The 72089-nt window shown below is 31.5% G+C and overlaps 2 protein-coding genes across 6 annotated transcripts in view; both read left to right on the top strand.

Moving 5' to 3' along the window:
- The window catches only part of LOC142330217 (anaphase-promoting complex subunit 1-like), a 32911-nt gene extending 8935 nt beyond the window's left edge, over positions 1 to 23976 (top strand). The window contains exons 1-4 of one of the 4 annotated variants that reach the window (XM_075375361.1): positions 10268 to 10422; positions 13841 to 14068; positions 17001 to 17201; positions 20620 to 20746. In XM_075375361.1, coding sequence (XP_075231476.1) covers positions 10406 to 10422; positions 13841 to 14068; positions 17001 to 17151 — 396 coding nt within the window. In that variant the 5' untranslated portion in view covers positions 10268 to 10405 and the 3' untranslated portion in view covers positions 17152 to 17201; positions 20620 to 20746. Of the gene's footprint in view, positions 1 to 296; positions 525 to 3440; positions 3642 to 7059; positions 10423 to 13840; positions 14069 to 17000; positions 17202 to 17944; positions 18063 to 20619; positions 20848 to 23781 lie in introns of those variants that run through there. The other 3 variants (XM_075375360.1, XM_075375362.1, XM_075375363.1) reach the window with 3 other exon arrangements.
- Positions 23977 to 40407: 16431 nt separating this feature from the next.
- Positions 40408 to 61190, top strand: LOC142330462 (ATP-dependent RNA helicase DDX54-like). Of its 2 annotated transcripts, none has more exons than XM_075375705.1 (3): positions 40408 to 40556; positions 41575 to 41766; positions 60872 to 61190. In XM_075375705.1, the coding sequence occupies exons 2-3, from the start codon at positions 41575 to 41577 to the stop codon at positions 60878 to 60880; spliced, it is 201 nt and encodes a 66-aa protein (XP_075231820.1). In that variant the 5' UTR covers positions 40408 to 40556; the 3' UTR covers positions 60881 to 61190. The 2 variants fall into 2 exon arrangements, with proteins under 2 accessions (XP_075231820.1, XP_075231819.1); XM_075375704.1 differs by lacking the exon at positions 60872 to 61190 and adding an exon at positions 44863 to 46810.
- The last annotated feature ends 10899 nt before the right edge of the window (positions 61191 to 72089 follow it).

The following is a 72089-nucleotide window of genomic DNA, read 5'->3' as shown; positions in this document are numbered from 1 at the left end:
TCATAATTTTTTTGAGCATATTACTGAACATTTATGTAAGTACAACTCATTTAATTAAGAAATAGTAGTATGAATTATTTATGCAGTTATTTTTATGGTTATTGATTATTGTGTAGTGAGTGTTTTTAATATAGATAGTTTTTGCTTTTATTTCTTATAATAATAATCTAAAATCTTGATAGAAAGAAAAAGGAATTTAGTTTATGTAAGTAATGCAGTTTACTTTTCTTTAATATTTAATAAAGATAAAATTATTTTAATAAAAAAAAGTTTTTTTTTTTTGTTTTTTTTTGTAGGCTTGTCAATCAAACTCCACATAATATTATTACATCATCTACTACTCCAAGCAGTTGGGGATCTTTTGGACGTTCTAGAAATCTTATGTCGCCAGCTACACCATCTGCTTTGGATGCTAGATTGGGCACCAGTCAACAATCTGTTATTGATGGTGAAAATGAACCTAAACCGATTGTTCCTGAATTATGCCTTTATTATTTGTGGTCTGAAAACCAAACTCTCTCTTGGTTAGTTTGAAAAATATTACCTTTCTCTCTCTCTCTCTCTCTCTCTATATATATATATATTTTGTAAATAAACTGTAAACTGTATATGAAGAGAGTGCACATGCATGCACACACATACAGTGTTGTACATTGTAAGTGATATATTTTTATGACCAGATTTTTTTCAGGATTTCTTTGGCCATTATCATTTTTATTCTTATTTTACACCCTTCAATTTTCTATAATAGTATTCCCTGAGATGTAATGTAACTGTCAGGTCATTATGGATCCAGTTTACCATCTTAACCAGATCGAAAAGAACTTTGTTTTTACATGACTGCCCAAAAAGGAGTGTAATATATTGAGGGTGTATGTTCCACCATATTAGTTCAATGGCTGAACCGGTTTAGATATATGACTGACTCCCTGTTGGAATCTTTACATTATTGGGTGTGTCATAGGTTATATTAAATATATATATATATATATATAGTAGTTTCTTTTGGAGGGGGTGAAAAATGTTTTCACGTTATCGTCACCCAGATTTGTAATAGTGGAGATTTGTCTGTGAAGCACAAACTGAATGATTCAAATCAATCGAATGGATAATATTACAAAAATAATAGAATTAAATTTTGTTAAAATAAATAAATTAAAAAAATTCTGTTTAATAATAATGGGCTTCCTGTGGAAACTGCGTGTGAGGCTAAAGTGGTGAGATGATGTGAGCACCTTGTGTGAGGGTATCAATCTGCTGGTAAGAAATGAGGTGCTGTTTTGGGTGGTGCAATGGAATTATAATATCTCTGCAAACAGTCGTCTGATTTTCAAAATTCAAACAGGGTATTTGTTAAGTTAAAGGCTAACTTTTGCACGCATCAGGTACCCTCTCAATCTAACAGATTTTGGTTATTGGGAAATGTTATATCTTCTAATTTTCAAAATTCAAACTGGGTATTTGCTAGTATAATACAAAATCACGATGGAACTAAATCAAAACAAAAATTAACTAATGTACACTTATGCTACACCAAGACCAACTTGAACCCAGTGAGCTCCCACAAACAGTCTTTGTAAAGTTTGATGATAGTATGATTAGAGGTAATGCTGTCGGCATTGGATTGAGGATCAAGCTCGCTATTGATGAATTTTATGTTTTAGGGAGACAGGGCAAAGTGAAACAGCGAATGCAGTCACTAATATTGTGCTGGGCTCTGACTGTGCATGAACTATAAGGGACTGAACTAGATAGAACTGAATATTTGAGCACTCACATTTTTGCCAAGGGCAGGCCAAAGTAACATTGTGTCGCGTGAGACGGTTGGAGAGTTTAGCTTGTTTGAATCCCTTGTATGATCCGCATGATAAAAAGTCACAAGAGACTTTTTATCATCAAATAAATAGATTGAAATGTTTACAGTTTCCTCATTTGGCTCCATACATTAATTACATTATATCCATAAGTTTTTGAATTGTAAATTTTTCTCAATTATCACTAAAAAGTATTAAATAATAAAAACAATTATAAAAATTAAAATAACGTGACTGCCAAAAAATAAAAAATAATAAATTGAACTAAAATAAAGAAAACAAGGTATGGACATAAAGGACTAAACATCATTATGCAGTATTTAATTAAGTAAAATAATGGGTGACCAGTCAACTTTCAGACAGCTTTAATTTATTTAAATATATTTTTCTTGTAGAAATAGCAGAGATTTACAGTTGTCTAATGGTTAAGTTCTCATCAGATCTTGCTTGCATTGGTTAAAATATTTTATCCAATGAAAATATTTAATGCAGTTGGGGAACTCTTTAATATATAGAATAATTACTATTCAGAGCTCTTTAATATAGGACAGTTACTATTCAGAGCCCCCCAACTGAGTTCTGTGAGAGACTTTTTATCATGTGGATCATACAGCAATTTTCTGGGATTCAAATGGCTAAACTCTCCAATCATCTCACGCGATTCAGTGCTGTAGGCGTGGCCCTTTGCAAAGATGTGAGTCTCAGATTTACGATAGCTCTATCTAGGGTAGTTCCTTGTAGTTTATGCCCGCTTAGATTCCAGCACAATATTAGTGGCAGCATACACCGTTTCACTTTGTCCTGTTTCCCTAAAGCATCAAATTCGACAATAGTGGGCTTGATCTTCAATCCGATCTTGACAGCATTATCTCTAATTATACTGTCATCAAACTCTACAAAGATTGTTTGCGGAAGCTCACCAGGCTCAAGCTGATCTTGGTGTAGTACAGGTCACTTGATTTTTCTGAGTATATCAGTTAATTATTTTTCTGGTTTGATTCCTTCGTGATTCTGTATTATACTAGCAAATATCCAGTTTGATTTTTGAAAATCGGAAGATCGGTTGCAAAGATATAACATTTCCTAATAACCGTGATCTGTTAGATCAAGAGTGTACCTGAGGCGTGCAAAAGTTAGCCTTCGACCTACTAACTTTTTATTTATTTATCTAGTAGTTGTGTTTATAAGTTGTATCATTGTATATTTGCTGCAGACTTATTTTCATGTATCAGATAAACAAACTACAATGTATAAAAAATAGAACCATTCAACAGGGTTCTATCCTCAATGATTTTTAGTAAAGTGGAAAAAGCATTATGATAATAAAATATTACAAAATTGAAGATTATAGCTATTTAAGAAAATTGATTCAAAGAATCATTCATGAGTGTAATATTATGTCGGTATTTCTGTACATTTTAAGGATTGCAAGTAATGGATCAAGTTTGATTAGCGTCAGATTTTTTCATAGTATCATATGAAAAAATTATTTCAATTCCTAAAGTACATGTATTATAATGTAAATAATTTATTTCTAGATTAACAATTATGTTTAGGAATTCATGCAGTTAAAGTAAAAATTCAATTTTGTGTTTATTTAGTTGTTTTATTATTGTCTTTTTGTAGTTTCTATGAAGGAGAGGCAAGTGCTGCTAGCCGTGTATTTCTCAGCTGTGATATATTATATCAGAAATTTCTCTGTTACGTTGTGACTTCTAGAAATAAGCTAATATGTGTAAAAATTTTTCATGGACAAATCAAAGATTTCCTGAAGTAATACTTGGATCTGTATCATCATTACCTGCAAAAGATGCTGCTTATCTACCTGTAAGTATAAATGCATTTTTGAATAATGATCATTTTATAATTGTTATTATTTGTTGTTAGTTTTGTTATATTATTTGTTTCTTGGAGTTAATAAAATAATTTATTATAATATGTGTTTTTAAACTTAAGAATATATTTATATTTTTTTATTATTTGCGTTTAAAAGAGTATTAGTGCTTTGGTCATTAGAACTAAGAGCATGCGATAAACTGTGCTCAGACTTCTTAACTTTGATGGTCTACAGAAACCAATTCATTGAACTGGTACATCATCTTACTTCAAAACTTTCAATTTTAACAGGTTGAGTGCTACACCGTATTTTGGTTAAATTTATATCTCAACTTTTTTTGATTATAAATAGTACAAAAAACACAATAATAATACTTTACATATTTCTGATTAATTGTTACTTTAAAACAAATTCAAATATTTAAAAAAAAAACATTCAGCAAAAATGACCCAAAATTTTTTTTTGAATAATCAGTCTTGGATTTGTTCCTCGAGAGATAAATATGTCTCTCACTGCACTCAACCTGTTTTTCACATTTTTTGAAGTTAATACATTTTTTTACCTGGGATACTTATTTTACATTTATTTTTAATATTATTCATTATTTCTTAAAATATACACTTTTTATTTGGTTGCTAAAAGTTATTGTTTTTATCACATTTTATATATGCATATTCTTTTTAAGTATAATAATTTATTTTACTTATTTTTAATTTCTAAGTATAGTACAGCCCAGCTCCGCTATAACTTAACTTGATATACCGCGGATACAGATGTAACGCGGATTTTAACTTATCCCCCAAAAATTATCTGAAAAAATAAAATAGGATGAAGAACTAACTTGTTTCTATGTAAGTACACATTATACTGTATTAGCTTTTTCTATTAAACCATTATTGCTTGATTTTTTGCCTATTTTTTTAATTGTTTCTCTTTGTGATTTAAAATTTACTTCTCAAAATAATGTGGGTGTCACGTAAGTCCCCCGATAACCATGTTATAGCGAGGTTACACTGTATTCATGCCAATTTTTATTAGAATCTTAAATTCATTCATTTAAGACACTTTCTTTTGAATATGTTATGTATTTATGTTTGAACGAATAGTTATTTATTAATAGACACCCACATAGAATCTAATATTAATTTGTTAGATCAGCTGGAGTTATTTGATTCAACTCCTGCTTTGGTTGATATTTTCTATCCATCACACTTTCCATTGTTTTTATTTTCAAGAAAAGTAAATAAAAAAAAGCTTTGTAAAATATAATTACATAAAACTGCCTTTTTTGTCAAATTTTTACTCATTTGACGATGATAGATGTTTATTGGTACCTGATTGGTATGTTTATTGTACCTGATTAAGATTATTGAGTTTAAGTCCTTGTTTGTAGTAGTTAATAACTCAACAAAATTAAAGAATTTTTAGAGAAGTAGTGTTAGACTTAGGAGTTCTGAAATTAGTCAGTCAAAAGAATTTGCCTTTGAAAATGTAGGACTGGGAAAGATGATAAGATTTTACATTAATATTTTTCAAAAAAGTAGGACATGAGATAAGATGAAATTGATATATTAGATGAGATTAGAAGGCCTGGATTTACCTATTAAGATTATTGTGCAACCATCAGATAGAATATGGATTCAGTCCACTACCAACCTCTCTACCAGATAGCACCAGAAGGTTTTACAAGTTCCAACTTTCTCATTATGAACCTTACAGGGTCTGACCAAAAATACATCCACAAAACCAAAAATTGGGATTAGGAAAAGGCAATCTTTCCTCCTAGAAACTACAACGCAAGACTAACAGTTTTCCCCAGAAGTTAGTTGAAAGTGCACAGGTATCCATCTGATTATAATCCCTTAGATCATGGCATTATTATTCACATTGGGAGTAATTTGTTATTTATCATAATTTTGTATTTATCAGTTTCAAAGTTAATTGTGAGAAAAGTTGACTTTTTCCAGAAATGAAAGGTTACCTAAGAATAAATGAAGGATTTTTAAAATAACCTCACCCATCCCCTTAATTGTCTAATGTGTAGATGCATTTAAATGAACTGTTCAACCAGATCCCTGCAAGAACATATTCATGATAGTAAAGACATGATAATCATGTTACAAGATCGTATTTTTAAATCTATTTAATTGTTTTTTAAAAAAATTTAATTTATATGCGATTGTCTTGAACAACTTATGCAATCCTCACTTGAAAATTATAATTGGAATATTTTGGTTAGATTATTTGTAAATATTTGCTGAAGTAGTACCTTCAGTATAATTATTTCCATCAAACTAAATGAAAAAAGCACTGCTATAAACTGCTATGAGACATCTCTTAATTAGAATTTATTTTTACTTCTATCTTGCACGTTAAAAATTTGCGTATGGACTTGGCTTGAGGTCAAAGATAGTGAATCTTTTTTTCTTTTTAGATTTTTTTATGTTTATGCTAGAGGTTAATATTAATATTGGTTAAATTTATCCAGCAATATTTATAGATTATTGCTCTCCTCTTTTAACCTTTGCAAAAAATTAGTGGAAAAATCTTAAGTCCATTTTTTGTCTCTATAATGTCATGTAAATTTTTATTTTATTTAATACTGTATGTTTTCATGATGAATAACTGAATGACCCTACTATATTTTGTTACTGGAAGGAGGTTCTGGCTTATAAACATATAAAAGTCTGATGATAATAATTGTACACTTTCGTTAGTATTTATTTTTATAATAACATAAAGATATTGTAGAGAAGAAGGCTGGAGATTTGATTGAAAACTCATAACATAATTCAGATGTTTTACACAAATGGAAAAGCTATTTGTTGATAAATTATTAATGAAAACTTAAAACTTTTGGTAAAAGATTTGTTTCTTCAATGAAGAGTTATTATCATGTCAGTTAAGTTTTTTTTTGCTTTTCATTATCCTAGAATTTCATTTAAATTGGTTTAATATTTTTTGATGTGATGTTATTAAAATTGAGATCTGGAATGACTGTGTATATGGATGGTTTTAAAAGTAGCTTTTTTTTCATCTTTAGTTTGTGAACAATCTAGTGTGTTTTTATTAAATTGATAAAATATGAATTATTACACTTTTTGGAAAAGCATTCATAATTTTTTTGAGCATATTACTGAACATTTATGTAAGTACAACTCATTTAATTAAGAAATAGTAGTATGAATTATTTATGCAGTTATTTTTATGGTTATTGATTATTGTGTAGTGAGTGTTTTTAATATAGATAGTTTTTGCTTTTATTTCTTATAATAATAATCTAAAATCTTGATAGAAAGAAAAAGGAATTTAGTTTATGTAAGTAATGCAGTTTACTTTTCTTTAATATTTAATAAAGATAAAATTATTTTAATAAAAAAAAGTTTTTTTTTTTGTTTTTTTTTGTAGGCTTGTCAATCAAACTCCACATAATATTATTACATCATCTACTACTCCAAGCAGTTGGGGATCTTTTGGACGTTCTAGAAATCTTATGTCGCCAGCTACACCATCTGCTTTGGATGCTAGATTGGGCACCAGTCAACAATCTGTTATTGATGGTGAAAATGAACCTAAACCGATTGTTCCTGAATTATGCCTTTATTATTTGTGGTCTGAAAACCAAACTCTCTCTTGGTTAGTTTGAAAAATATTACCTTTCTCTCTCTCTCTCTCTCTCTCTCTCTCTATATATATATATATATATATATATTTTGTAAATAAACTGTAAACTGTATATGAAGAGAGTGCACATGCATGCACACACATACAGTGTTGTACATTGTAAGTGATATATTTTTATGACCAGATTTTTTTCAGGATTTCTTTGGCCATTATCATTTTTATTCTTATTTTACACCCTTCAATTTTCTATAATAGTATTCCCTGAGATGTAATGTAACTGTCAGGTCATTATGGATCCAGTTTACCATCTTAACCAGATCGAAAAGAACTTTGTTTTTACATGACTGCCCAAAAAGGAGTGTAATATATTGAGGGTGTATGTTCCACCATATTAGTTCAATGGCTGAACCGGTTTAGATATATGACTGACTCCCTGTTGGAATCTTTACATTATTGGGTGTGTCATAGGTTATATTAAATATATATATATATATATATATAGTAGTTTCTTTTGGAGGGGGTGAAAAATGTTTTCACGTTATCGTCACCCAGATTTGTAATAGTGGAGATTTGTCTGTGAAGCACAAACTGAATGATTCAAATCAATCGAATGGATAATATTACAAAAATAATAGAATTAAATTTTGTTAAAATAAATAAATTAAAAAAATTCTGTTTAATAATAATGGGCTTCCTGTGGAAACTGCGTGTGAGGCTAAAGTGGTGAGATGATGTGAGCACCTTGTGTGAGGGTATCAATCTGCTGGTAAGAAATGAGGTGCTGTTTTGGGTGGTGCAATGGAATTATAATATCTCTGCAAACAGTCGTCTGATTTTCAAAATTCAAACAGGGTATTTGTTAAGTTAAAGGCTAACTTTTGCACGCATCAGGTACCCTCTCAATCTAACAGATTTTGGTTATTGGGAAATGTTATATCTTCTAATTTTCAAAATTCAAACTGGGTATTTGCTAGTATAATACAAAATCACGATGGAACTAAATCAAAACAAAAATTAACTAATGTACACTTATGCTACACCAAGACCAACTTGAACCCAGTGAGCTCCCACAAACAGTCTTTGTAAAGTTTGATGATAGTATGATTAGAGGTAATGCTGTCGGCATTGGATTGAGGATCAAGCTCGCTATTGATGAATTTTATGTTTTAGGGAGACAGGGCAAAGTGAAACAGCGAATGCAGTCACTAATATTGTGCTGGGCTCTGACTGTGCATGAACTATAAGGGACTGAACTAGATAGAACTGAATATTTGAGCACTCACATTTTTGCCAAGGGCAGGCCAAAGTAACATTGTGTCGCGTGAGACGGTTGGAGAGTTTAGCTTGTTTGAATCCCTTGTATGATCCGCATGATAAAAAGTCACAAGAGACTTTTTATCATCAAATAAATAGATTGAAATGTTTACAGTTTCCTCATTTGGCTCCATACATTAATTACATTATATCCATAAGTTTTTGAATTGTAAATTTTTCTCAATTATCACTAAAAAGTATTAAATAATAAAAACAATTATAAAAATTAAAATAACGTGACTGCCAAAAAATAAAAAATAATAAATTGAACTAAAATAAAGAAAACAAGGTATGGACATAAAGGACTAAACATCATTATGCAGTATTTAATTAAGTAAAATAATGGGTGACCAGTCAACTTTCAGACAGCTTTAATTTATTTAAATATATTTTTCTTGTAGAAATAGCAGAGATTTACAGTTGTCTAATGGTTAAGTTCTCATCAGATCTTGCTTGCATTGGTTAAAATATTTTATCCAATGAAAATATTTAATGCAGTTGGGGAACTCTTTAATATATAGAATAATTACTATTCAGAGCTCTTTAATATAGGACAGTTACTATTCAGAGCCCCCCAACTGAGTTCTGTGAGAGACTTTTTATCATGTGGATCATACAGCAATTTTCTGGGATTCAAATGGCTAAACTCTCCAATCATCTCACGCGATTCAGTGCTGTAGGCGTGGCCCTTTGCAAAGATGTGAGTCTCAGATTTACGATAGCTCTATCTAGGGTAGTTCCTTGTAGTTTATGCCCGCTTAGATTCCAGCACAATATTAGTGGCAGCATACACCGTTTCACTTTGTCCTGTTTCCCTAAAGCATCAAATTCGACAATAGTGGGCTTGATCTTCAATCCGATCTTGACAGCATTATCTCTAATTATACTGTCATCAAACTCTACAAAGATTGTTTGCGGAAGCTCACCAGGCTCAAGCTGATCTTGGTGTAGTACAGGTCACTTGATTTTTCTGAGTATATCAGTTAATTATTTTTCTGGTTTGATTCCTTCGTGATTCTGTATTATACTAGCAAATATCCAGTTTGATTTTTGAAAATCGGAAGATCGGTTGCAAAGATATAACATTTCCTAATAACCGTGATCTGTTAGATCAAGAGTGTACCTGAGGCGTGCAAAAGTTAGCCTTCGACCTACTAACTTTTTATTTATTTATCTAGTAGTTGTGTTTATAAGTTGTATCATTGTATATTTGCTGCAGACTTATTTTCATGTATCAGATAAACAAACTACAATGTATAAAAAATAGAACCATTCAACAGGGTTCTATCCTCAATGATTTTTAGTAAAGTGGAAAAAGCATTATGATAATAAAATATTACAAAATTGAAGATTATAGCTATTTAAGAAAATTGATTCAAAGAATCATTCATGAGTGTAATATTATGTCGGTATTTCTGTACATTTTAAGGATTGCAAGTAATGGATCAAGTTTGATTAGCGTCAGATTTTTTCATAGTATCATATGAAAAAATTATTTCAATTCCTAAAGTACATGTATTATAATGTAAATAATTTATTTCTAGATTAACAATTATGTTTAGGAATTCATGCAGTTAAAGTAAAAATTCAATTTTGTGTTTATTTAGTTGTTTTATTATTGTCTTTTTGTAGTTTCTATGAAGGAGAGGCAAGTGCTGCTAGCCGTGTATTTCTCAGCTGTGATATATTATATCAGAAATTTCTCTGTTACGTTGTGACTTCTAGAAATAAGCTAATATGTGTAAAAATTTTTCATGGACAAATCAAAGATTTCCTGAAGTAATACTTGGATCTGTATCATCATTACCTGCAAAAGATGCTGCTTATCTACCTGTAAGTATAAATGCATTTTTGAATAATGATCATTTTATAATTGTTATTATTTGTTGTTAGTTTTGTTATATTATTTGTTTCTTGGAGTTAATAAAATAATTTATTATAATATGTGTTTTTAAACTTAAGAATATATTTATATTTTTTTATTATTTGCGTTTAAAAGAGTATTAGTGCTTTGGTCATTAGAACTAAGAGCATGCGATAAACTGTGCTCAGACTTCTTAACTTTGATGGTCTACAGAAACCAATTCATTGAACTGGTACATCATCTTACTTCAAAACTTTCAATTTTAACAGGTTGAGTGCTACACCGTATTTTGGTTAAATTTATATCTCAACTTTTTTTGATTATAAATAGTACAAAAAACACAATAATAATACTTTACATATTTCTGATTAATTGTTACTTTAAAACAAATTCAAATATTTAAAAAAAAAACATTCAGCAAAAATGACCCAAAATTTTTTTTTGAATAATCAGTCTTGGATTTGTTCCTCGAGAGATAAATATGTCTCTCACTGCACTCAACCTGTTTTTCACATTTTTTGAAGTTAATACATTTTTTTACCTGGGATACTTATTTTACATTTATTTTTAATATTATTCATTATTTCTTAAAATATACACTTTTTATTTGGTTGCTAAAAGTTATTGTTTTTATCACATTTTATATATGTATATTCTTTTTAAGTATAATAATTTATTTTACTTATTTTTAATTTCTAAGTATAGTACAGCCCAGCTCCGCTATAACTTAACTTGATATACCGCGGATACAGATGTAACGCGGATTTTAACTTATCCCCCAAAAATTATCTGAAAAAATAAAATAGGATGAAGAACTAACTTGTTTCTATGTAAGTACACATTATACTGTATTAGCTTTTTCTATTAAACCATTATTGCTTGATTTTTTGCCTATTTTTTTAATTGTTTCTCTTTGTGATTTAAAATTTACTTCTCAAAATAATGTGGGTGTCACGTAAGTCCCCCGATAACCATGTTATAGCGAGGTTACACTGTATTCATGCCAATTTTTATTAGAATCTTAAATTCATTCATTTAAGACACTTTCTTTTGAATATGTTATGTATTTATGTTTGAACGAATAGTTATTTATTAATAGACACCCACATAGAATCTAATATTAATTTGTTAGATCAGCTGGAGTTATTTGATTCAACTCCTGCTTTGGTTGATATTTTCTATCCATCACACTTTCCATTGTTTTTATTTTCAAGAAAAGTAAATAAAAAAAAGCTTTGTAAAATATAATTACATAAAACTGCCTTTTTTGTCAAATTTTTACTCATTTGACGATGATAGATGTTTATTGGTACCTGATTGGTATGTTTATTGTACCTGATTAAGATTATTGAGTTTAAGTCCTTGTTTGTAGTAGTTAATAACTCAACAAAATTAAAGAATTTTTAGAGAAGTAGTGTTAGACTTAGGAGTTCTGAAATTAGTCAGTCAAAAGAATTTGCCTTTGAAAATGTAGGACTGGGAAAGATGATAAGATTTTACATTAATATTTTTCAAAAAAGTAGGACATGAGATAAGATGAAATTGATATATTAGATGAGATTAGAAGGCCTGGATTTACCTATTAAGATTATTGTGCAACCATCAGATAGAATATGGATTCAGTCCACTACCAACCTCTCTACCAGATAGCACCAGAAGGTTTTACAAGTTCCAACTTTCTCATTATGAACCTTACAGGGTCTGACCAAAAATACATCCACAAAACCAAAAATTGGGATTAGGAAAAGGCAATCTTTCCTCCTAGAAACTACAACGCAAGACTAACAGTTTTCCCCAGAAGTTAGTTGAAAGTGCACAGGTATCCATCTGATTATAATCCCTTAGATCATGGCATTATTATTCACATTGGGAGTAATTTGTTATTTATCATAATTTTGTATTTATCAGTTTCAAAGTTAATTGTGAGAAAAGTTGACTTTTTCCAGAAATGAAAGGTTACCTAAGAATAAATGAAGGATTTTTAAAATAACCTCACCCATCCCCTTAATTGTCTAATGTGTAGATGCATTTAAATGAACTGTTCAACCAGATCCCTGCAAGAACATATTCATGATAGTAAAGACATGATAATCATGTTACAAGATCGTATTTTTAAATCTATTTAATTGTTTTTTAAAAAAATTTAATTTATATGCGATTGTCTTGAACAACTTATGCAATCCTCACTTGAAAATTATAATTGGAATATTTTGGTTAGATTATTTGTAAATATTTGCTGAAGTAGTACCTTCAGTATAATTATTTCCATCAAACTAAATGAAAAAAGCACTGCTATAAACTGCTATGAGACATCTCTTAATTAGAATTTATTTTTACTTCTATCTTGCACGTTAAAAATTTGCGTATGGACTTGGCTTGAGGTCAAAGATAGTGAATCTTTTTTTCTTTTTAGATTTTTTTATGTTTATGCTAGAGGTTAATATTAATATTGGTTAAATTTATCCAGCAATATTTATAGATTATTGCTCTCCTCTTTTAACCTTTGCAAAAAATTAGTGGAAAAATCTTAAGTCCATTTTTTGTCTCTATAATGTCATGTAAATTTTTATTTTATTTAATACTGTATGTTTTCATGATGAATAACTGAATGACCCTACTATATTTTGTTACTGGAAGGAGGTTCTGGCTTATAAACATATAAAAGTCTGATGATAATAATTGTACACTTTCGTTAGTATTTATTTTTATAATAACATAAAGATATTGTAGAGAAGAAGGCTGGAGATTTGATTGAAAACTCATAACATAATTCAGATGTTTTACACAAATGGAAAAGCTATTTGTTGATAAATTATTAATGAAAACTTAAAACTTTTGGTAAAAGATTTGTTTCTTCAATGAAGAGTTATTATCATGTCAGTTAAGTTTTTTTTTGCTTTTCATTATCCTAGAATTTCATTTAAATTGGTTTAATATTTTTTGATGTGATGTTATTAAAATTGAGATCTGGAATGACTGTGTATATGGATGGTTTTAAAAGTAGCTTTTTTTTCATCTTTAGTTTGTGAACAATCTAGTGTGTTTTTATTAAATTGATAAAATATGAATTATTACACTTTTTGGAAAAGCATTCATAATTTTTTTGAGCATATTACTGAACATTTATGTAAGTACAACTCATTTAATTAAGAAATAGTAGTATGAATTATTTATGCAGTTATTTTTATGGTTATTGATTATTGTGTAGTGAGTGTTTTTAATATAGATAGTTTTTGCTTTTATTTCTTATAATAATAATCTAAAATCTTGATAGAAAGAAAAAGGAATTTAGTTTATGTAAGTAATGCAGTTTACTTTTCTTTAATATTTAATAAAGATAAAATTATTTTAATAAAAAAAAGTTTTTTTTTTTGTTTTTTTTTGTAGGCTTGTCAATCAAACTCCACATAATATTATTACATCATCTACTACTCCAAGCAGTTGGGGATCTTTTGGACGTTCTAGAAATCTTATGTCGCCAGCTACACCATCTGCTTTGGATGCTAGATTGGGCACCAGTCAACAATCTGTTATTGATGGTGAAAATGAACCTAAACCGATTGTTCCTGAATTATGCCTTTATTATTTGTGGTCTGAAAACCAAACTCTCTCTTGGTTAGTTTGAAAAATATTACCTTTCTCTCTCTCTCTCTCTCTCTCTCTCTCTATATATATATATATATATATATATTTTGTAAATAAACTGTAAACTGTATATGAAGAGAGTGCACATGCATGCACACACATACAGTGTTGTACATTGTAAGTGATATATTTTTATGACCAGATTTTTTTCAGGATTTCTTTGGCCATTATCATTTTTATTCTTATTTTACACCCTTCAATTTTCTATAATAGTATTCCCTGAGATGTAATGTAACTGTCAGGTCATTATGGATCCAGTTTACCATCTTAACCAGATCGAAAAGAACTTTGTTTTTACATGACTGCCCAAAAAGGAGTGTAATATATTGAGGGTGTATGTTCCACCATATTAGTTCAATGGCTGAACCGGTTTAGATATATGACTGACTCCCTGTTGGAATCTTTACATTATTGGGTGTGTCATAGGTTATATTAAATATATATATATATATATATAGTAGTTTCTTTTGGAGGGGGTGAAAAATGTTTTCACGTTATCGTCACCCAGATTTGTAATAGTGGAGATTTGTCTGTGAAGCACAAACTGAATGATTCAAATCAATCGAATGGATAATATTACAAAAATAATAGAATTAAATTTTGTTAAAATAAATAAATTAAAAAAATTCTGTTTAATAATAATGGGCTTCCTGTGGAAACTGCGTGTGAGGCTAAAGTGGTGAGATGATGTGAGCACCTTGTGTGAGGGTATCAATCTGCTGGTAAGAAATGAGGTGCTGTTTTGGGTGGTGCAATGGAATTATAATATCTCTGCAAACAGTCGTCTGATTTTCAAAATTCAAACAGGGTATTTGTTAAGTTAAAGGCTAACTTTTGCACGCATCAGGTACCCTCTCAATCTAACAGATTTTGGTTATTGGGAAATGTTATATCTTCTAATTTTCAAAATTCAAACTGGGTATTTGCTAGTATAATACAAAATCACGATGGAACTAAATCAAAACAAAAATTAACTAATGTACACTTATGCTACACCAAGACCAACTTGAACCCAGTGAGCTCCCACAAACAGTCTTTGTAAAGTTTGATGATAGTATGATTAGAGGTAATGCTGTCGGCATTGGATTGAGGATCAAGCTCGCTATTGATGAATTTTATGTTTTAGGGAGACAGGGCAAAGTGAAACAGCGAATGCAGTCACTAATATTGTGCTGGGCTCTGACTGTGCATGAACTATAAGGGACTGAACTAGATAGAACTGAATATTTGAGCACTCACATTTTTGCCAAGGGCAGGCCAAAGTAACATTGTGTCGCGTGAGACGGTTGGAGAGTTTAGCTTGTTTGAATCCCTTGTATGATCCGCATGATAAAAAGTCACAAGAGACTTTTTATCATCAAATAAATAGATTGAAATGTTTACAGTTTCCTCATTTGGCTCCATACATTAATTACATTATATCCATAAGTTTTTGAATTGTAAATTTTTCTCAATTATCACTAAAAAGTATTAAATAATAAAAACAATTATAAAAATTAAAATAACGTGACTGCCAAAAAATAAAAAATAATAAATTGAACTAAAATAAAGAAAACAAGGTATGGACATAAAGGACTAAACATCATTATGCAGTATTTAATTAAGTAAAATAATGGGTGACCAGTCAACTTTCAGACAGCTTTAATTTATTTAAATATATTTTTCTTGTAGAAATAGCAGAGATTTACAGTTGTCTAATGGTTAAGTTCTCATCAGATCTTGCTTGCATTGGTTAAAATATTTTATCCAATGAAAATATTTAATGCAGTTGGGGAACTCTTTAATATATAGAATAATTACTATTCAGAGCTCTTTAATATAGGACAGTTACTATTCAGAGCCCCCCAACTGAGTTCTGTGAGAGACTTTTTATCATGTGGATCATACAGCAATTTTCTGGGATTCAAATGGCTAAACTCTCCAATCATCTCACGCGATTCAGTGCTGTAGGCGTGGCCCTTTGCAAAGATGTGAGTCTCAGATTTACGATAGCTCTATCTAGGGTAGTTCCTTGTAGTTTATGCCCGCTTAGATTCCAGCACAATATTAGTGGCAGCATACACCGTTTCACTTTGTCCTGTTTCCCTAAAGCATCAAATTCGACAATAGTGGGCTTGATCTTCAATCCGATCTTGACAGCATTATCTCTAATTATACTGTCATCAAACTCTACAAAGATTGTTTGCGGAAGCTCACCAGGCTCAAGCTGATCTTGGTGTAGTACAGGTCACTTGATTTTTCTGAGTATATCAGTTAATTATTTTTCTGGTTTGATTCCTTCGTGATTCTGTATTATACTAGCAAATATCCAGTTTGATTTTTGAAAATCGGAAGATCGGTTGCAAAGATATAACATTTCCTAATAACCGTGATCTGTTAGATCAAGAGTGTACCTGAGGCGTGCAAAAGTTAGCCTTCGACCTACTAACTTTTTATTTATTTATCTAGTAGTTGTGTTTATAAGTTGTATCATTGTATATTTGCTGCAGACTTATTTTCATGTATCAGATAAACAAACTACAATGTATAAAAAATAGAACCATTCAACAGGGTTCTATCCTCAATGATTTTTAGTAAAGTGGAAAAAGCATTATGATAATAAAATATTACAAAATTGAAGATTATAGCTATTTAAGAAAATTGATTCAAAGAATCATTCATGAGTGTAATATTATGTCGGTATTTCTGTACATTTTAAGGATTGCAAGTAATGGATCAAGTTTGATTAGCGTCAGATTTTTTCATAGTATCATATGAAAAAATTATTTCAATTCCTAAAGTACATGTATTATAATGTAAATAATTTATTTCTAGATTAACAATTATGTTTAGGAATTCATGCAGTTAAAGTAAAAATTCAATTTTGTGTTTATTTAGTTGTTTTATTATTGTCTTTTTGTAGTTTCTATGAAGGAGAGGCAAGTGCTGCTAGCCGTGTATTTCTCAGCTGTGATATATTATATCAGAAATTTCTCTGTTACGTTGTGACTTCTAGAAATAAGCTAATATGTGTAAAAATTTTTCATGGACAAATCAAAGATTTCCTGAAGTAATACTTGGATCTGTATCATCATTACCTGCAAAAGATGCTGCTTATCTACCTGTAAGTATAAATGCATTTTTGAATAATGATCATTTTATAATTGTTATTATTTGTTGTTAGTTTTGTTATATTATTTGTTTCTTGGAGTTAATAAAATAATTTATTATAATATGTGTTTTTAAACTTAAGAATATATTTATATTTTTTTATTATTTGCGTTTAAAAGAGTATTAGTGCTTTGGTCATTAGAACTAAGAGCATGCGATAAACTGTGCTCAGACTTCTTAACTTTGATGGTCTACAGAAACCAATTCATTGAACTGGTACATCATCTTACTTCAAAACTTTCAATTTTAACAGGTTGAGTGCTACACCGTATTTTGGTTAAATTTATATCTCAACTTTTTTTGATTATAAATAGTACAAAAAACACAATAATAATACTTTACATATTTCTGATTAATTGTTACTTTAAAACAAATTCAAATATTTAAAAAAAAAACATTCAGCAAAAATGACCCAAAATTTTTTTTTGAATAATCAGTCTTGGATTTGTTCCTCGAGAGATAAATATGTCTCTCACTGCACTCAACCTGTTTTTCACATTTTTTGAAGTTAATACATTTTTTTACCTGGGATACTTATTTTACATTTATTTTTAATATTATTCATTATTTCTTAAAATATACACTTTTTATTTGGTTGCTAAAAGTTATTGTTTTTATCACATTTTATATATGTATATTCTTTTTAAGTATAATAATTTATTTTACTTATTTTTAATTTCTAAGTATAGTACAGCCCAGCTCCGCTATAACTTAACTTGATATACCGCGGATACAGATGTAACGCGGATTTTAACTTATCCCCCAAAAATTATCTGAAAAAATAAAATAGGATGAAGAACTAACTTGTTTCTATGTAAGTACACATTATACTGTATTAGCTTTTTCTATTAAACCATTATTGCTTGATTTTTTGCCTATTTTTTTAATTGTTTCTCTTTGTGATTTAAAATTTACTTCTCAAAATAATGTGGGTGTCACGTAAGTCCCCCGATAACCATGTTATAGCGAGGTTACACTGTATTCATGCCAATTTTTATTAGAATCTTAAATTCATTCATTTAAGACACTTTCTTTTGAATATGTTATGTATTTATGTTTGAACGAATAGTTATTTATTAATAGACACCCACATAGAATCTAATATTAATTTGTTAGATCAGCTGGAGTTATTTGATTCAACTCCTGCTTTGGTTGATATTTTCTATCCATCACACTTTCCATTGTTTTTATTTTCAAGAAAAGTAAATAAAAAAAAGCTTTGTAAAATATAATTACATAAAACTGCCTTTTTTGTCAAATTTTTACTCATTTGACGATGATAGATGTTTATTGGTACCTGATTGGTATGTTTATTGTACCTGATTAAGATTATTGAGTTTAAGTCCTTGTTTGTAGTAGTTAATAACTCAACAAAATTAAAGAATTTTTAGAGAAGTAGTGTTAGACTTAGGAGTTCTGAAATTAGTCAGTCAAAAGAATTTGCCTTTGAAAATGAAGGACTGGGAAAGATGATAAGATTTTACATTAATATTTTTCAAAAAAGTAGGACATGAGATAAGATGAAATTGATATATTAGATGAGATTAGAAGGCCTGGATTTACCTATTAAGATTATTGTGCAACCATCAGATAGAATATGGATTCAGTCCACTACCAACCTCTCTACCAGATAGCACCAGAAGGTTTTACAAGTTCCAACTTTCTCATTATGAACCTTACAGGGTCTGACCAAAAATACATCCACAAAACCAAAAATTGGGATTAGGAAAAGGCAATCTTTCCTCCTAGAAACTACAACGCAAGACTAACAGTTTTCCCCAGAAGTTAGTTGAAAGTGCACAGGTATCCATCTGATTATAATCCCTTAGATCATGGCATTATTATTCACATTGGGAGTAATTTGTTATTTATCATAATTTTGTATTTATCAGTTTCAAAGTTAATTGTGAGAAAAGTTGACTTTTTCCAGAAATGAAAGGTTACCTAAGAATAAATGAAGGATTTTTAAAATAACCTCACCCATCCCCTTAATTGTCTAATGTGTAGATGCATTTAAATGAACTGTTCAACCAGATCCCTGCAAGAACATATTCATGATAGTAAAGACATGATAATCATGTTACAAGATCGTATTTTTAAATCTATTTAATTGTTTTTTAAAAAAATTTAATTTATATGCGATTGTCTTGAACAACTTATGCAATCCTCACTTGAAAATTATAATTGGAATATTTTGGTTAGATTATTTGTAAATATTTGCTGAAGTAGTACCTTCAGTATAATTATTTCCATCAAACTAAATGAAAAAAGCACTGCTATAAACTGCTATGAGACATCTCTTAATTAGAATTTATTTTTACTTCTATCTTGCACGTTAAAAATTTGCGTATGGACTTGGCTTGAGGTCAAAGATAGTGAATCTTTTTTTCTTTTTAGATTTTTTTATGTTTATGCTAGAGGTTAATATTAATATTGGTTAAATTTATCCAGCAATATTTATAGATTATTGCTCTCCTCTTTTAACCTTTGCAAAAAATTAGTGGAAAAATCTTAAGTCCATTTTTTGTCTCTATAATGTCATGTAAATTTTTATTTTATTTAATACTGTATGTTTTCATGATGAATAACTGAATGACCCTACTATATTTTGTTACTGGAAGGAGGTTCTGGCTTATAAACATATAAAAGTCTGATGATAATAATTGTACACTTTCGTTAGTATTTATTTTTATAATAACATAAAGATATTGTAGAGAAGAAGGCTGGAGATTTGATTGAAAACTCATAACATAATTCAGATGTTTTACACAAATGGAAAAGCTATTTGTTGATAAATTATTAATGAAAACTTAAAACTTTTGGTAAAAGATTTGTTTCTTCAATGAAGAGTTATTATCATGTCAGTTAAGTTTTTTTTTGCTTTTCATTATCCTAGAATTTCATTTAAATTGGTTTAATATTTTTTGATGTGATGTTATTAAAATTGAGATCTGGAATGACTGTGTATATGGATGGTTTTAAAAGTAGCTTTTTTTTCATCTTTAGTTTGTGAACAATCTAGTGTGTTTTTATTAAATTGATAAAATATGAATTATTACACTTTTTGGAAAAGCATTCATAATTTTTTTGAGCATATTACTGAACATTTATGTAAGTACAACTCATTTAATTAAGAAATAGTAGTATGAATTATTTATGCAGTTATTTTTATGGTTATTGATTATTGTGTAGTGAGTGTTTTTAATATAGATAGTTTTTGCTTTTATTTCTTATAATAATAATCTAAAATCTTGATAGAAAGAAAAAGGAATTTAGTTTATGTAAGTAATGCAGTTTACTTTTCTTTAATATTTAATAAAGATAAAATTATTTTAATAAAAAAAAGTTTTTTTTTTTGTTTTTTTTTGTAGGCTTGTCAATCAAACTCCACATAATATTATTACATCATCTACTACTCCAAGCAGTTGGGGATCTTTTGGACGTTCTAGAAATCTTATGTCGCCAGCTACACCATCTGCTTTGGATGCTAGATTGGGCACCAGTCAACAATCTGTTATTGATGGTGAAAATGAACCTAAACCGATTGTTCCTGAATTATGCCTTTATTATTTGTGGTCTGAAAACCAAACTCTCTCTTGGTTAGTTTGAAAAATATTACCTTTCTCTCTCTCTCTCTCTCTCTCTCTCTCTCTATATATATATATATATATATATATTTTGTAAATAAACTGTAAACTGTATATGAAGAGAGTGCACATGCATGCACACACATACAGTGTTGTACATTGTAAGTGATATATTTTTATGACCAGATTTTTTTCAGGATTTCTTTGGCCATTATCATTTTTATTCTTATTTTACACCCTTCAATTTTCTATAATAGTATTCCCTGAGATGTAATGTAACTGTCAGGTCATTATGGATCCAGTTTACCATCTTAACCAGATCGAAAAGAACTTTGTTTTTACATGACTGCCCAAAAAGGAGTGTAATATATTGAGGGTGTATGTTCCACCATATTAGTTCAATGGCTGAACCGGTTTAGATATATGACTGACTCCCTGTTGGAATCTTTACATTATTGGGTGTGTCATAGGTTATATTAAATATATATATATATATATATAGTAGTTTCTTTTGGAGGGGGTGAAAAATGTTTTCACGTTATCGTCACCCAGATTTGTAATAGTGGAGATTTGTCTGTGAAGCACAAACTGAATGATTCAAATCAATCGAATGGATAATATTACAAAAATAATAGAATTAAATTTTGTTAAAATAAATAAATTAAAAAAATTCTGTTTAATAATAATGGGCTTCCTGTGGAAACTGCGTGTGAGGCTAAAGTGGTGAGATGATGTGAGCACCTTGTGTGAGGGTATCAATCTGCTGGTAAGAAATGAGGTGCTGTTTTGGGTGGTGCAATGGAATTATAATATCTCTGCAAACAGTCGTCTGATTTTCAAAATTCAAACAGGGTATTTGTTAAGTTAAAGGCTAACTTTTGCACGCATCAGGTACCCTCTCAATCTAACAGATTTTGGTTATTGGGAAATGTTATATCTTCTAATTTTCAAAATTCAAACTGGGTATTTGCTAGTATAATACAAAATCACGATGGAACTAAATCAAAACAAAAATTAACTAATGTACACTTATGCTACACCAAGACCAACTTGAACCCAGTGAGCTCCCACAAACAGTCTTTGTAAAGTTTGATGATAGTATGATTAGAGGTAATGCTGTCGGCATTGGATTGAGGATCAAGCTCGCTATTGATGAATTTTATGTTTTAGGGAGACAGGGCAAAGTGAAACAGCGAATGCAGTCACTAATATTGTGCTGGGCTCTGACTGTGCATGAACTATAAGGGACTGAACTAGATAGAACTGAATATTTGAGCACTCACATTTTTGCCAAGGGCAGGCCAAAGTAACATTGTGTCGCGTGAGACGGTTGGAGAGTTTAGCTTGTTTGAATCCCTTGTATGATCCGCATGATAAAAAGTCACAAGAGACTTTTTATCATCAAATAAATAGATTGAAATGTTTACAGTTTCCTCATTTGGCTCCATACATTAATTACATTATATCCATAAGTTTTTGAATTGTAAATTTTTCTCAATTATCACTAAAAAGTATTAAATAATAAAAACAATTATAAAAATTAAAATAACGTGACTGCCAAAAAATAAAAAATAATAAATTGAACTAAAATAAAGAAAACAAGGTATGGACATAAAGGACTAAACATCATTATGCAGTATTTAATTAAGTAAAATAATGGGTGACCAGTCAACTTTCAGACAGCTTTAATTTATTTAAATATATTTTTCTTGTAGAAATAGCAGAGATTTACAGTTGTCTAATGGTTAAGTTCTCATCAGATCTTGCTTGCATTGGTTAAAATATTTTATCCAATGAAAATATTTAATGCAGTTGGGGAACTCTTTAATATATAGAATAATTACTATTCAGAGCTCTTTAATATAGGACAGTTACTATTCAGAGCCCCCCAACTGAGTTCTGTGAGAGACTTTTTATCATGTGGATCATACAGCAATTTTCTGGGATTCAAATGGCTAAACTCTCCAATCATCTCACGCGATTCAGTGCTGTAGGCGTGGCCCTTTGCAAAGATGTGAGTCTCAGATTTACGATAGCTCTATCTAGGGTAGTTCCTTGTAGTTTATGCCCGCTTAGATTCCAGCACAATATTAGTGGCAGCATACACCGTTTCACTTTGTCCTGTTTCCCTAAAGCATCAAATTCGACAATAGTGGGCTTGATCTTCAATCCGATCTTGACAGCATTATCTCTAATTATACTGTCATCAAACTCTACAAAGATTGTTTGCGGAAGCTCACCAGGCTCAAGCTGATCTTGGTGTAGTACAGGTCACTTGATTTTTCTGAGTATATCAGTTAATTATTTTTCTGGTTTGATTCCTTCGTGATTCTGTATTATACTAGCAAATATCCAGTTTGATTTTTGAAAATCGGAAGATCGGTTGCAAAGATATAACATTTCCTAATAACCGTGATCTGTTAGATCAAGAGTGTACCTGAGGCGTGCAAAAGTTAGCCTTCGACCTACTAACTTTTTATTTATTTATCTAGTAGTTGTGTTTATAAGTTGTATCATTGTATATTTGCTGCAGACTTATTTTCATGTATCAGATAAACAAACTACAATGTATAAAAAATAGAACCATTCAACAGGGTTCTATCCTCAATGATTTTTAGTAAAGTGGAAAAAGCATTATGATAATAAAATATTACAAAATTGAAGATTATAGCTATTTAAGAAAATTGATTCAAAGAATCATTCATGAGTGTAATATTATGTCGGTATTTCTGTACATTTTAAGGATTGCAAGTAATGGATCAAGTTTGATTAGCGTCAGATTTTTTCATAGTATCATATGAAAAAATTATTTCAATTCCTAAAGTACATGTATTATAATGTAAATAATTTATTTCTAGATTAACAATTATGTTTAGGAATTCATGCAGTTAAAGTAAAAATTCAATTTTGTGTTTATTTAGTTGTTTTATTATTGTCTTTTTGTAGTTTCTATGAAGGAGAGGCAAGTGCTGCTAGCCGTGTATTTCTCAGCTGTGATATATTATATCAGAAATTTCTCTGTTACGTTGTGACTTCTAGAAATAAGCTAATATGTGTAAAAATTTTTCATGGACAAATCAAAGATTTCCTGAAGTAATACTTGGATCTGTATCATCATTACCTGCAAAAGATGCTGCTTATCTACCTGTAAGTATAAATGCATTTTTGAATAATGATCATTTTATAATTGTTATTATTTGTTGTTAGTTTTGTTATATTATTTGTTTCTTGGAGTTAATAAAATAATTTATTATAATATGTGTTTTTAAACTTAAGAATATATTTATATTTTTTTATTATTTGCGTTTAAAAGAGTATTAGTGCTTTGGTCATTAGAACTAAGAGCATGCGATAAACTGTGCTCAGACTTCTTAACTTTGATGGTCTACAGAAACCAATTCATTGAACTGGTACATCATCTTACTTCAAAATTTTCAATTTTAACAGGTTGAGTGCTACACCGTATTTTGGTTAAATTTATATCTCAACTTTTTTTGATTATAAATAGTACAAAAAACACAATAATAATACTTTACATATTTCTGATTAATTGTTACTTTAAAACAAATTCAAATATTTAAAAAAAAAACATTCAGCAAAAATGACCCAAAATTTTTTTTTGAATAATCAGTCTTGGATTTGTTCCTCGAGAGATAAATATGTCTCTCACTGCACTCAACCTGTTTTTCACATTTTTTGAAGTTAATACATTTTTTTACCTGGGATACTTATTTTACATTTATTTTTAATATTATTCATTATTTCTTAAAATATACACTTTTTATTTGGTTGCTAAAAGTTATTGTTTTTATCACATTTTATATATGTATATTCTTTTTAAGTATAATAATTTATTTTACTTATTTTTAATTTCTAAGTATAGTACAGCCCAGCTCCGCTATAACTTAACTTGATATACCGCGGATACAGATGTAACGCGGATTTTAACTTATCCCCCAAAAATTATCTGAAAAAATAAAATAGGATGAAGAACTAACTTGTTTCTATGTAAGTACACATTATACTGTATTAGCTTTTTCTATTAAACCATTATTGCTTGATTTTTTGCCTATTTTTTTAATTGTTTCTCTTTGTGATTTAAAATTTACTTCTCAAAATAATGTGGGTGTCACGTAAGTCCCCCGATAACCATGTTATAGCGAGGTTACACTGTATTCATGCCAATTTTTATTAGAATCTTAAATTCATTCATTTAAGACACTTTCTTTTGAATATGTTATGTATTTATGTTTGAACGAATAGTTATTTATTAATAGACACCCACATAGAATCTAATATTAATTTGTTAGATCAGCTGGAGTTATTTGATTCAACTCCTGCTTTGGTTGATATTTTCTATCCATCACACTTTCCATTGTTTTTATTTTCAAGAAAAGTAAATAAAAAAAAGCTTTGTAAAATATAATTACATAAAACTGCCTTTTTTGTCAAATTTTTACTCATTTGACGATGATAGATGTTTATTGGTACCTGATTGGTATGTTTATTGTACCTGATTAAGATTATTGAGTTTAAGTCCTTGTTTGTAGTAGTTAATAACTCAACAAAATTAAAGAATTTTTAGAGAAGTAGTGTTAGACTTAGGAGTTCTGAAATTAGTCAGTCAAAAGAATTTGCCTTTGAAAATGTAGGACTGGGAAAGATGATAAGATTTTACATTAATATTTTTCAAAAAAGTAGGACATGAGATAAGATGAAATTGATATATTAGATAAGATTAGAAGGCCTGGATTTACCTATTAAGATTATTGTGCAACCATCAGATAGAATATGGATTCAGTCCACTACCAACCTCTCTACCAGCTTGAACTTGTGATGTACTGACGGACCAAGCGGCATGTATCCTGCAACACAGCCTTCTGCATTGGTCGGAACAAATTTGCTGGTGCTCCAACGGATCTTAATGAACCATGCAGAGAACGTGGAATCTTTCCCATCGCGCCCAAAACCACCGGGACCACCATTACGCTCTCCTGGTCCCAAATCTCCCTGACTTGTTCTGCAAGATCCCTATACTTCACTAGTTTTTCCGTGTACTTCTTGACTATGTTGGTGGACAATGGGATTGTGACATCAATCAGGAAGGTGATCGTAATACAGTTTATACTGATCGTTTTCTAATACAGGCTGAGGAGCATACTTAAAATGCGGGACTGAAACGGCAAGGAGACCCAGGTCCAAAGCGAGTCTCTGATGAAGTATCTTCGCCACGTTGTTATGTCAGACTGTATATTCCCTTGGAGCTAAAAACTGACACCCGCTAACGACATGTTCGATGGACTCGTTGGTCGATCCACAAAGACGGCACAGGTCAATGGTTACAGCAGGATCCTTGACGGCATGCTTTCTGTAGTTGAGTGTGCTGACGACCCTATCGTGTATAGCAAATACAAGGCCCTCCGTCTCAGCAAACAACTCGGCATACTCCAGCCAGGCCACAGACGCATCCCGATCAACCGCTTCATCCATAAGCGCCCCATAGTACCTCCCATGCAACTACCTCGAACGCCACCTATCCATCACACTGATCTCGGTGAAGGTATCCTCAAGGGGCTGAAATTTCTCATCAGACCAAAACTCATGCATATGTCAACACTGAACCTCTCGACTTATTTGACAAGTTGCCGGATCCCTTTTTCAGTGTCAGAAATAAGATTAATATCATCCATATACATGAGGTGGCTAAAACTGTACTCCCAAGAGCAAAACCCTTCATGGACTTCTGTAAGATGGAAGACAGAGGGTTCAACGCTAAGCAAAACCATAGAGCGCTCAAGGAATCGCCCTGAAAAATGCCTTGGTTGATCTGTGTTACTCTGACCTTAACGGGGTTCTTATCTGGAACAGTCAACAAAAGATTTGTGCACCACTTACCCATAACGACACTTAGGCACTCAACGACAACAGGATCGACTTTGTAGAGACGTAAGACCTCTATCAACCAGGAGTGCGGAACCGAGTCAAAGGCCTTCCTGTAGTCTATATAACCAGTATATAGGCTGCCCCGACTCTTCTTTGCCGTTACAGAGATAACGCTATCAATCACTAGCTGCTCTTTGCAGCCCCTACCACCCTGACGACACCCTTTCTGCTCCTCAGCTAAGATCTGATGCCTCTCAAGATGCTTATTGATTTTGGCAGTGAGAACAGAAGTAAAAAGCTTATATATTGTAGGGAGACAGGTAATAGGTCTGTACTTGGACGGGTCTGCTTTCGCAGTAGAAGATTTCTGGATCAGATAGGTCATCCCCCGATTGAAAAAGGTCGGCATTAGACTTGCATCTCGCAAGATGGCAGAGTAAAATTCTGCAAGACGCTTGTGAACAGAAGAAAAGCGCTTGTACCAAAAGTTATGCACTCCATCAATCCCAGGCGCCTTCCAATTATGGGTTTTCCTAATCGCCTATCTTCCTAATCTGTACATCATCTAGAGTGATTAAATGATCTACCATTGTCTGGACTCTATCAACTCGTTTTCGTTCCTCACGAATCCACCTTGCCCCACTTTTATGCTTCCGAGGAACACGACCAAAGCGAGCCCCAATAACCCAAGACCTCCTCACTAGTAGGGGACGCGTTCGCCTGAGGTTGTTGCTGAGGTGAAACCTGCAACCGCTTATACAGCTCCTTTTGATTGGTATGGAACAAGTGAGCTTGTTCCCGGCGCATGTTACTCTTCCGATACCGCCGTAGCCGACATGACAGTACCATCAATCATTGCTTTAACAAATCCAGGATTTCATGGCCGGTGGTGTTTTCCGGGTTCTCATATGTTCGGATTATCGACTCTGCAGCCGATCGAATCCTTCCACTGGGGTTAGCAGATGTTAAGAAACTGGACAAACGACCAATCTCTTTTCTCAGCTTATCAACTTTCCTACATAGTCTCTCCTCCCAAGGTGGACGCTGGGGACTCTTATGCATTGCAGGAGCGACGATTTGCTGGCCATTCGCTTTGACTGCCGTGGTCACACCGATGTGCACTAACTCATAGAGCTCAGCTATGGAGGATACTAATCTTACTTTTTCTTCAAGAATCTCATTAATAAGGCTCACTATATTCCTCGTTCCGCAATTAACCCTCAGCCTTGGTATACGCTGTCTGTTATTATTATTTTTTTTTTTTGTTGAGGTTTTTAGGGTCATCGACTACTTTGTCATTAGCCCCATCCCACTTCAAAAAAAAATAAAAAAGGTTCAATAATTCATTTTCATGTATCAAAAAATGTTCAATATTTACATTTTCCTATAACTTCTGATCCAACAAATTACTTTCTAGGCTTTCCTTTCAGCCATCCTTTATTGCACCGTTTTTCCATTCTGCGAACGGCCTAAACTTCCGACGACAGTGTGTCTGAGGCCTCGGACATGGCGTCGTCTTCTCTTTCTGATGCCAATGACGTTCGTCGGCTTACATCAGGTGATGAAAGCTTCATTGGTGCTGTTAATATCGTTGCAATTGACTCTAGACTAGCAAGCGATGCACTTTCCGCGGCTGATGAGCTGGATTCTATCTCTACTGCAGTGCTGGGTCCAGCTGAAATAGATGCTCTCGCTGAAGCTGTTCTTTGAGCTTTTGGAGGCCCCATTGTTACAGTTTGTATTTCGTCTACGTCTGATGCTTTCTCAATAACGACTTGCACCTCCATTTCGGTAGACTCGGATTTTCTTGTCACTATTTCCTTAGGCTTGTAACTACACGACGGAGTGATCTTTTCCTCTTTTCTAGACAAATCATGATTTTTATTTACTACTTCAAGTGATGGTGTTATGATCGCAGGTTTAGCTAGTTTTTTATGCTGCGCTGGTAAGTTTCTTTTATCAACGATGTCAATGCGGGATTGAGCCTTCTCATGTTTAGATTATTATTATTATATTTTATGATCACACAGGATCACTTTAGTCAGTCCATTATTCAAGTCTCTTTGATGGGACTGATTGGGCCTTGCAGGCCTCCCAGTACTTTTACATACTTTCTGACTTTTGTGCCCTTTCTATTGTTGCAAATGTTCACGTTGTAAGCTTTTCTTGTGAGTGTAAAGCGAGTGCTTTTGTTGTTGATTTTCTGTTTAATTTTATCTTATCTGTGGGCCTTCAGGTGTAAGGCCAATTTCCTTCAGATGCTCTGTTATTTCTCTGATCCACCTGTTTTTTTGGTGATTCCCTTTTGGTTTTTTTTGAGTCGAGATTGTACTGTACTAGCCGTTTCAGAAGTCTTGAATCTTGCATCCTCATGATATGTCCAAAGAATCCTAGTCTCCTCTCTTACGCATGGTATCGGTGAAGGGTTCTTACTCTTTATACGTGACTTTGTTGGGCACAATCCTCTACTGTCCTTCCAATTCTTCTTTAGATTTTCTGGAGTCTGTATGTCTTTGGTTGTTTGTTCAGGAGGAAGAATGTTTCTGCTGCTTAAGTGGCTTCTGGTTTTATAACTGTGTTGTAGTGTCTTATTTTTGTATTTACTGATAGGCATTTTTTATTGTAATTGAACGAGGTTAATTTCTTCCTATTTGGATCGAGGTTTTTTTTTCGTTTAGGTTGTTTGTTGTTATTTCTCCGAGGTATTTAAGTCGATTTACCATTTTGGTTGTACGATAATTTGTTTGCACCCTTGAGAAGCATAAACTTAGTCTTGGGCACAGAAATCTTTAAATTTTGAATGTCAATGCAGCACTCCGTGGTTGACAAGGCCACTTGCACTCGATCTTCCAGCTGCGGTCCTGAATTATCACGAACTAAAAGGAGACATTGGTGAAAACCTTGTAAACCTGGTAAAAGGAGACATTGGTCATTGGTGAAAACCTGGGCCGTGACCCTTTCTGGGAATGTTAATCTCAGAAATCCGTCAAAATACCAGGTTCCACAGCAGGGGACCAAGAACGGAACCGTGCGCGCTTCCCCTGGTGGTGATACACATACCTATATAAAATATAAAAATATTCATTCTTCCAAACCAAACCAATTATTGAGATTTTAAAGACCTGTGAACACCTTCGTCAACAAATGCAGCAAGGCCACACACCTTTTAGATAATTGCTGTGAGATGGGTGGAGCAATTCACAAACCTACCCAAGTATATCTATTTATTCCCTGTTCTATAGTTGTTTAGCAACTATTATATTTTCTATGAGCCTGCTTCTTTCTCTTTATATACTTACAGAAAAAGCATATTTCAGATCAGTTGAGGTATATCCTGACAAAATTCTTAGTGCATCACCAAACACTGAAAAAGAGGACCTACAAAATTAAATTAGAAATTGGCATTAGAATTTGGATATCAAACATAAAAGCCCATCAACCTGATGATACACTATACTATTTGGTACATAACTACAATTTACAAAAATATCTAATATAATTTTTTTTTTTTTGTCATCAGTCATTTGACTGGTTTGATGCAGCTCTCCAAGATTCCCTATCTAGTGCTAGTCGTTTCATTTCAGTATACTCTCTACATCCTACATCCCTAACAATTTGTTTTACATATTCCAAACGTGGCCTGCCTACACAATTTTTCCCTTCTACTTGTCCTTCCAATATTAAAGCGACTATTCCAGGATGCCTTAGTATGTGGTCTAAGTCTCTCTCTTCTTTTAACTATATTTTTCCAAATGCTTCTTTCTTCACAAAATTTTATAAAATTTTTTTTATAAAACTGTAATGTTTTTGTTTATTCAATAAAAATTTTTGGATCCACAGAAGCCTGGTATTGTATACCAAAAATGAGTTAAATTTATTATTTGATGTGTCTTTTAATGCAGTATCTAACTTTTAAAAATATTGTTCAAATGTTCTTCAGTTAAATCTAAATTTGGTTTTGCTTATTTACTTTTAATTACTGTGTTAAGTATTATCAAGTGATGTGGTCAGCATCTACTGGATACCATGAGAATAGAGTTACACACTCCAGAACAACCACATCAGAGCCAGAGTAGTACTATTTCTGTCTCGCATGTCTATCATTAAGGTACACAACCTTGTAATTTACCTTTGATGATTAATAGTTTTTAAACATGACTTTGTCCATGTTAAGAACAATAACATAGTAGTTCTTTGATCCTGACTTATTTTATTTTCAAAAATGTTTGAGATCACCCAGGAGTTATAGAACTATTATGTTGTAAGGAATGCCATTGTGTATAGTGAACATCATTAATATCAGAGAAAGTTAGTCTGACAGGTGCCTTCTTCATCTCAGATGCTGTATTTGCATCATAATCATAAAAAAAGAATGGAAAAGATAGTATATACCAGGAAACATAGGATATAATTTCCTTATTTTTCCTCCTTTTCTAAGTTACAAAACCAGTAAAATCTCAAAAAAATTGAATATTTATGTTCAGAAAACTAAGAGTATATAGAATATATTTTTTCCACAGCAAATGCAGTTTCATGTGAAGCAGAAGACGTCGTACATCATACCACCCAGATAAAGCAGATTGCACTATGTACTACATGTGTGAAGGTGAAAGAAACATCATATGCCATGCCCGTCATTTTGTGTTCAACTCTAATGAAAATGTCTGGTTGGCCAGAAAATGTAGAAGGTTGTATGCATAATACTCAAGCACCACCAACTGCTAATCGGTGATAAAATAATTATTATAGCATTGAATTTTTTTTTACTATGAGCTCATTTTCTATTCAGTTTAAACCGGTATAATTGTATATTCAGTCTGCCATTTTTTAAATTTTATTTACGATTGGCCATTATATTATACTGTACATAATAGTCGCTATCTTTAATTTATAAATACTATTAATACTTCAGCTTAAATTATGCAGTTTTTTTTTTTCATGTTGTGTATTTTATATCAAGTATTTTGGTTTAAAAAGTTATGATTCCTTTACTGCCTTTTTACTAATATACTTGGGTAATTCTTTCAAAGTTTGTTTTTATTTGTTTTTCTGTGGCTGTCCAAACCTAACTTAAAAATTATTCTTTAATGTTTTTCCTTTTTTCTAGATACCTGGGTCTGGGTTAATAACGACAGTCTGTTGCTAATCGCTTTACTCATATTACCTATTTATATAAAAATGTCTATTTTATTCCTAAAGTTTTTCTGTAAATTGACAATTGATATTTTTAGTAGGAGATCATATGCAAAGATTCATTGCTAACATACTTTATAGTCTTTGCTCTGATAAATACATCTTTTAAATAACTTGATGGTAGATTACTGATAGTTTTTGTTAATTTCTTTTATATACTACATTTTTACGATCATAAACTTTAAATGCGATTTAACTATTCATTTATACCTCCATAATTTATTCTAATACATTTGCATAATTATTTTGTATGTTAGTATGATTTTAATAATTATGGTGTCATACAGATTTTTTTTGTTGACTTAAACTGTTGGGGCAAGTTACATTACATAAAATTACACATAGCTCGTGTTTGCCAAAAGAGTATTGGACTAATTTATTACAGAATGAATTCAAGAAAAAATGCATAAATACATTATCATAAAATTTATATACAACACTTCTATTTATACAATCACAGTATAGGTAAATTTGTTACCTTTAATATTTCCTTGAGATACACAAAGTATGTAATAATAATAACATACACAAATTATATAAGAACAACTTACACAAAGTATATAACAATGATACAAAGTATAATAACCTTATTATTTAATGGACGAATTACTGTTCAATGAAAAACATTAATAGCTTAATGTTATCTCACAATCTAACAATAATGTTATAGCAGAATTGTAATCTCACAATCGTTAATTTTATATACGTCGACATGAATTCCTTTGATTTTTATGAAGCATACAATTATAAAGAAGAAAATCACAAACATAAAGAATTTTTGACATACAACTTAGATTCACGTATTATAACATAACAGAGAATATGACAGAGATTCATAAGGATTATAACATGATGGAATATTAGCAGAGTTCACACAAAGATTCATGAGTATTAAAACATAATATGATACTTCAGAATTAATTGAAACATATAATTTTTTACCAAGAAAACTTAACAATTTTAGAGAAAAAGTAACAAGAGAGTTTTTACATTGTGGTAGTGTCTTATTCATAGGATTGAGGTGAACTGATAGAACGTGGTTTTAATATGTGAAAAGAAAACAATACAACATTCTAAAAGATGATTTTCTTTTGTTTTAATTAAAAGTTCTTCATATTACCATTTAAGATATAAACTCATGAAATGATATAGTTACATCTTAATAAATAATCAATACTGAAGGCATAAATTAAAAATTCAGCTGAGCGTAAATAAATATATATGTTGAATGGAATACATAAATCCCAGTGTATGAAAAATTTCTTATTTATAATTGAAATATTCATTACACCGAAATACTGTTAAATTTTAGAGGAAAATAAGTTAAATACCAAGTTGAATTAAAAACTGCTTTACGCATTGGTGTAAACATAAACTATTAAATGTTCAATTTCAAATAAAAAAAAGGATAAATGTATGTATATATACATACATGTAATGATGTTTTTATATTGACATTTGTTACAATTACTTTGTCGTCTTTTGATAATATTGAACAGATATTTGGATAATTTTTTCTTAAAGTTATTTTAATAAGCAGATCATAATGACATATACAACAAATATGATAAAAACTTTTTTATAATTTTCTATTGTAATGTACAAAATACATAAGTAATTACTATGTTTATTTTAATTACGGATTAATATCATGGCAGTTGATCATTGATTTGATGCTGGCACCTTCGGACGGTTGGATAAATCGATCAACGTATCTAAAAACTACTACAAACTCGAAAAGAGTGATGTGTTGAGTTGAGGCCACCAGTACATATGTCGACACCTCCGTATGTCGAATATTTTATGCCACCCAAGACACAGTAAGTATTTGAAAACATTACTATTGGATTTTACTATTGGAACGTACACAACTACACTAAATGATGACTCACAATATACTGAAGGAGGACCAAGTGTTGATGATTGTCGTGCAGGTTCAGACACATTCAAGGTCTGTCAGAGAGTTTATAATTACTTTAATTGTTTTCTATAAAGGTTAGCGACATAGTTTCATTATTTAATAGGCACACTTCATATATTTATAATACATACTCGTTTTTAGTGTTTTTGTGTTGGGTGTGATATTTGTCTTTTTGGGGTGCATAGCTTTTAATTTTGAACAATTATTTACAGAGTTTTCAGAAGTACAGGAGGAAAGGAAAATAACTTGGGAACTGATTCTAGAGCTTGAAATAAGGAAAAAGGCTCACACAAACATATGTTTCAAAATACTTTGTTATTGACTTACAGGAATTACAGGTAGCAAAAAAAATTTGCCTGGATTTCAGTCCTCCCCCTGGTGAAATGAGATCATATTGAAATATTTAAGGTGTTATATAAAGAATAAACTTGATGGTATCTTATGATTTTTGACCTGAAAAATCTAATAAAACAAGTGCCAGAATTGTTTTCCCACAATTCCCACAGTTTTCATGATATCCAATGTAAAACAGAAAATGGTAAAGAAAAAAATATTTTTTTAGGTTTGAAGTATTTAACGTTTGTTTTAAGTAATATCATTGTTAAATAAATGCCTAGATTTTATTAATAAAACTTGTAGAAAATTTAATTCTCAGAGAATTAATGTAGTCTAAGGAAAAAATTAAACTTTTGTTATTAAAAACAAAACTTTACAGAAAATATTATGAATTTGTAAAAATTAAAAACAGCTGTTTTTAGTACAGACCTTTGAAAAATTAGGTTGGCTACACTAACTGTATGCTTAAAAATTAATTTAAATACTTCTAATTGCTCTCATAAAATTTTGGTTACATGTTTTTAATAAATGCTAGATGGTTTAGTTGTTTTGACATAATTTCTTTTGGCAAAATTATGTAATTTTATTTAATCTTTTCAGAATGAAGAATTGCACTGTTTTTGTGTTTGTTATACTCTAAACTGTATTTACATTTTTCCAGTTGAATCTCAATTTAAAGAGTGAAATTCCGTTTTGAATTCTTTATTTTGAAAACAGGTGTGTATTCATCTATACAGAATATGTGGATATGATTTTTGTGTATGGCTTTTGCGATGGAAGTGCTCCAGCTGGAGTAGAAGAATATCAACGTAGTTGTCCTGGATGAGCAGTTCCAAACTATAAAGTATTTTGTGGAATTTTAATTATTTTTATAGAAATGGTACACTTCTCAACGCTCATGTTTTATCTGAACATCATCTGGTACATGATAATCAAAGGGAATTTAGGTGGTACAGTTGTTCTTATAGCGAAGAATTTTTACATGACTAAACATTTCACAAAGTATAGTATGGAGGACATTACATCCTCAAGGACTGCATCCTTATCATGTTCAGAAAGTTCTGCAACTCCAGCTTGGTGAGCTTGCCAGACAACTGCAGTTTTGTTAATGGGTTAACGATAATTACCACTTAACTCTGTACATACTTCTTTCTGATGAAGTTACTTTTATCTGTAATGGCATAAACAATACACAGAATTCATATTGGTGGTCTGATGAAAACCCATAGCTGTAGTTAAATGAAATTTCCAGCAATGATTTTCAGTGAACATTATTTTTTTTATGATCAATAACCAGTTAGTAGGCCCTTTCATATTAGAATAGTGTGTCATAGTGAGAAATTATCTGAAATTTTTAAACGCTACAGTGCGCTTGAAAATTTCTTGAATTGAAGTATACTATCGACTTGATGGGAGAACCAACACATTTCTTGAATGAAGTAAGACAATTCTTAGATGAAAAATTTACTGGCGAATGGATCTGACATAACTGGCCGGTAAAATCACCAGCCCGTAGTCCCTCGGATTACTATTTATTGGGATGGATGAAATATGAGTTATACAGGCAAAAAGTAGATGCTCATGACAAACTGATCGCTTGCATTTTCACTGCTGCTGCTGTTGTTTCAAGGAACTTAAAGATATCTTTAGATTGGTGAAAAGGAAGGAGGCGAGTTGAAATGTGCATCGATGTTATTAGTTGAATTTTCGAAAATTCAACTAATAAATTAATTCAGTATAAATGACAAAGATTATTTCTTTTTAAAGTAGATTAGAAGTATTTTAATTTCTCAAAGATCTAAATTTATTGTACTAAAAACTGCTGTTTTTAATTTCACAAATTCATAACATTTTTCTGTTAAGTTTTGTTTAACTATTTTTTTTTTTTTAATAATAAAAGTTGTTTTTTTTTTGTTTTTCATTGACTTTATTAATCAATTTTCTCAGAATTAAATTCTACGCATAATGAAACCTGTCTTATTTGTTAGTCATTTAAAAACTTTATTGTACTTGAAACTTAAAAAAATGTGTTTTTCATCACAGAATTTTCCTTTTTTACAATGGATATCAAGAAAACTACAGGAATATTTAGTTATGTAATCTGTATTTTATAGATTTTTCAGGTCAAAAAACATAAATCATCAAGTTTTACCCCTTAGATAACGCTTTAAAAATTCAGTATTACTCATTTTACCGCGGGAATTGAAATCCAGCCGAAAATGTTTGCTAGCTGTAACTCAATAATGAAGTGTTTTCAGACATATATTTGTAAGAATGTTTTCCATATTTCAAGCTCTAGAATCAGAATCAAAGTTATTTTCCTTTCATCTTAAAGCATCCTGTACTAATATTAACTAATGTTTAGAAGTATTATGGTTTTTTACCAATTTAGAATGCTAATTTATCACAATCATTAGTATTTTTTTATCATAACCAACATCATAAGAGGTAAATTGATGAATAAAGCATTAAAATGGGAAACAACATATTATGATGGGAAAAAATTAAATTAAAATTCATGTTACCCACCTTAAAAAATAACATTTTCATTTGTAATTTAATCTTGTCTGTCTTAATTACATGTAATAAACAAATTGTATTAGTGATAAAATGTTTAAAAATTGTATCAATATAAAAACTTCAGATTACTATTATAAAAAGTAATGAAGCAACATTTAAATAATAAGAAATATAAAATAATACAGTGTCCATAATAATAAGTGTATTAAACGATAAATTATTTTTAAATAACCTAGTTAGAAATAGTGTTTCATTGTGCATAAACTCCTTCATTGTTAAAGAACCACAGTTGCTTCAGAATCACTAGATTTAATAAAAGATGTGTGCAAAGAATATATTTTAATGGACCATTATTGCAATTTTATTCTACTAATCTTAGATTTTTTTCAATAGAAATGACTTTTTCATTATTAATAAATTACATTAAATAGGAAGGTAATTTGCTACCTTCCAAGTTAACTTGAAGAAGCTAGTTTACGTTGGGGTTTTGCTGAATTTTTAATGGCCTTAAATCACAAAAATCACACAATTCTATCATTTAAGTAAGTTTTACAAATGAAAGAAATCAAATTACTTTTATTTGTTCATTTATCCATTCTCAGCTCCCACTTCAAATAACAAATACAACATAGAAAACTCATATCTATTTAAATTTTGATTTTGCTGTCATCGAACTTAATAATTGGCTTCTGGAAACAGTGGCATACTGACAAATGTTCAACAGATTCTAGCTATGTTTCATAAAATTATTTAATAGAAAAACTGAAACTATATGATTATACTTTAATCAAATTATCAGCATGAATTTAATTAGTAGGTTAATTTGGATTTAAAACCCTGCATAGCCATTTTACAGATTTTGCAATTTTTTACAGCTGCACCCTTAATTTACCTCTGTACAGGGGGATGTTTGCAAAAGTAATAGTGGAATATTGTACTGTCACCCGATCTTAGTAACTGTGTAAAATTTCATCAATAGGCAATGTCAGGAAATATGTTAAATTAGGGATGCAAGATTTGAGGACAAACATGAAAAAAAATTGAAAAAAACATTTTGAGTTAATATAAAGCAAGTAAAAATACAATAATTAAATATTAATTAGGTTGTTCATGGAATTTTAAATAGCAATTATGTTCAGCTGTTAAATATAAATACACATTGCACTTGAGGCATTTAACAGATGTTTTCATTGAACAATTTGCTGTATACCTCCTGTTACAATAGGACCTGCATTCTTCTAATAATTGAAGATAAGGGCAAGCCATTTTTTCCCTGACTTTCTGTAGATTGCATCTTCTTCCTTTGTTCCTGCATAGTTTCTTCTATATCATTCTCTTTGATAAGTTTTCCCATATTCCATTTTACATGAGCACAGTTGTACAATATTTTTTTTGTGGAATGTGTTTCTTATTCATCTTATTTGGGGTACTGAAGCCATGAATTAGATATTGCCAAGTCTAACATGTGGAGTATCACTTTGATGGTCCATTTTTTGGTCTGATTGCGAGGACAGGAAGATAGCATGCGTTTAGCTAAATCAACTCCATAAACATTTTTATTGTAAGACTCTATTACTTAGACTGTTTAATGAATATAAATTTATTGTCATTTTTTGACCATCTTTTAACTTTACATAATGGAGAGTAAGATCTGTGAGTGAAGAGTATTGTAACTAGTTTATTATTGAATCATTTTGTTACCGCTAATATTCCATCATTACTTACTTTGATATCATAGCTTCCTCTTCCCTTATACTTTAAATTACTGTCAGATTCAAGTGATATCTGTTTTGAAAGATAATTGTTCGTAATAGTACCAGTGGACCTAATGCCACAAAGTAGTAATTGATCAGCCAATTTAACACTTGAAAAGTACCGATCGAAATGTAATATAAGGCCAGGCACTAATCAGCGAACCCACCGAGTTGGTCTAGTGGTGAATGCCTTTTCCCAAATCAGCTGATTTGGAAGTCGAGAGTTGCAGCGTTCAAGTCCTAGTAAAGCCAGCTATTTTTACACGGACATGAATACTAGATCGTGGATACCGGTGTTCTTTGGCGGTTGGGTTTCAATTAACCACACATCTCAGGTATGGTTGAACTGAGAATGTACAAGACTACACTTCATTCACACTCATACATATCATCCTCATTCATCCTCTTAAGTATTATCTAAACGGTAGTTACCGGAGGCTAAACAGGAAAAAGAAAGGCACTAATCAGCGAGACAGATGTAAAACTGCAGCTGTCCCAAGACCAAACCCCTGTTTGACTTCTTCAGGAAAGATAAGTGTACCTTGATATATACTAAAATTATAAATGATTCCATTTGGGTTTGCTTGAACAAAAACTTTCAGCCCAACAGGATTAGGTTTATCTGGAACATTACTAATTTTCTTAATTGTTATCTGAATGCATTAACTTAACTGAGGCCCAATGTTCTTTTAAAAGGATGTGATTTTATAAGCATTTATGTAACTGGAACCTATTGGACTTTTAAAAGAACATATGTTTTTAACCTCAAATACACGTGATATGAAGATTGTAAAAATATGATTAGTTGGATACATTCATATATTAATGAAAATGTTACGTATGAAAATAGAATAATTTAACTGTCCTTGAAGAACAGTGTTTCTAAGTAGTGGGACGCCATCTTAATTGTTTATTATTAGCAACACTGTGATTGCATAAAAGACTATCTAGTGGCCACTCCACTCATCAAAAGCATTGTGAAGAACAGTGCTGCGATTTATACATCAAAGTATGTACTACTTCAAAAGGAAGGAATTTTTAAATATTTCTTTTAAAAGGATACTAGGTCTTAATGACTAAAATAACATATCAATTTTCAGGACTCAATACAGTAAATATATCAGTACTTTTAAAAAGACGATGTTAAGTCGGAAGTTTTTGGTGTCTCAGAAGTTTTTGGTCCTACATCAGGCAAGACTTATGTAATAACAGCAATTTTATATAAATAGTGTTATGGTGAATGCTTTTGTGAAGTAGTTTGATAAACCATTTTTAAAAAAAAATTATTACATGTAAATAATCAATGGATGAAACCATCATACATCATAATCTTGATCGATTAAAATTGATCATAACAAAAGAGAATAACAAAATATGTTATTAGATTTTCACAAAATTTATTTATAAAATCACAACAGTATAAAAATCAAACAACATATTTTGTTTATTTTCTTTTTTATTTATATATTAATTTTTATTTATTATTTGTATATATTGTTTTGTTTATTTTCTTTTACCTAAACAGGGGGATCCTGCCTCTGAGAATAAAAATTAAAGCCTGAAAGCGCTCTTTCTCCAACGATTTCCTCGTTCTTAACATAGAAGCACTTACCCCCTCATTCACCCCAAGAAGGCTAGGATGGCTTAAAACCTTACCTGAGATAACACAAATGTATCATGAAGTTTGAAGCAATCCGGTAGGTTGGTTCTCGCATGATACTCTGATACCTCCCTCTTAACCCCACGATTGTTTTGAAAACTATCAACTTTTGTGCAAAGTGCCGGTTCGTGTCATCGGGTCATTTTTAGACCTTTATGAGAGTATAACATTTATTTTTTCTTGATTTCGTATTTGCATTATACATATAAAAATTTAATTTTTTTAACAGTATAGATCGCATATAGAAATGTTCTACAAAGTATCGGTTCAAATCGAACCGTTCATTATAAAACTTGATCTTTGAGGAATGTTGACCATGTGTTTGAGTGAGGTTAATATTTTTTTAATTTTATTCAGATTAGGTAATTGAAGTTTTTGATGAAATAGTACATTTTTCTGAAGTTATTTAATTTTTCTTGAACTTTGAATCGACCGGTTTTATTAAGGTTACAATGTGAGTATTTTATTTATTAACAAATGCAGATCCTAGCCGTTATTCCTTACAATTTTAAAACGATCCTTACAGATTTTTGGTGTTTGGAAGTGTAGATTACTCTTTTTTAAAGTTAAACAATTGTTTGATTAATTGTCTGATTACTGATGTTGATTCACGAGTACGTAGTTGTTGTGTACATTTATACATTACCCTACTCAGTGTCATCATCTCTTATGATGTTATATCTTAAACTTATCTCTCTTGAATTCACGAGTGAAGTTTCATGTTGTCTGCCACATATTAGTTACATATATTTTTAACTCTCTTAATGACATAATTGTCCTAATTTCATCATTAAGGCAGTTGAAAATTTAGTTATGTTAAGTTTAACCTAACAAAAGTTATGACATTTTTGGTGAGGGTACTGTGTAACAAACGAGGGATGTAACTCGTGAAAAGCAATTTCCGACAAAAGCAAAAATTTCAATTGTAACGAATTACCTACATCCTAAATAAGGTGTAGTCCAAATTTCATCAAAATTGAAAGTGTGTCCCTAATTGCAAACAATTATCTTTAAGGCTAAATACCAACTTCATTTTAATGGATTTACATACCGGTGTGTAGCAGTATCTTCATTTCAGTAGAAAAGGCACCTTACTTGACACTTTTCTTAATAACCATTGTATAGGATGCTTTTTATTTATAATCATGACCGTGTTATTTTTGGTAGGAACTTGCCATGTCACTTACAACAATTATGGTTATGGTATTTAATTTACATAATACAAAACATATAGTCTGCTATTTTATATTGAAATTTAACGTGCATTTTTAATTTGTAGAATGGTTAAATTATATAAATGAAATCCCACCAAAAATTGTTTTAAAAATAATTACACTTTGTTTTTCAGTTTGTGATGCATTATATATATATATATATATATATATAAATATATATGTATGTGTGTGCCCGTGTGTTTTTTTAAATCTGACTCAATCAATTCTTGTGTGTCATATTTATTTAATAACTTGCAGATGGCACAGATTATTGGTAGCAGTGGCAATGGTTTTGGTGATGAGGAATCTGAAAACGACCAGTTTCCAAATGCAAACAAAACAAAAAATCTAAAAAAGTTAGGAGGATTTCATACATTTGCTATTAGTTTACCTCTAATTAAAGGTATTCAGAAGAAAGGCTACAAAACTCCTACACCTATTCAAAGAAAGGTATATATTTAAATGTTGAATGGTGAATCTGATTTTGTATGTGTTTTTCTATTCTGTGTCCACATCATTATTTATAACATTACAACGGGTACCACTTTACTCCTTGAGGATGTGAGTTCATATTCTCAGGCCAGATGATTGTTATTATGTAAAGTGAATTTGGTTGAGATGTGTACAATATTTTCCATGTTGAAAATTTCATTAAAAATTTGAACAAAATCATTTTCTGTAAAAGAAAATTTTTTAATTGTTTTTAAATAAGTTGGTGGGATGATGTGCTAAATGGTTTGAAAATTTATCAAAAATAGCAATGATTATAAGGCTTTTTCTTACAAGTAACAATTTTGTGTTGAATTAACATGAAAGTAGTTTTGATGTCTGGTTTGACAGAGATGATACTTATTTGACTATTCCTATCAAAATCACTTAAATAATTCACAACTCTGACTATTTATAATTTTATGAATAATCTTTTTATTTTGATCAGTATTTAATATTACATTATAATTATATTTGAGGAACGATCAGAAAGTAAGTTCACCCCCTCTATGAAACAAACACATATTTGTAAGACAATTTTTTTTTATTGAATTATAAAGTATGTATTTTTATCTATTTTTCGACATAATCACCAAGTTTTTCTAAACACTTTTCATACCTTGTGACAATTTTTTCAATTCCACTCTCATAAAAATTATGTCCAATTTCCTTCAACCATTTAAGGTCTGCTTCCTTCAGTTCCTCATCATTAGCAAAATGCTGGGCAAGGCAACAAGTCTGTTGCTCCTGTATGCCTGGTTGAGTGTGTTAAGGCAAACAGAGGTTTATAATAAATGGACTTTCTGCAGAAATCCCAGGAATTTCAAGGTCTTCTCTGTACATAATTGTGACTAAAGATACTAGAGATTGTATGCACGTTGGGCATGTTGATTGATGAGAATAGAAGAGCAGCCTAAGCAGTGGATGCACACATTTTTCCAAACAAGCTGAAAAAGTTTAGACACTGAACAACAGGAAAACAACAGCTACAGTTTTTTGGGTCCATAAATGTGTCTTATTGGTGGACTTTGTGGAGCAGAGGACATCAATAACAAAGGAAGTTTATTGTGAATCTTTGTCACCTCTGCAGAGTGATCTAGATAAACAAACAGGCATGCTCTCATCCGGCGTGGTTTTGATCCGCGATAATGCACAACAGCAACTGTACCAACATGAAGCAAGCAAGACCTTCTCAAACAATTCAAGTGGGAAGTTTTCAACCATCAACTGAATAGTCTAGACCTAGCAACTAGCAATTTTCACCTCTTTCGAGAACTGAAGGCATGGTTGGGCAGACAACACTTCGCCACCAACGAAGAACTTCAGGAAGCTGTCAAGATGTACCTTACCTCACTAGCGGCAAACTTCTTTGAAAAGGGCATCATTTGAAGAAAAAAACAGCCCTCTGAATTACCAAGAATATATACCTTAAAAATATATATATATTAATAAATATAAATACACCTAAAATTAAGTATACATAATGTAAGAATATTAATTACTACTTACTTTATATATACTGTGTATCACGAAGTTCTCCCAGGAATTTCATAACTTACTTTACTTGTGAAAATGCTTTGTTTTGTTTGGAGTTACAGTTAGTAAAAGATTTCAGCTACCCTGGTAAAATGAGGTCATACTGAAATTTTTAGGATGTTAATTAAGAGGCAGAATAAAAAATAATTATTGTTTTTGTTGATTGATTCTCACTCATATAATATGAATCTCTTGCACTGCTTTATTGAGTTTTAATCCATAAGTAGGTAAGTTCCTTACTTGTGTGTACTTGTAACTTAATGATTGTATTTGAAACTTATTGCATCAGTGGGTAACCAGGGAAGAATATGTTGTAAATTAGAGCCTGAGATTGAATGGAAATTGGATTTTTTTAGCCTCCATTCCACAGAATTGAGGAGCTGAGGGAAATACAATTAGTCTGCCTTTGCCTTAAACTATCAACCTTCTGCAAAGTTACCAAGTACACTCTGAACGAATCCAAGGCATGGATGTTAAGTTTATCCAGATAATCACAGTCTCAGGTCGATCATTCCTGAGATGTGTGGTTAATTGAAACGCAACTACCAAAGAAAGCCGATATCCATGATCTAGTATTCAAATCCATATATAAGTAACTGCCTTTACTGGGATTTAGATGACGACATTAATCCATTCTATTGTTTATGAATCCTACCCTATTCATTCATATTACACTGCGCATTGAAAGTAATTTTCAACAGGCAAATGTAAAGAAAATTATGTGTAAAAGCTGTAGTGTAGTTAGGTCTTAAAGAGGAATCCAAAATGACTTTTTTAGCACCATTAGTTTGTTTAATATGACTGTAATAGTTAGCCCAGGTACGTAATCGTTTGACATTAATTTATAAATATCAATTGTTCGTTGTTGTAATTGTTAACAGGAATGTGATTTATAATGGATATGACATTAAAATTTAAGTGCAAATACTTCACTAATAAAATATGAGTTTATCTTGTACTATATACAATTTCCCAAGCTTCTTTACAAAAGCAACTTCTTTTTTTTATTACTCAAGACTTTTTTCTTTTTATTATTGCTTACTCCTTCAATAGCAGAAATAAGTTGTTTGGCTTTCTCAAATGTAGTCTCTTCTTCAAGTCTTGTCAGTATTTCCAAAGCCTTTTCTTTGTTACTCAATTCGTCTTTTTTTGTCTAAAACATAAAAACAGTTGCTAAACAATATAATTACAATCCAACATTAACACAACATTTTTTCCATAATTTCCTACATATCTTCTTATTTTAAAATTTTTTTCAAAAGATTTTCCTAGCTCTAAAAAAAAAAATGCAAATATTATTTTCGAGTCATTAAATTGAAAAATAAAAAATAAGCTATATTAATTTTTCTAAATATTGCAATCTGTAATAAACATTATAAAACTATTAATTATTATTAAAATTATTATTGGTAGAGGGCTAATAATTTAAATATTACTATTCTAAAATATTGAAAACAATTGAAAAAATTACTTAACAATTTTATGATATGCTAATGTAATTCAATCAATATCTTTTTACAGCGCATGAAAAATTCATCAAGTGGAGCAGTTGAATAAATTTCTCAACTAAAAAGTTTAGTAATAGTTAGAACCAGACATCTGTGACTAAACTATCTTTAGAAACAACAAAACAATGCTAAACTTCCTTTATACAAATAAACAAAATAACACCGTAACTTGATCTAGTAACAAACATTTTAATGAATAAAATTTTATTTTCACTCATTCTAGATACAGAAGAAAAAACTTTTTCTTGGCATAAGTAAATTTTTTACTGAATGAGCAGCCTGAAAATTTAGTGTGCGTTTTACCATTGTTTTCTTTATTTTTTCAAAGGAAAAAGTTTATTTTTTGTCACAGAATCAGCTTTTTTTTATCACCTAAAAATAGTACATGGAATAACTTAATGTTTAAGTTTAAAATATTTCAAATACATCACATCAGCAAAAATTATACTACACATATTAGTAATGAATATAAATTGTGGTTTGTTACTAACACTCAGAATTTGTAAGACTGTCATCTTGAAATTTGTTATTTGTTACTCATACAATTAAAAATAGTTAAGTTATAAGAAATGATATTCAAAAACATACCTAAAATTTTATGGACTATCAACATAAAAATAAACCTCTTCATACATTAAGTATCCATAAAACTAACCATTTCAAAACTTTTAACATAACACATTCACCTCCTTCAATAAGTAGAAGTAAAAATTCTTTAAATAAAAAAAATTTGCACAAAAATAAGCTTTAAGAAAATAGGAAAGTATATTCTAATAAATACAGACAAAATGTTAAAGAAATTCCACATACAATGAATAATACTCAAGTATTAACATTACGAAATAAACTAGTGATTTTAGTCTTAATGAAAAAAACTACCAGGTTATTTATAAAAGCAACTTAGTTCTTATTTAGTCCTGGAAACAGCCTTATCAAACAGCCATCTTTTGGAGATGGGATACGATGTTCTTGTAGCATCAGTTGTAATTTGCACCGGAAAATGATCTTTCCGGTGAAGATTTAAAAGAGTATTTTGGTGCAATTAAAGCACTTATAAAAAACCTTGTCAATCACAGGCAACAGCATTAGTGGATGGTAAGAAGAACTAACAGTAGGATCTTTGTCACCACCTTTGAACAATACCAAGTTTCCATGTTCCAACATGCTGCACAGTGCCCGGCGAAGAGCAACCTATTAATTAGAGGACTAAGAACTACTAGAATTTCAACTACTAGAACTACTCAATTTGGGGGACACAGGCCTCCCTGTTTGGTTTTAGGTGATCTCTGTAGTTTTGATGAGACCTCCTCAGACATGTTGTTCGCCCACAAAGCGGCATGAAGGCCTGATGGGTACACCCACAAAGGGTTGATGATCTCATCTCTTGATGAGCCCATCTCAGATGCTTCGAAGCAATCACTTTTCTTCGAGCGATAAGGAAAGTACTTAACCTCGAAAAATTACCATCTCCTCTCGTGATTTCCAGATACTTTGGTTTAGGTAAATCGTTCCAGAAAACAGTTCTCTTCACCTAACCGTATTTTTCCTACCTCACATGACTTTCTCCGTTTCGCATCAGGCGACACGGTTGAGTCAAGGCATATTTGGTTGTTGCTCAATTTGCAAGAAAATTTGATCACTTCTGTAGTAAGCTAGCTGCCGGGGTATACCCACCACTGCTGGGCTACCAGCCCTGGAGACCCGGTCGGTACTCCGCTGGAACCGGGAGAGAGCAGTAAAGAGCGGATACGCAATCTCTGCACTGACTCCAGGCCCCCCTACACACCGAAGTTTTCAGGGCTCCCAATGCATCGACTTACATGGACATTTTAGCTACATGTGGACACAGGAACACCCGTTACACCTGCAATCACTTCGACCGTGGATGCCACATCGCTAGTTCTAAAGACGGTGTAAATCCGTTTCCAAATCGTTTTAAAATTTTCATGTGTTAAAACCACAACCGGCACCAGTTTGTATTTTGTTTCCAATTAAAGTTAAAATTCTAAAATCTGTATTTAATTTTAAAAGACATTACTTACATCATGTTCCAAGAATTAAATTTTCTACCAAGTTACAAAAATTATTAATCTCTACCTATAAATTTTTGCTTGATTAGTAAATTAAAGTTATCTTATTTAAAACATAAAAAAAGTGTATTTTCCGACAAAACTTTTTCGTGTTTTACTCAGTTTTTTCTTAAAATCTACTTGATATAGAGAGCTGGGATTAGTTTTATTCAGTTTCTTAGATCAAAAACTGTAAGGAAGGACCTAATTTACTCTACGATTCTTACCCGAGAATTTTAGAAGGGTTTAATTTCAAAATTCTTTCAAATTCCTGTACAAATCATTCCCGTTTCAAACAAGAAAAGGTATCCCAAATTGACAAAACTGAAACTACAAAAAAACTTGACACCTTAACACCACCTGAAATCCAAGTCCTCTCCTTATATCAAAATCTGAACATATTAGCATCCAACAAAAATTTCAACAAAACAAAAACTACTTTTACTACTAAAAAAAATACTCATACTTGTAGATGTAGTTATAACCGATTCCATTAAATTACAAAAGGCCGCTCTTTATCAAAATTCCAGTATAAATACCCCTTTTCATAATCTTTGCTAACTATTGAAAATTATATCATCTAATACTAATTAAATATAAAATTTTTGTGTACATATTTTTTCATTATCTTATACCAGTGGTTCTCAACCTTTTTTCTGCTGCGGCACATTTTAATGTATGTATGTATGTCCGGCACGGCAGGTCAACCCCCCCGGTGTCGGATCTTAACGTGCCTGCCTCTAATCCCTGCCATGAGGCAGCATGGCCCGACTATGCCGTTCCACGCCCCCCCCAACAGGGACCGGGTCTCGGTCTTTATGCCATTGCCTCTAACTGACGGAGCCGACCCCAAGGAACCAGCACCACCAGCCGGGACTAGGTCTTTTTATTTTCCCCACAATTGACAAAGACTCCCTGGAGTCCCCACCCCATCATCGAAACCAGCACACCTCAGCATGCTGGCCCTCCAGAACGAGGCTGTCCGCCCTACCCTGCACCGACGATACTATCTTTCGCGTCCCCTTGATTCCCTCTCTTTAATACGGAGAATAGTGCCCGCAAAACTCCTAAATCTGTCCCAGTTTTGTTGATTAGCTAGCAGCCATTCAACCAGGTTATCTGCCGTCAAGTTGTCTATACCCGATACAAATCTGTACTGTGCCCACCTGTGACACTCAAAAATTGTGTGTTCTGCATCATCCATTGCTGGGCAGTAATCGCAGTTCGGGGTCTCCCGCTTACCGATTCGATTAAGATATTGACAGAAGCAGCCGTGTCCCGTCATGAGCTGAGTAGTGTAGAAGTCCATTTCTCCATGTCGACGGTCTATCCAGGCGTCCAGGTCACCAATCAGGCGCCTGGTCCAAGCAGCCACCGACAGGCCGGCCCACCAGGTTTTCCATTCTTGTCTTATGATTGCCTCTATTTCGTCCTTGCTATGACCCTCATCCGTGAGCCTTCTTCCCCTGACCTGAAGGTCTATAGGCGGGACCGACGCTAGGACACACAAAGCATCGTACGACATGGTGCGATATCCCGATACCACCCCCAGAAGAGCCATCCTGTGCATACTCTGCAACCTTCGTCTATTGCGTTGAATATTCATAGCCTCAGCCCATACTGATGCCGCATATAATGCAGAAGATACCATTACCGACATGATCAATCTTCTTATCGAGGTCCTGGGTATGGAGCGTCCAGCGAACAAGCCCCTAATGGCTTTAATGGTGGGCACCACGCGTTTACACACCGACTCAATATGTCCACCATACTTCAGGTGTTTATCAATTATCACGCCTAAGTATTTAATACTATTGACCTCAGCAATAACCTCACCCCGGATCCTGACATTGACTCCACGAAGTCTCCGTCTCCCCGTGAACAGGATACACTTGCTCTTGCCGGGGGACACCTCCATATTGTTGCTTGTCAGCCAGTCATCAATTAGTTGTAAGGAGCGATTGGCCTTAACCTCTACATCATCCAATTCCCTGTCCTCGACCAACACCGCCACGTCATCACCGTACGCAGTAACTTTGACTCCATCTGGGTAATCCAATCTAAGTATTTCATCGTAGAATATGTTCCATAATAAGGGACCCAGAACAGATCCCTGCGGGACACCCCCGAAGATCCGATATCTCTCGACACCTTCCAACGTGGACACTTATGTCACTCTATTATTCAAGTAACAGTTTACCTGATTTAGGAGGTAGTCGCTGATGTTTAACTTGGTAAGCGCACACATGATTGCTGACCAAGGTACGGAACCAAATGCGTTCCTGATGTCCAATTGTATCACAAGAGGAATCCTTCTGGTACGCCATGTGCCCCGCCGAACCCCTGCCGCCCAGTCCACCACTCTCCTGATCGCCTGGCCCGTTGAACGGCCCCTCCGGATTGATTAAGGATTGACAGATTGATTGACAGATTGATTAAGGAACTAGAAGACCGAGACGGCCTGCATCAGGAACAATATGGTTTCCGGAGGGGCCGTTCCACGGTCGCTGCCTTAGAACAGCTTAGCGAAGAGCCTTCAATATGACCTCCATTATTTCTTTTTCTGTGGCGTTGGAGTCATAGTATACTTTATATTTACGTTTTTTAATCTCTTCGTTATCTCCTAGTATCGTCTGCTCGTCCCTACGTATATCACCAGCCTTATATCTTATCTTGCAGGCCTCCAGATCCTCATTTCCTCTAATTTTATTTATATCGTTGATGCTACAAACATCTCCCTCATCAGCCGATAATTCATTTACAGCATTTAATTTACTCTTCAGATGATTTGGCCACCTTTTCGGTAGCAGATCAAGCAATTGTTCGTCGTTCAGTTCCCTGTTCAGAATCTGCTCCATATCGTCCTCTTTAGCTATAGGATCCGTCTGCGTGGCCTGTGTTATCAATGTAATCGGCTTAGATGTCTCTGGCAACGCATTCAGACCCTCATAAATAGATTTGAGCTCTTGCTCATGTACACTAATGTACCTGGAAAGTCCCGGACCCATGTGCTGTTTAAGAGCCACCATTGTGAGGCCCAACTGATAGATCAGGCTGCCTAGGGTTTCCGGTAACCCTTCTTCCTCTTCAGAAGATCCTTGACGAGGTCTCTTTTTGCTCTTTCCTTCAGCCTTCTTGGGTAACACCATCTTCTGCGAACTTGAGGCTTTTCTCATGTCTTCCTCAGTTGGGAGAGATCCTCTGCGTCTCATATTAGCAGAAATGGACTACTGAGACAATTCCGCATCCATACAGTACCCACAAGGGTGCCCCCCAAAAAAAAATTTGGGGGGGGTTTGGGGGCAGGTAAAATGTATCAACCCAAATCTTGGGTCAAATAATTTTTTAATATTAACATTATTATTATATATTTACAAAATTTGGCGGCACACTTTTAAAATTTGGCGGCACACAAAAGTGCCGCGGCACAGGGGTTGAGAATCACTGTCTTATACTAACTATATATAAAATTTTCTAACTATATATCTTAATACTAACTATATATAAAATCTTCTTTTGCCTATTTTTTCATTATCTTATTTATTATTATTTTTATTATTCTTTTATTATTTTTATTCTTCTTTTTATTATTTTATATATAAAATTTTCTATTTATTCATCTTAATACTAACTATATATAAAATCTTCTTTTGCCTATTTTTTCATTATCTTATACTAACTATATACAAAATTTAATTGTACCTATTTTTCACCATCTAATATTAATTACATATAAAATTTTATTGTAAGTGTGTTTTTAAAAATTAAAATATATATTATTCTTTAACTGCAGTGCACCCTTTGTAGAGAGGACAGATGTCATTGTGAAATCAGTTTTAGGGGAGTGGATTCCGATACCACAAACGTTTTTCAACCTATCTGCAATTCGGATATTGAGGTTAAATTTCGCATAAGGTAATCGGAAGAAAAACACTGTAACGAAGTAACGACGCCACTATAGCTTTTACTATATTAATTGCGGATTATTATCGGGGAAGTCGTGAAAATCAATTACTTCCTCGTAGCCTCGGCACGATGAAATATTGTTTTATTAAAGCGCCAACTCAATCTTAATTTTTTTTTTCAAAAAATGTTTGTTATATCCATTCGTTTTTAAATGGCAGCAAAGTTAATACTTTCATTCAAGACCTGCTCTATATGAAACTGATAGACATCTGAATGTTATCATCCAGGTGATGATAACACAATCATTGTGTTCACCTGAACACAATCATCAGGAATTTATTTTCTTTAAATGACAGGAAGAGCATGTCATGAATGAGGTATTTTCAAACTTCCTACTGGGGTGCACTGTGACACATTATTATTATTATTATTATTATTATTATTATTTAATCCCACAGTACAATTACATTTACAAAATTAACATTCAAATACAGTACACTTAACATTGACAACTACCGTCAAAATTCATAAATTATACTTGTTCGTTACTGCTACTTGCTCCGGCATATATTGTTACCCTTGTCCGCATTCAACAATATTCGGAGTTCTCTTCATATGGCCCAGTAAATTTAACCACATTTTATTACGCCTCTGCAGGTTTTCAAAATTTCTTGATTTTCTTGATTACCTTATCCTACACCGTTTCAATCCGGACTTGGGTTTCAGCCTTTAGTTGTCCTCTAAGAACCCATCAATATTCTGTGCGCCTCGTGTCGCCATTCTTCTGATGGCCAAAATTTTCTCATGTTATGCTTTTTTCAAAACTTTCTGGAATATTTTCACGTCATTCTTCACCAACCTACCTTCGAGCAGCTTTCAATTTCACTCTTCCAGTGATCTTCTAAATTTTTGTGCATTTCTAAAAGCTTTCGATAAGATTCCCGCACACCTTTGTTCAACTCCCGTCCTAATTGTTCAACTTTTATTATTATTATTTAATCCCACAATACAATTACATTTACAAAATTAACATTCAAATACAGTACACTTAACATTCACAACTACCGTCAAAATTCATAAATTATACTTGTTCGTTACTGCTACTTGCTCCGGCATATATTGTTACCCTTTGTCCGCATTCAACAATATTCGGAGTTCTCTTCATATGGCCCAGTAAATTTAACCACATTTTATTACGCCTCTGCAGGTTTTCAAAATTTCTTGATTTCAATACCTGATCCTACACCGTTTCAATCAGGACTTGGGTTTCAGCCTTCAGTTGTCCTCTAAGAAGCCATCAATATTCTGTGCGCCTGGTGTCTCCACTCTGATGGCCAAAATTTTCTCACTTTTTTCTTTTTTCAAACCTTTCTGGAATATTTTCTTCACTTCATTTTTCACCAAGCTACCTTCGAGCGGCCTTCAATTTCACTCTTCCAGTGATCTACTAAATTTTTGTGCATTTCTAAAAGCTTTCGATAGGATTCTCGCACATCTTTGTTCTCATTCCATTTCCAGTCTTCTATCCAGTTTCATGAGCCTATCGTTCTAATTGTTCGACTTTTATTATTATTATTATTATTTTATAAGTTAATACTTTAATATTAATTTTTTTTTATACTTTAGTACAATTAGTTAGTACTTAATTATAGGTTGTCCAAGTTGTGGCAACGAAAAAGTTGCATTTAAAATCCTCTCTATTATCGAGGATGCTGTGAAACCATATAAAGGAGGGTATTTAAAAATGCTTACGCATTTTAAATACCCCGTCTCTACTATTTGTTATAAGCCGAATTTGTTATTAACTAAAAAACATATTGCGTAACTTATTGTAATTTATAAGTAATTGTAATATGACATTTTATGTGTTGGAGAAAAAATACAATTTGCTACTATTGATTGTACAATCTATGGATTGTACGGTTTACAAAGTTCGAGAAAGACTTAATAATAAGACCTTTGAGTGAGACGTATTCCTTCACCTTTAATCTTCAACAACTACCTATCAGCGAAACCACGTAGAAACGTATGAATCCTTATGCTGATCAAATGTTCAATTCAATGACTACGATGTCATAATCATGTGAGGAAATACTAGGCCACAAAATACTAGGCAAGTAAATGTTGGGCATTGAAAGGACAGGACAGTAAATGGTTAGGTAAAATCAGATCTACTAATGAAATGGGTTTGTTATGATAATGCTTCATCAGGTGTAGGTAGAATGGATCGGGCACTTTTTATGGGTAACCTAAATATTGAGTCGGTACCCGTTATGGTAGTGGGTGTAAGGGCTGGTGTAACACTGACCACTCGCAAAGAGTGCGGTGAATCGATCCACGTACGATTTCGATGTGCGTTTTCTAATAGGTCGTCGTCGACGAATATTGGCGAAGGATAAGTCTCAATTGAACAACTGATCGGTCTTTAAAGAGCAACATTGAGTTGTTCATGTACTTGGAGATTTATTTTCCGTCTCAAAGGTTTTTTAATAAAATAGGACTCAGGGTTTCGTGTACTTGAATATTAAATAATAAAATAATACTGTTGCCATGTATAATTAAAACGACTGTGTAAGGGATCGAATTACAGATTGGTTGAAAAACTACCCTTTTCCACTCCCTATGGGAATTTCTTAGTAAATTCCCATAATGTCGATCCCTTACTGTTGTGATAATGTCGATCCCGGTCGTCATTATCACAACAGTTTTGAGTGTTTTGTAGGCCTCCAGGGGAGAGATTTCCACTCAACAAAAAAAAATCTCAACGCGCCATGGATGCTACAACATGAAATTTTCTTTCTATTGTGGTGTGGAAATGTATCCAAACAAATTTTTAAGAATGTAGATTCCTGAGCTTAGTGAATACAGAAAAAGAAGCTTTTTTCTGAAGAATTTTCCTGAAGAATCGTAGATCCTTTCTGAAGAATAGCTAATTATGATTGTGAAGAACAGTCTGGTTGTGGTATGTACGGTCAAGTTGTGGTATGTACATTATATTAGAGAAAATGGAAAAATTAAAACTTATTTAAACTAAATCTGATAATTTAAATAAACTTAAATAGGCTTATCGTATTTTTCTGGGTCCAACTCGGGATATATTTTTAAAATTACTTTAAAGTCTTAACAGTTTAGTGAAACATTAAACTATTTATTCAGTTGCATTTTTCATTAGATATGACTTTTTTCAGAAATGGTTTGTTTGTTTTAATTACAACATAAAATTCACAAGTAAGTTCTGAATTAATTTTAACATTTAGCAGATGTTTAACAGTAGACTGAAAGTTGACCCCTTTCTGCAGACCAAATGTTCCCCATAATTGAAAAAACTCTCAACTAGAGCAGATGTCCCAGGCAAAGACATTGCAAACTCAACCATTTTAGAAATATTGCAACATGAAATAAGTCTTGAAACGCCTTAAAATATGCGTTCCACTTCTCTTCAATAGTATCTGGTACTTTTTCAGAACTTGAACCACAACCTACCCTTTGGTTTTGAATTACCAGGTTCAACAATGTACATTCATCAAATAGGTCATTAATATTTATGGAATCTTTTATAATTTCATTAACAACTTGTGCACTTTCTTCTAGATCAGACCAGGCAATTTCATTTCGTAGATTTTATCCACTGAAACTTACTAACTTTATGAAAACTGGTTCTTCACAACTCTTAGTATTGGATACTAGAATTATAAAAATTGTCTACGCTTGAGAAGAATTTTTGTTCCTGAACATTTTCTTTTAGAGTCCATAGCAATTGTTTGACAAAAGATGGTATAAATTTGTGGCTTTTTCTTTCCTGAAGTTGATAAATTAAGAATATGTTTGAAATGCTTCTGTTGCTGTGATAGAATTAGCTTCCAATTTCTGAACTACATTATTAAATAACTGTAGAGTACTATAGAAAAATTTAAAAAATAGTTCTTTTTCAGATTTTCAAAAAATCAAACAATTTTGTGCATTTGTCACAAGAGAAGTATGATTTTAGACCATAAAAAAGAAAATAATTCTTTCTATAGAAGGTAACAACAAACTAAGGACATTGTGCTGCTATAAAGTTTAATCTTTAAGTTTAATCTTTCAGTATACATGTGAAAATATTTATAAATTTTTATTACAATAACCTCTATGTCCAGGGGTAGAGAATCACATGGCATTTGTACTGAACTGTGTTCAATGTGGGCTGAACAAACAATACCTAAAATAGGTCTATCTAAATCACTTTGAAATTTTCTGAACACATTTTCATCCCCTTTCTCATCACACCACCAAAATTGTTAGTATTAATTTTTTTTTTGCACAAAGACATTTTAATCTACGAAACGTACTTCAAAATATCCAACAATCGGTTTCCGGGTAACAATTTTGTCACTAACTCAGTCCTTTTTGAGCTCTATTAATTGGTATATTGTGTTTTTACGCATTTTAAACCTCGATCAGAAATACTTATTTGTAAATATACATAACGTTTTGAAAACAAAATCATGAATGAAAGTATATTAAAAAGTGTTATTGAATATTAAAAAATGCAAATGAGTACATGCATACAATCTCTTCAAATGATTTAGACCACTGATTCCCAAACTTTGTATTGTAATCCACTGATGAGTCCCATCCAAAGATTTTTGTGAATCACATAAATTTCAATTAATATAATCGAAAAATTTGCAATGAATCAGTTCAATTACGCGAACAGCTGTTTTTACTGCAGCATTATTTATCGAGACTTGTTCGTTAATAGTAGTAACATATCAATATGTTTACAGTAGAAGTTTTGAAAAAATTAGTTGAAAAAAGGGTAGAAGACTGAGATTAAGATAGGAGATAAGAAATTTAAGAGATTTAAGAAAGGAGCAGGTGAAGAAATTTCAGTTCTTAGGGAGCTAACTGATGACCTGAGTTGAATAGTAGAAATTAAAACAATATCACGAAATAAGCAGAATCGGAGAGAACAGAAGAATGCTAAATGCGATTGAATATAGGAAAAAAACTGGCTAGAACATTCTATGAGAAGGGATTATATTAGTGGATGCGATAGGAAGTTTGGTGAATGTAAGGAAATGAAGAGATGGGATTATAGAATCCATCCATCCATCCAATGATGGATGGATGGGATTATAGAAAAGGGAAAACCTGATATCACCATATCAAGCAGGTTTTCGGCAATACCATTCTACCTCCGATCAAATGATCAACTTAGAGAAAATTATATACAACAGCTTTATTACAAGGAAACACTGTGTCGGAGTCTTCTTTGATCTTCAGAAGGCTTTCGATATGACCTGGCGTCATGGTATAATGCTCCAGATACATGAATGGGGCATTCGTGGCAAACTGCCAATCTTATTGAGCAACTATATGAATGACCGTACTTTCCAAGTACGTGTCAACAGTGAATATTCATCTGTAAAAATCTTGGAAAGTGGCATACCACAAGGTTCGCCGTTGAGCGGTACCTTGTTTACCATTGCCATTAATAAATTGATATTAGCCATTCCAGCAGAAATCAGCAAAAGCGTCTATGTTGATGATCTGGCAATTGTGTATGCCAGCAACAAGACTGCTATGGTGAGGTACAAATTGCAACGAGCGATCAATGCTCTAAATGAAGTTGCAAAGAACAACGGATTCCAATTCTCACCAGAAAAAAACGTGCTGTGTACACTTTTGTAGGAAGAGAATTCCTCATCAAAGTCCTACGTTGACAATTGGCGATAATCCAATACAATATAAGGATAACATGAGATTTTTAGTACTTGTATTGGATAAATCCCTTACGTGGGGATTACATATATAGGACTTGAGTGATAGATGCAAAAAGCCCTAAACATTATAAAATGTTTATCGAATATTAATTGGGGCTCAGAACAGGAGCTTTCCGCACAAGTCCGGCGACTAGTCTAATGTCCGAAGCCGGAATAATGCCACTACATTATAGAAGAGAGGTCCTTTTGTTAAGACATGCAGCAAACGTATGGGAATTTCCTGCTCATATAAATAACAAACTCTTTACGAATCATCCTATGGCTGCATTATTTGAACATCGTGGTACCTATTCCAGACCAGCTGGAATAAGGTACCACGAATTAAAAGGAAAATACGAAATTGCTATTCCTGAGATGCTAGCAATTTCCACAAGAGAAATACCGCCATGGCTATTGCCAGCGGTAAATACAAGGTTGGATCTCTCAGGAAGAAATAAAAAAGAAGCCAGCAGTGATCATCCAACAGGAATTTTTAGCAACCGTCAGTGACTATGAAGAGCATATCAGAATTTATACTGACGGCTCTAAAACCGAACATGGTGTTGGATGCTCCATATATGTAAATGGAAAAGCCCACTTTTGGAAACTGCCAGATATGGCCAGTGTCTACACGGCAGAACTTACTGCAATTCAGCAAGCTCTTCGCTACACTGAACACTATTGCGAAGAGAGAGTGCTAATATGTTCAGATTCTTTAAGTGCACTTGTCGCAATTCGGAACAAGAACATTAAGGATGTCCTAATTTCAAACATCCTGTCCATTTTATACGTTCTAAATCAACGAGGACAGCGATTCATATTTGTATGGACTCCAGGGCATGCTGGTATTACAGGTAATGAGAGCGCAGACGAAGCTGCCAGAAAGGCAACAGTCTGCGATGTTTTGGATGCATTTCCTGTAAGAGTGGCAGATGTTAAAAACCGTCTAACAAACATAGTAAAAAACAAGTGGAATGCTGAATGGAGGAGTTTAAATACAAAACTAAACTCAGTAAAACCTTCTCCATATATATGGAAAAGCGACTTTAAGTTGACTCGCCGTGAAGAACAAGTAGCGGTAACCAGACCTAGAATCGGTCACACGCGATTAACAAATTCATATTTGTTAACCGGCGTTCCTTATGATGAGCTTTTCTGCAAGAGGATCTCCATGGCAACACTGAATCTTTAATCCGTCTGAGTTTATTATAGACGGTAGTCGCCCAGTCACTTTGCCACCTTGCTCTCAGTGATTGTTTTATACGATTGACAAAATCAAAGGTAGTAACTCGGGTGGTGAAAGGAGGTTGAATACACGCCTCTTTGGCAGCAGAATCTGCCCTTTCGTTACCTAGAATCCCTACGTGGCTACGGATCCAGCAAAAACTTACCTCGCTGTTGCGTTTATCTAACTCAGCGATTTTATCATAAATATCAATGACAACAGGATGTTTGGAATACAAAGATGTTTGTCATTACCATGCAAAGATAATAGCATTCAACTAGGTGATTCCTTCGTCAACGCTAAGAATAGATTTTTGTCTTTGGAAAGAAAGGTAAGCAACAATTCCAACCTTAAAAAGGACTATTCCACTTTCATACTGGAATATTTAGATTTAGGTCAAATGTCACTACTCAACTCCAATAATTAGTTAATTAACAAATCGAATGTGTGTTATTTATTTCACCATCCAGTATTTAAACCATCAAGTTTAACTACTAAAATGTGAGTTGTCTATGATACTCTTTTAGTTTGACCTGTAGTTCAACAAGATCTAATTTCTAAATTACTTAGATTCAGAATCCAATTAGAATTAAAAATTACATCATTTCTTCTGACATAGCTATAAATTGTATCGTCAGGTATTAGTTAAATCTAGTGATTCCAGTTTACAACATACACTCTGGCATGATTCTCCAAATCAGGAGATAAAACACTACGCATTATGTACGGTAATGTATGGGACCGCTTGTGCACCAAATTTGGCCACACAATATTTAATTCAAATTGCAAATGAAAATTAAAATGAATTTCCACTGGCATGTAAGTCCATTTGAAATGATCTTTATGTTGATAATCTCATTACCAGTTCAGACAACTTTGATGAAGTTATTCAGTTAAAAATTGATATTTCTAAATATTACAACATTATGGTTTTCCTCTTCATAAATGGTTTTCCAAAAATATCATTTCTATTTCTGAACATAATACTTCCATTCCTTCAAATCAAAAACAGAACTTATGCATTTTAGGAGTTCTATGGAAAAATTCCTCAGATAAGCTACTTTTCCCAACTATTCATACCATTGATTCTAAAAAGAAATATTCTATCCATCATAACAAGTGTATCTGATTCTTTAGGACTCATTGGTCCTGTTGTTTTTTCACATAAAGATTTTACGCAGTCATTGTGACAACCTAAAATTCATTGGGATGAAACATTACCCAGTATGTTACTAACATAATGGTTCAATTTATACAACCAGTTGCATTTAATTAATGCCTTAAACATACAGTTTGACGAAATCCATTTACACACAGATTCTACTATAGTACTATATTGGATTCATGCACAACCATCTAATTGAAAAGTATTCATCAGCAATAGAATTTCTGAGATTCAACAAGTTACCACAAATGCTAACTGGCATTATGTCAAAGCCTCTGATAATCCAGCAGACATATTGTCTAGAGGTTGTTCACAAAGTAAATTAATTGACATGTCACATTGGTGGCATGGTCCTCATTTGTTACCACAAACTTCTGCCCATCGGCCAAAAAATATTAATATTACCTTTAATAACTGTAATATAAGTGCTGAATGTCTAATGGAAAAACGCAAACATATTGTAACATCATTTTTATCTACTGTTGTATTCGATTACACAGACGATTTTCATCACTACATACTTTAATTCGCACTTTTAGTTTTTGTTTCAGATTTATTTAAAATGCCAAATCAAGAAAATCGGAATGAATTTCTGGTTCTTTAACTACTCAGGGACTAAACTATACTCTTCGTTTTTTTTATTCAACAATCACAACACGTTAATTTTAGTGACAAAGTAAATAATCTAAAAAAACAATCAAACTATTTCTAAACAAAGCAAATTTATCTCTTGATCCATTTCTGGATAATTCAGGCTTACTATGTGTAGGTGGCACACTGCAACACTCTCTACTACATCACCAAGTGAAACATCCTATTGTTTTACATCCTAATGCTAATATCACAAAACTAATTATTGCTGAATACATGCGACTCTTGCATGCTGGTGTTCAACTTATTCATCATTGGTTACGACAAAAATATTGGATAATAAATGGCAAGAGAGTTATTTCCTCTATCATTTGTAAATGTATGACATTCTTTTGATATATTGCAAAAACCCAAGTACAACAACTTGGTCAACTACCACTCTCCAAAGTAATTCCTTCCCGACCATTTTCTACTTGTTCAAAAGACTGGCGGTACAATTATGATTCGTCATGGCGGGCAGAGGTCTAAAACATTAAGTAAAGCATATATAACACTTTTTATATATCTCACTATTAAGGCTATTCATTTAGTCAGTTTCTGATCTCAATTCACAGTCGTTCACCTATCAGCAACGCCATTTATTGCGTAAGTGTTTTCCTTCATGTAATCTTTGTGTTGGGGAGTTAGTATTAGTTACTAGCAAAAATTCCCCACCTGTGTATTGGACACATGGAATTGTCACCCAGGTTTATCCAGGCTCAGACAATTTGGTAAGAATTGTTGATTTACAAACAGCGAATGGTCTATTTAGGAGACCTATTCATAAATTATGCCTGTTACCAAGCACATTTGATTAATTCAAATATATTTTCTTTTTGTAATATTTCTATCAATTTAAACATTTCATACATTTGTTTCATTTGATTGTATTTTTATAAAAAGAACATGATTATAAATTACATATTGTATTAGTTTAATTATGATATGTAAAATGCAGATTTCTCACTTTGTCAATATGTTATTCTTGTTATTGTCCATAGATACAACTAAACTTACTGTTATTTTCTCAAACAATTCATTACAGATTGTACTTTTTATTTAACTCTCTTAGAATTGTAAAAAACCATATGTCTAAAAAAAAACTCATGATTCATGTTATCATTCATAATAATTTAATTGATATATCATATGATTTTTGGCAGACAGTATGTTAAAACTAGGGTTATTTAAATGACTTATTTAATTTTTTAATACTATTGTAAATGTTCACTTTTTTGTTGCTCCTTTTGAAATGTTGGGACTTTAATTTTTATTTAAAATAGGAATTTTAAATTTAAAGATCTTCGGCTTCGGTCTGATCCACTCGGTTCTTTACACTTCACTCAGCTCCTTTCAGATGCACTCGGCTCCTGACGACATCACTTGGCTCTTACACTTCACACAGCTGCTTTCAGATAAACTCGACTTCGGATGATTCAGCGGCTCCACCAACATTACATAAGCAAGCTTTTCACTACATTGGTGTCCAGTTCTACACCAATTCAGTTCCAGTTGTTCAGTTCGACAAAGCAGTTCATTTCATTTACAGAAATATTTAAAATTACAATAAAACTTTTATAATTAATGTTATATTTCTATCATATTCAAACAATTAATGTTATGTATATTTATATATATATATATATATATATATATATATATATATATATATATAAATATTTCAATTACAATAAAATATTTATAATAACAAGAAATCAAGACTTAAATTATTAAAAGAATCAGTGCCAACTTTCAACATTATCTATAAGGTACCTGAGTTAAGTTTAAACCACCTGAAAGTTCAATTTTAAATTAAGTTTCCAATTTCTTTTACCGAAGATCAAAATTTATTATAATGCTCTCTTTTTAGTTATAAATACTGGAGAGAATCTGAATGGTGGTACCCAGTAAAAAAAATCATTTTTAAGACCATTGTATGCTGAATACATTGACTTGTATTATAATCTTAGACATGTTTCCACAATCTTTAAGGCCAAGTACCCACTGAAATGATCTGATTGAGATACAATAGCAACATGATGCTATTTTGAAAACAAGCATATCAGTTAGTGCTCATCAGTATATCATATATATATATACTGATATCATATCAATATCAGTATACTGTGCTAAAATGATGATCCAAAAAAATTAATATTTTGTATGTTAAACTAGCTTTGCTTACACAAAAAGGAATTTGTAGGATAATGAATGGAAAAAATTTCTAAGTAAATATTCTATTCTTAAAAAAATACTGAAAAAACTCCACTAATTTGTATTTTTTTTCCAATATTAAAGTGCTCCAAAGCTTTGGCTAATTATAATTGTTAATATTTATCAAATCTAAATACGCCAAACCATCATCATCTACAAAAAAGACATTCTGAAACAGTCTACACAAAGTATTGAATTAATTACTTCAGTGTCTTTCATGATCATCATCATTATTATTATGATTAGATTAATGACAGTTATTAGTATTATAACTGTGTTGCTGTTAGCTCAGTTCCTGTTGATTCATCTCTTTCAAAGTAATTTGTCCATTGTAATGGTCAGAAGCAGTAAAGGAATTCCACTTTCTAACAGTGTGTCCTGTGATACCTCTTAAATCTTCTCTGCAGCATCAAATCTTTTCCTCTTGTGAATTATTATTTTAAGAAATAAAAAGCAGTTTCAGGGAGCTAGTTTGGAGTAAGGGATGACAAATAGGAAGGTGTATTTTTAAAATTTGCATTCACATTTTGTCGACTCAATTACATAGTTTCTGTTGGAACTTATTTTTAAATCTGCTTCAAGACACTGCATTAGAACTGTTTGTGCACTAGCCCTATGGAACAAATTATTTTTGGTCAAGGCTTTTGATATAAAAACAGAAAATCAATAAAGATTTGTTGTTGCTCTGAAGAGGACCTGATTTTTATTTATGTGAACTTATGATTTCCAATGAAATATTGCTGCTTAATTTCTGTGACTCATAAACCCATGTTTTATCAACAATAATAATCCACAAAATGTAGTTTGAGAAACTTTTATACCATTTTCTAAGTTCTTTACATGAACGAATACATTGTTCTTTTTGTTGATCATTAGCCAATGAGGAATAAATGTTACTGCAATGTTATATTTCAAGTTGTTTTGATAAAATTTACTGCCATGTCCCATCTAACAAATTGCAAACTTTAAAACACAATTAATTATTTATCAACAATATCCATCAGTTTTTCACAAACTCTGGCAATGCCTACTGAAGTGACTAGAAAGTTCTTCATCACCATTTTATTTCCTGTTGTATTTTAAACCCTTAAACCATTAGTAGGTTTGATGGTAGCATTCACCAAAATCGTATTTCAACATTTAAAGTGTTTCAGTTGGTCTTCTTGAGTATGAAACAAAATTTAACATGTACTCTTCAGTATTTCTAGTAAATTACGTTGCCAATTGGGGAGTACCACAAACAAACTCATAAAAATTGTACATTGTAAAAAGACAGTTTTCTATGGCAGCAATCTCTAAACATTTTTGATCGCATACCCTTAAGATGAAAATAATTATATGTTGTACCCATATAATACAATATATATACAGAGTGATATTTAAGTATTGAAACAGCTTTACAATCCATATCTGAAAGGTATTTGGAGATCAGAAATGAATGAGGTTCTACATAATTAAAAAACATCTGCATTATGGTGAGTTTTTAATTTTTGTCTGCCATCTTGGATTCATAATATTGATTAAAATTTAACTTTTTTTTAAATAGGAAGGTGTATATGTGATACATGATTTCAATTTAAAATTTTACAAGAAAAATAATGATACACGAAAAACCTGTTAATGCCTTTGTTATAGAGTTATAAGCATTCAAAGTTGCAATGACGGAAAAAATGTGTTAACAATAAAACGAGGTAAAACACGCTGCATGAACACTTTTATTGCAGTTTACATTCATAATGCATACAGTAATGAACTTTAAACAGTGATGTAATATTGATAATAAATAATAACTAACAACACAACAAATTAAATGGCTACATCAACTAATATTATTTACTTTAAATTATACTACAATATTTATTTTAAAATTTTAAATAAATGTTTTCAATCATAAATTAGTAATGAAAGTGTTCAAAATGTTTTCCCTCTACAGCTTGGCAGTATGCTAACCTCAAGTAATATCCATTTATAACTTCTTGTATCATGTTTGGTGATACACGAGCAAGGGTCAATTATTCTTCTTTTCATTTTGCCATGTCTGCAGGTTTTGTTTTGTAAACATAATGTTTCAGGTACCCCTAAAAAAAATAATCCAGAGGAGACAAGCTGGGGACTTGGCAGGCCATTCTATGGCTCCTGTATGATCTACCCAGCGATTTGGAAATTGTTCATTTAAAATTTGCCATTCCTGTGGATAATAATGAGGTGGTGTCCCATGTTGCTGAAACCAATGTGTTATTTAGTTCTTGTCCAATATTATCCCAGATATTTGGAAAAATCCTATTGGCTAACAATTGCAGTAAGCATCTTCTATGTAAGACTGTCATCTGAAATAAAAGCTCTACAATACAATGACCAACGATTCCCGTCCAAATGTTCACTTTCTGAGGGTACGTGTATGAGCTTCAATATCTATCTGGAAATATTATTGCTCCAATATCGACAGTTTTGTTTATTCACAAGATCATTTAACAAAAAAGTCGCTTCATCAGTAAACATTATGGAATTAGAAAAATTTGTCTAATTTTTCACATATCACGATACTCAACTCGGCGGTCAAAATCATCTTCTGAAAGTTTTTGCACCAGATCTAGCTTATAAGGGTGAAATTTATTTATTTTAAGAATTTTTTGAACCGAAAAATAACTGATGTGTTGGACAACAGGCTTTCTGAATCAACGAATCAGGGTCAACAAAGGTCTATATACAGTACATCTAAAGAATCAGTTGACAGTTCTTGGTCTACAAGTGCGAGCTCGATTCTTTACAGTACCGGTTTCTTCAAATCGTTGTACTGTCTTGATCACAGTCAATTTACTTATTGGTTCTTTGTTTGGAAATCTATTATTAAATAAACCACATACCTCTCTTGTAAAGGCCGAACTCTATACCCGTACATCCACAGACTTGTGTCGTAGAGAAAACTCTACTTCACACATGTATATAGAACCAAATGGTAAGATTGCATTTGTTTCTGTGCTAACTAAATGGGGATATTCTGCTTTCACTCCCATCCAATAATTATGAACAGATTTTCCTTTAATTTCAGACTGTAATGTTAATTATCTTATGTCAATTAACTGTTCCTGAGCTGCAATCAAAAGATGATATACAAAATTCTGTCTCCAAATTTTTTATATGTGTAGTTATGACTTTATATTTGTTCCATATTTACTTCATTTTCAGAAGCAAAATCACACAATGATGGAAACATTTCTAAATTTCCCTTCTCTAAATTCTTCCTCCGCATCATGATTTTCTTTCAAAATGCAGTTACTTTCTCAGTCATTGTTAAAATATCACCTTTGCCTACAGGACAATTGAGCACATTTACTTTTTCAAAAATATCAGCTAACATACTATCAATAGCCACTTATCGTCGCTGAAAAAGCAGGCTAACTTTGAACTCTTCTCTTTGTCCAAAATAAAAATGCATAATTCATCTTTCAGTTTAACAACTCTTTTTAGCACTTTCCCATGAGATCTAATGAAATTTTGTGTGGTACAGGAGATGTTTCTTGGTTACTGCCCATTTCATTACATATTATTGAAAATATCCTACTATTCAAGGGTCTTTTTTTTAAAATTAACTAACTATGCTGATAACATTTTGAAGCACATGATGTATTTCTGGCTTCAATTTCTTTGCTGCAACAGCTTACCAATGTATAATACAGTGTATGAATTTAATGTGGGGTGCTATTTCAATTACCTTTGCCTTGAATCCAGTTTTTTCTAGTTAAAGCAGCTACACTTACATAGTTTTCCCATAAAATGTTATTTGTAAGAAAGAAATTATTTACTATTGAAAAAATGTAACAAGTAATCTTGAGCCTACTTCTTTGGCATACTCCAAGTATCATTTTGCATACCTATTGGAGACCGCTGTTCTATGGAATGTTAAATATTATCCTGGAAACTACTGTTAGTGAAGGAGGCACAACTATCACACAGTTGCATTCCTTTAGAGCAGGCTATTTCAGTTTTGGGAATTAATGGATAATACTTCATAAATGTTTAGCCTGTTTATTTTCTAAATTCTTAGTGATTAATTAACAATATAAAAACTAAACTATAATAGACATTAGCTGCTGCATTCAATTTGTAAAATATTGCCCGTGCAGCAATCTTATTTTTACATACTGTAGTAGTTATCCAGCAATGTACACACAGTTTGAATGTTTGTTATTATTCTCCTAACACAATCATAATTCTATGGCAGAATATAGCATAAAAGTCCAATTTACTTCAAAGTTAATGGAACAATATGAACAGTAATATACTCATACTATCTGAAAATGATAAAACTGAACAACAAAATTTAGTATTTTTGTTTATTACAAGAATGTTAATAGCTGAATCTTATATCATTTTTGATGCCAATTTCAAATATTTAAGTGGTTTTTTATTATCAGGCAAACTTTTTCTAATTACCATTTTTGTTGTAAGAAAAAGGATTGTGACGGTAGTATAACAATATTATTATACAAACACTTTACAAATGAATGGTAAACGTTTTTAGATTTTACTAGTGCTGGACTAACAAGCTCTTCTTTCCTACAGTCAGTTTTCTCTGTTTTATTATAATGATTCTAACTATCTCTGTTGCCCCACTCACTCAAGAAGCAACAAAATTGAGTATACCCAAGTTGTAAAGCCAATTACAATTATCTCTTCAGGTTTCCACAAATGTGAATCATTCAAACACAAATTTCACATGACACCTTCATGAGCTACAAGGATTGATGGGATATTATCTCCAAAATGAAGGAGTGCTTTCAAACTATGCTTTGAGAAGTCAATAAAAAGATGCCAGTCATCAGGATAGTGGTGTGTATTTCCCAAAGCTTTGGTCAAAGATTCCACTTATTACAATAAACTAATTCCTTGTACTGGAGAATAAACGTTAATATTCACATTGCCAGTCACAGAAAGCTCTTATTATAAAAGATTCCATGCTTTCAGTCATGATGAGAATATTTCTGCTTGATTCTTGGATAAATTTACATCACAAATGAGATCATTTAATTCTGTAAGATTAATTAAGAGTGGTTTAATAATTTTTTTTTTCTAAAGTCTAGGTCTCTACTTAGTTCATCATCTGATAAATCTGTACAAACTTCAACAAATTCCCATGTACTGAAATCAGAAACTAGAGTATGAGTAGTGATCTTTACCAAGATATTTACCATTACGTCTAGTCTTAGCTTTTCCCTGATATTTTCATTATATAAAAACAGCAGTCTGTGAAATTATCCTTCAGCTCTCTCCAACAATTGGAGTTGCAAATATCATGTGATGAGATCCTTTCAACCAATCAGTCAACAGTTACAGCAAATATAAGAAGCCAGGACCTGTCCTTATCATCTAATTTTACATTCAAAAAATATAGTTCATATGATTTTTTTATCAATGGAGTTATATTTCTCCTCTACGACTTTAACACTTTAAGTGCCAAACTTATATTTGCGATTTCATCATTATGGACCATGTCAATCTGATACACAGAATATTTTTCACTGAGTACCATGTGCATCATTTTGATACACATGACATTATAAAGTTTGTTTACTTGCATGTCACAGAGATACGCATAAAGCATTGATTTAAATGCATTTATTATTAGTGTGCCTGTAGAAGTAACATACTGGAATGGCCTGCAATTTTTTCAACAGCTGGCGACGAAGTGGAGGGAAATAAAACAGCCGACTTGAAAACTGCCATCATTGTGTACTGTGTGTGTAATTGGATTAGTTTTATAAAAACATAAAAAATGGCAGATAATGAACAAATTGTTTAATGACTAGAAAGTGAAAGTGATTGTATTAGTATTATAGCTTTTAATAATTTAACAGATTTTGAGTGTTAAAGATTGAGTAGTGAAGTTCATTTGAATAGGTTATGTCTACAACAAATACAACCGAAAGCTAATCAACCGATTTCATGCATGTAGATGTTTGAGAATTCTGATGGTAGTGATTATACTGTAACACCAGTATTCTCATTCATCCTCTGAAGAATTATCTAAACGGTAGTTACCGGAGGCTAAACAGGAAAAAGAAGAAGAAGAGTTAATTAAAAGAAATCAACTAATTATACAACAACACATGATAATTATTTAAAATAAGTGCAATTTCTTTTGGCTGTAACATGAAAAATTTCAAAAAGTGCTTTGGCCTGATGGAAAAGTCAAATAGTGTATCACATTGATACTCAAGGTGCTTAAAGTGTTAATGTAGCAAAAGCTACATTATGATGATTATTGTAATTGTGTGGCATTTTTATTTAAAAGTTCACTGCAAAACACTTACAAACACATATTACAAAATTTTAAATACTTTATACGTGCATTATTGTAAAATACACACTGACTTCACATGGAAAAATAAAATCACAAATCTGAAGAATTAGCTAGGCCACTAAAAGTTATATACACAAAAGCTCATATTTGATTGATGGGGTTGAAATTTTTCTTAGCCAACATGAAAAACTGTTTACAGTATTACATCTTGCACTGAAACTCACCAAAACAAAATTCATATATACGTTGTGCAATGTAAGAATAAGACTGTGTGATTAATGAGCAACATAATTACACTTAGAAAAGAATATGACAAATCATGGGTAACATTTGTAATCATTTTAATTACTGTATAAATAATAATACTTATTTTTTATGCTGCAATAAATAAAATACTGGAACTGTTGGAAAATAGGAAGGCAATTATAAAAAATCTGAAGCCAATAGGGAAATTCTGACTTCATATTCAGAATCGGTACTGAAAAATAAATAAGATTTAGCAAATATTGACAATGTAACAAAATCATCGTTGAACAGTTTAATTTCTATATGTTAATGTAACAGACAAAAATAAAAAATTCCCTTTCAGTGTGCTGGAAGGTGGAAGTAGATTGTCCCGATGCTAAGTAGAGGATAAAAAAGATTTCCACCTTAAAGTTAAGAAAAACTTCAAATTTACTCATGACAATAGTTGCATGATAAAACAGTTTCACATGTTTAGCATACAAGCCAGCAAAATTTCTTCTTACAATTCCAGCAAAATTTTGGTAATATCAAAAATTGTTTCAAAAGTTTTAGGTAATGTTTAGAGGACTAACAATCACTTTAAACAGATTCAATACAGTACCTATTAAGGGAGGTATGATTTTGTTTGTCTTTGAAACCCTATTTTTCCCACCCCCTGGGCCAATAATTGGTGATATCAAAAAACTTTACTTAGATAAGTTTTAGGCCCTTATCCAAAGAATAGTAGGATATTTTCCCCACCACCGTCCGATTTTGCCCATGAACTTGACCAAGATTTTGGGTCATTATATTTTATTATCAATTTGAAAGTGATTGGCACAAAATTACAGCAGTTATCGTGTCCGCAAGAAAGTGAAATATATATAAATAAACTTTTGAACTAATGGTGGTTTTGGGGTCTGGGAAATGTGAAATGCAAAAATATGTTGAAATTTTCCGGAAGTTGAATCATGGTACCCATTACAATAGGTAGCTTTCTTATGAAATCTACCTAAAATAGCCATTGTATTAAATCAATTTCAAAAGATCACTAAATTTAATAAAGGTTGAATGTCATTATATAGTAACTCATAAAGAGATTTATACCTTTGTATTTTATTTACCGACCAGTGGAATTGATTTGTTTTAAATCTCCATGAATACTAAAACAAGATACAAAATATATATCATAAACCAACAGCTTCTTTTATTTCATAAAACCAAATGACAGCTTTAAAAAAAAAACGGTTTTAAACAACCAAAGGTTATTTATGACTCATTATGTTGCATCGCATATTTTTATGAGTTAATCATGTTTTATTGTAGAACAAATAATGCTTTTTGCCTTGCCAATAAGATGGAGATACTTTAGCTCATTATGCAAACAACATAAAAATGATATTAGATGAAGAACTGATTAGTTGTTTTGATCACAGTAGTAACTTTTTCTACACATCATATATGGGTTTATATAATTTTTTATCTATGCTTCTGCAATACAAATACTGATAAAAACTTTGTCATTTAAAAAGAATTCTCTAAAGTTTTAGTACTTATTTCATGAAATCAGTCTGTAAATGAAATTTCAGGTAATTAAAGATTAAACATAATGCATGCACAAATCGAGTGCTATTAAAATCAGCAGCAATATATCTGTAAAACTATAAAATAAATACATTAAAGGTTAATATAAAAAAAAAAATAATCTAATTAATAAAAATCTGATTAATATACTTTATTATAATCTGTAGTATTAAAAACTATTTTATTCCTCATTCAGCAATAATCAACATACCAAAAATACACACCAAAGGGCTCAAAATTAACAAAAAAGAGTAATAATAAATATAATATACTAACCTATAAAATTATTTTTTTTTTTAAATTAAATGAATCAATATAATAAAAAAGCAACAGCAAAAGTAAACTAAAATCAATCATTAATTAATTACACTTTAAAATATTAAAGTAATCATAAAAATGTCATGACCTGCTAATAGATAAATAAATTGTGAAACAAAATGCCACATAAATAAGATATTATTAATTAAAAATTAATAAATAACTCTGAGTATTATAAACAAAATAGTAAGTAGTTTAAATTATTATTAATTAAAAAAATATAATTAAAATAATAGTTAATACTAAACTCAAGTTAAGTAATAGAGTACTAGCCGATACGTTTTATAGGCTGAATTCATTTTTTAAATTGATTTCTATAAGTAATTAATCTGTGAAATAATGTTATATAGAAATTACTTAGTTTTTAAAATTAAATAAATCCATTAAAAATAATTCTATCTGCAAAATCATATATATCAAGACATTCAAGAGGTATTAGTAATTTTAAAATCTAATAACTGGTCTTATCTGTTTTGTTGCTACAAGAAAGATACAAATTCCCCTTTTAAAAAAGGGCATATACTCCTGATTTACAGCATCCCACTTTACTTAATTTGGAAAAAGCACTTTTTTTGAATTTACTATGGGCGATTAAACATAAAAAAAATACATTACTCAGTTCATCGATCACTCACAATACAAATGAATAACAATTAATGCACAAACCTACTTCTTTTCTGCTTAGGGGTTAAAAATGGAGAAGCATAATGTAATTGTTTTTAGGTTGAAAGAATCTTTATCTTGTGAAAACTGAAAAATATCATTTTTTTTTTGTAATAATTATTTGAGGCTAACTGAAACAAACATAATAAAAAATAAACTCAAAAGAATTCATTAAAATTTTAGTGAAATATAAGAAAAAATACTTTTTGATTTGGATCGTTCATTAATCAGAAGGGAAAATTCTAAACTTATCCCCTCTCAAAGATTAACTGTAAATAACTTTTTTTAAATTTCTAACATTTCAGACTGACTACATAAAAATAAAAATTAAATAAAAGATTTCAATTAATACACATTATTTACAGAAATAATTTTAAACTGAAACAAATTGGGTAAGATATTATGTATTGTATAATGAATTATGGTAAAGGATGAATTTTAGGAAAAAATTTGTATTATTTATAATGTAATATACACATACACACACACACATATATATATATATATAGTGTATATATATATATGTATATAAATAATGCAGCCTATAAAACCTAACATAAAAATACAACTCAACTGGTTTAAAATAATATGAATGTATATAAAAAAAGAAAGACGGAATTTACAAATGAATGTAACATAATTTGTGCACTTAGATTTACTCTGAAAAGATAAAATTTAATCTTTTTAAAAAAGGGTATTTTTTTATCAAATCTATGAATAATTAAAAGTTAACATTATCAATAAATAATATATATTTTTATAAATATAATATCTATATATATTGCTCACATTTTTTTTTTTTTATTAAAATATTTAAAACTAAGCCTATAATTTTATACAACATGTATATTTTGTTTATTTTTTGCAAGGATAGCTTGTGAGCAAAATTTATGAGCTAATATTTTTAACATTGTATAAAAAGAAAAAATACATTATCCAATAATTAATTTTTTGAACTTATATTTAACAAATAAAAAACTAATTATATGAAGGATTCAACTTGTGGCAAACTCAAGATTGAAAATTATAGTGTACAATTATTTGATATATCAATTAAAACTAGTTTTGAAGAAATATTGTTTATGAAACCTTTAATTACATGTTTTATTGCTTATTTCTTCTACCCAAGATCTTTCAAGACTTATCCCATCATTTCAATACTTTGATGATGTACAAACCCACAAAAATGTAACACA

Source organism: Lycorma delicatula, chromosome 9 (assembly GCF_047948215.1).
Source record: "Lycorma delicatula isolate Av1 chromosome 9, ASM4794821v1, whole genome shotgun sequence".
NCBI lineage: Eukaryota > Metazoa > Arthropoda > Insecta > Hemiptera > Fulgoridae > Lycorma > Lycorma delicatula.
This window is presented reverse-complemented; position numbering and strand designations above follow the sequence as displayed.

What these genes read in the sequence shown, in the direction of transcription:
- LOC142330462 (XM_075375704.1), top strand. Translation starts at nt 41,575, where the DNA reads ATGGCACAGATTATTGGTAGCAGTGGCAATGGTTTTGGTGATGAGGAA. An exon ending in CTACACCTATTCAAAGAAAG is followed by an intron (nt 41,767 to 44,862) that starts GTATATATTTAA and finishes ATCTTTTTACAG; the next exon opens with CGCATGAAAAATTCATCAAG.